Source organism: Nicotiana tomentosiformis, chromosome 6 (assembly GCF_000390325.3).
Source record: "Nicotiana tomentosiformis chromosome 6, ASM39032v3, whole genome shotgun sequence".
NCBI lineage: Eukaryota > Viridiplantae > Streptophyta > Magnoliopsida > Solanales > Solanaceae > Nicotiana > Nicotiana tomentosiformis.
In genome coordinates this window covers 744,652-815,813 of record NC_090817.1, presented here as the reverse complement: position 1 = coordinate 815,813, position 71,162 = coordinate 744,652, and the positions used below count along the sequence as shown (strand labels likewise).

Sequence of the window (71,162 nt, the reverse complement as noted above, 5' to 3'; positions counted from 1 at the left end):
AGCTTGAGAGAGAGGTAAGGTATTGAATTGTAAGTCCAAGTCTCGTGCCAATAAGTCTAGAACTTGCCCTGGATGTTTGTCTAGGCAAAATTCTAAGTGTAGCTCGACTTGAGAAGTGATTGTAGGATCTCCTTGGTCCTATTTGAATTGTGAAAGCTTCCGTAGCCTATCAATAAGATGTCCCTAGTCAACCCCTTTGAGCCTAAGCTTTTTTCAGTCAATAGCCACATTACAAGCCTTCATCCATTTTATAATGACCCTCTCTTGGCACCCAATCTTTTCTTAGCATTCATGATGAGCAATTAGCAAAAACATAAGTTTGGGGGAAAGACGAGTAATTTCAAAGTGATGAAAGGTACAAAGAAAAAAAAAGAATTGATAAACAGGAAAGGCAAAGAAAAGGATGAAGAGTTAAAAAGAAATATGTCAAAAGAAAGAAAAGGTTGAAGGGATTCAAAGAAAACAATGTTGAAAGGCATGGAATAATGAGAAAAGGAGAAAAATTATTGTCATGAACAAGAAAGAGTGACAATGTGTCTCTCTAGTTCCCCCTGAGGAAGAAGAATTGACTCAAAGAGTCAAGAAAGTATGAACCTAAATGAGAAAAAGGAGTGCTTAAGGAAAGATGAAACCATCATAGTTCATTATGTCCTACCTTGATCCAAAAAGCCTTCATTACATACCGTTAAAGCCCTATATGATTTCAAGTTGAGTGAGCTTACATTAGTGGTGATTTACATAAGGGGCAAGCTTATGGTACTTAGAGCCGGACTTGTGCATTCTTTTGAGAGTGATGAGCGCACTTCTTTACAATCCTTGTTTTGAGTGTCACATTCTATAAAGTGAGATTTTCTCATGGAGAGTAGAGGAGGCAGAGTTTGGGATCCACAATGACCTACGTGAGAGAGCGAGCTTCCTTGATGAATTGAGTCAACTCTTAATACTTTTGTGTCATATTAGAACTATGGAACTCAAAAAGTCATAGCATGATTTTGTTGATAATGCATTTGTGTTGAGGGTAATTGTTAGTCCCAATTGATTCTTGATGAAGTCACCTTAGGACAACTGAAATTTTCATTTATTTTTCTTGTGGAGGTAAGCATATATTCAGATTATCTTTGACTCCCAGTTACTTTCAGTTATTATATTATCAGTTCAGTTTCAGCTTTCAGTTATTCTGTTGCCTTACATACTCGGTACATTATTTTGTATTGACGTCTCTTTTCTGGGGGTGTTGCATTTCATGCGTGCAGGTTCAGACAAATATACGGGTAGACCTCCTCAGTAGGTGTTGCCCGAGTTCAGCTTTATCGGTAAGCTCCACGTCCTTCGGAGTTGCCAGGTCTAGAAATTTTATGTACATCTTGTGTATATAGGTATATAGGTTATGGGTAGGTCGGGGAACTATTCTGATCACAGTACCTCCAGCAGTAGAGGCTTGTAGACATAACCTGTCATTTAGTGCAGTATGTTGGGCTTGTAGGCCTTGTATGTATATTTTGTTGGTTTGTCAGCTGTAATAGTTATGACGGCCTTGCCGGCCCAGCTTTATATTGATGCTTAGTCCATGTTGGTTTCCATTTAGTTTTATATTTTGCTTCATAAATCGTCTTGTAATATGGCCCATGGACAAAGTATGACAATAAAAGTTCATAGCCCCTTAGTCGCAAGTTGGTACGGAAGGATAGATGAGGCACCGGGTGCCAGTCTCACCCCCAGGCTCGGGGCATGACAAAAGTGGTATCAGAGCAATTCTGTCCTAGAGAGTCTACAAGCCGTGTCTAGTAGGGTCTTATTTATAGATGTGTTGTGCACCACATTATATAAGCAGGGGACTACAGGGCATTTAGGAGTTGGTTACCCTTCTTTCAAATCTAAATTGTGATGTAGAACTATGTTGTAGGAAATGTGAGTTAAACGTACTCTTTGGCATTTGCATGCACAGATGACGATGACCAGGAAGACTACGGCTAGCCATAGGAGAGATACAATAGCAGGTGAGGGGACTAGTAGGGTACCCCCAGTAGATGGGGCCCAATCGGAGGCCTAGGGAGAGACCCCTACTCAGCCATTACCGGCTCCTCCACCACCTGAGGAGATTGTTAGGGAGACCGCACATCCAGTTCTCCCTCCGCTTCCATCAGATCAGGACTTGAGGAGTGTGGTGCATTTGTTGACACAGTTGGTAGCTAGCCAGCAACAGGCTAGGGCACCCCACTAATGCAGGATATTCTGAGGGGTCTGGGAGTTCAAGGGTCTGAGAGTTTATTGCTTTGAGTCCCCCAGAGTTCACGGGGATAGATCAGAGGGAGGACCCGTAGGATTTCATAGATCAACTTCACAGGATATTTCGGGCTATGCATACCACGTAGAAAGAGGCAGTTGAGCTAGAAGTTTTTCGCCTCCGAGATATAGCCATCCTTTGGTACAAGGGATGGGAGAGGTCCAGGGGACGTGAAGCACCTCCAGCTATTTGGGAGAGTTTTTTGGATGCCTTCCTTGACCAGTACTTACCGTGGGAGATACAACATGCTCGAGTCAATCAGTTTCTAGCCCTCAAGCAGGGCAATATGAGTGTTCGAGGGTATAGTCTTCGTTTTGACTCATTGGCTTGATATGCACCATCCATAGTTGCTACTATGCGGGACAGGATTCACAGGTTTATAGCAGGGTTGGCCCCAGAGTTGATCAAGGCATGTGCTACCGCTGCATTGCAAGATAGTATGGATATCTCTTGGATTCAGGCATTTGCCCAAAATATAGAAAGGGGTAGGCGTCGACAATAGGGTACAGATATGACTGAGTCAAGACAACATAAGAGGATGAGATTTGCCAGGTCACAGGAGCAGTCTCAGGGTAGTTATAGGCCCCAGTACTTCGAACGGCCAACTAGGCCTCCATGTATGACTGTTATACTCAGTCAGGAATAGGTGAGAGCTCAGGGGCATCAGGTTTGCAGCGACATCGCAGTTCAGGGAAGACATGGCCATTTCCGCCACGGTGTGACATCTGTGGTAGAGGACACTTGGCCCAATGCCGAGCCGGTTTCGATGCTTGTTATGCATGTGGACGTACGGGGCATATGATGTGAGATTTCCCAAATAGAGATTCTAGGGGTATGGCACAACCAGCGAATTCAACAACTGGATCATCTATGTCTGTGCATCCTTTAGGGTGAGAGTCTTAGTCTTCGGCAGGTAGAGGTCGAGGCAGAGGTGGAGGTTCCAGTTCAGGTGGTAACCAGAATCGTAGCTATGCTTTAGTGGGTCGACAGGACCAAAAGTCTTTACCAGACGTTGTGACAGGTATGTTGACCATTTTCTCTCACGACGCTTATGCCTTGATTGACCCAGGATCTGCTTTATCTTGTATTACCCCATTTGTCACGGGGAAGTGTGGTATAGTGCCTGAAATACTAAGTGATTCTTTTGCGGTATCTACACTAGTCGGAGAATTGATTATTGCTAAACGGGTTTACCGAGGTTGTAGGGTGACAGTTTGAGGTCGTCAGACCTCAGCCGACCTAGTTGATCTAGAGATGTTGGATTTTGATGCTATCATGGGCTTGGACTGGTTGGAAGCTTGCTATGCCACAGTTGATTGTCGAGCAAAGACAGCAGATTTCATTTTCCGAGTGAGCCAGTCCTTGAATGGGTAGGTAATACAGCGACACCCAAATGTAGGTTTATTTCCTATCTGAAGGTGAGGAAAATGATCACAAAAGGGTGCATTTATCATATTATGCGAGTTAGAGATGTAGATGTTGAGATACCTACACTTCAGTCTATTCCAGTATTAAAAGAGTATGTGGATGTATTTCCAGATGAACTTCCAGGTGTTCCTCCAGAGTGAGATTGATTTTGGCATCGATTTGCTTCGGGGAACTCAACCAATATCCATCCCTCCGTATAGAATGGCACCTGCCAAATTGAAGGAGTTGAAGAAGCAGTTAAAAGATTAGTTGGAGAAAGGTTTTATCAGGACCAGTACCTCACCTTGGGGTGTATTGGTACTGTTCGTACGGAAGAAATACGGCTCGCTGAGGATGTGTATCGATTATAGGCAGCTGAGCAAGGTAACTATTAAGAATAGGTATCCACTTCCAAGGATAGATGACTTGTTTGATCAGTTGCAGGGAGCTAGATTCTTTTCAAAGATAGATTTGAGTTCGGGGTACCACCAAGTCAGAGTTCGGGAGAAAGATATTCCTAAGACAACCTTCAGGACCCAATATGGCCACTTCGAGTTCCTTGTCATGTCCTTCGGGTTGACGAATGCACTTGCCTTATTTATGGACTTGATGAATAGCCTATTCCGGCCATTTTTAGATCTGTTTGTGATAGTATTTATTGATGATATTCTAGTTTATTCACGTTCAAAGGATGAGCATGCGGACCACCTGCTAGTGGTTCTCCAAACCCTCCGTGATAGTAAATTATATGCTAAGTTTTCTAAATGTGAGTTATGGTTGAAGTCTGTAGCATTCTTGGGGCACATTGTATCCGATGGAGGTATAAAGGTAGACAATCAGAAGATTGAGGCTGTGAAATCCTGGCCTAGACCTACCACTCCAATAGAGGTTCATAGCTTTCTAGGCTTAGCAGGATACTACCGGAGGTTTGTAGAGGGTTTTTCTTCCCTTTCGACACCATTGACAAAGTTGACGCAGAAAGAAACTAAGTTTCAGTAGACAGAGGCTTGCTAGCAGAGTTTCCAAGAGCTTAAGAAGAGGTGGACCTCAGCGCCAGTTCTAGCACTTCTAGAGGGTCCAGATGGTTATGCCATGTATTGTGATGCCTCGGGTGTCAGGTTAGGATGTGTCCTGATGAAACATGGGAAAGTAATTGCGTATGCTTCAAGGCAGTTAAGGAAGCACGAGCGGAATTATCCGACCTATGACCTCGAATTAGCTGTAGTTGTCCATGCACTTAAGATATGACAGTATTATTTATATGGCGTTCATGTTGATGTATTTACAAATCATAAAAGTCTGCAATATATATTCAAGCAGAAAGAATTGAATTTGCAACAGAGGTGATGGCTTGTGTTATTGAAAGATTACGATGTTAACATTCTCTACCATCCAGGCAAAGCTAATGTGGTAGCAGATGCCTTAAGTCGCCAATCTATGGGTAACTTAGCACATGTAAAGGCCGAAAAAAGAAAATTAACTAGAGAGATTAATCAATTGTCTTGTTTGGGGGTGCGGTTAGTAGACTCCGGTGATGGTGGAGTTGTACTCCAAAAAACTACAAAATCATCTCTCATAGTTGAAGTAAAGGAGAGGCAGTATGAGGATCCAGAGTTGGTCGAGTTGAGAGAGAGAGTTCCGCAGCAGAAGAAGCCGTTATTAGAGATCAAGGGAGATGGAGTTCTCAGATATAGGGGTCATCTGTGTGTTCCAGATGTAGCAGGGCTATAAGCCAGGATTATGTCAGAGGCACATTATTCGTGGCACTCCATTCATCCTAGGTCGACGAAGATGTACCATGAAATTAAGGATGTGTACTGGTGGAACGATATGAAGAAGAACATTGCTGAGTTTGTCGCTCAGTGTCCTAGTTGCCAGCAGGTGAAGGTAGATCACCAGAAGCCCGGAGGGCTAATACAGACTATAGAGATCCCGACATGGAAATGGGAGGCGATAAACATGGACTTTATCACGGGTTTATCTCGTTCTCATCATAAGTCCGATTCCATATGGATGATAGTCGATTGGCTCACGAAATCAACTCATTTCCTACCGGTCAGATCTACATATACAGCAGAAGACTATGCAAAGTTATATATTAAGGAAATAGTGTGACTACATGGGGTACCAGTATCTATTATATCTTACAGTGGGGCCCAGTTTACAGCACAGTTTTGGAGGTCATTTCAGAAAGGTCTAGGGAGTCAGGTGAATCTCAGCACAGCTTTTCATCCACAAACTAATGGACAAGCCGAGCGCACATTTCAGACGCTCGAAGATATGTTACGAGTATGTGTGTTAGATTTTAAAAGAAGTTGGGATGAACATCTACCTCTAATTGAGTTTGCATATAATAATAGTTACCACTCCAATATCGAGATAGCTCCGTACGAGGTTTTGTATGGGCGTAAGTGCAGATCTCCTATAGGGTGGTTTGATGTTGGAGAATCTGGGTTACATGGGCCAGACCTGATTCAGGAGGCCGTAGAGAAAGTAAAGCTTATCCGGGAGCGAATGTCGACCACCCAGAGTTGTCAGAAGTCATATTCTGATGTACGGCGATGAGACTTAGAGTTCGGGGTTAATGATTGGGTATTCTTAAAGGTGTCGCCTATGAAGGGCGTGATGAGGTTTGGCAAAAAAGGCAAGCTTAGCCCATGGTATATTGGGCCTTATAGGATCATTTGAAAAGTGGGCCAAGTAGCTTATGAGTTAGAATTGCCGTCGGAATTGGAGTCTGTCCATCTGGTTTTTCACGTATCTATGTTACGGAAGTGCATTGGTGATCCTACCCGGGTGGTGCCCACGGATGATGTACAAATTACAGAAGACTTGTCATACGAGGAAATTCTGGTTTCCATCCTAGACCGACAAATCCGCAAGCTACGGAATAAGAAGGTAGCCTCCGTGAAGGTTTTATTGAGAAGCAAGAATGTGGAAGACATGACGTGGGAAGCAGAGAAAAAAATGAAGTCTAAATACCCCTACCTATTTCAAACTGAAGATATGGCTCGAGGTGGGATACCTCAACACAGCTTTATTCAGGCCAGTAGGTCATCAGGTAAGCTCTTATTATTGATTTTCATAATTTATAATGGACAGTTATGTGAAGCCAAGTGTTTCTATTTATAGACATGCCATGTATGGCATGTATAGTATGTTTTCTGGTTGCGTACAGGATGGTTTTAATCTAATGTACGGAAGAGACTCTGGTAAAGTTTTTTCAAAGTCTCTAAGAATAAACATTCGAAGGACGAATATTTCTAAGGGGGGAAGAATGTGACATCTCGCATTTTCATACGTTAAAGTTTCGTCGTAAGTTAATCGACATAAGTTCGGGAAGGAAATTATTTTGAGATTACAAGTATTATGCTATTTCAAATAAGGGATAAGTAAATTCGTGAAGGTGAGAGGATAAGCAAATCAAAGAAAATAAGTTTAGTCAAAGTTTGGCAATTTGGGATAAAATACGGTCCGAGCTATAATATCCGGTATTTATGGACTAGTGCCATACTAGGTACCATATGACCATGATAGTATGATGTATAAAGTATATTAAAAATGAGTAGTATTTTAAGTAATTTGAGATAATTTTTAATTATGTAGGTAATTGGTTAAATAATTGATTAATGGGGAATAAATAAATTGATTAAGGAGTTGGTGGAGATTAAGGTCTTTGGATAAAGACCAAGGGATCTAACGTGGCAGAAAGACTTTGTCCAAATGATGACTCTTACATTATGAGTGAAAAGGTGGCATAATGATGTAATATGTGGCTTAGTAATACTATTTAAAGCTTAACACCTCTCTAATTCAAGAGAATGTCTTATATCAAAGTAAGCAACGAATATTCAGACGAGAATTCAAGGATTCAAGAATTCTAGCAAGAAAATGCTTTAAGCATCCTAGCAACGTGACTGTGGAGAAGACCGGTATAATGTTTTCTCAAGAATATCATACGGATTTTTTCCTACTCCGATCTTGATGTCATGAGTTTTGTCGCAATTGTCGTGTGTTATAAGGATTGTCTAGAGAACTGGCTCAGGTATGTTAAGGCTAAGCTCTTCCTTCATTTTGGCATGATCTCGTAATTACATGTATTTGATAATGAGGCATAAAGAGAAGTTCATACTTCCGAATTTATATACATTATCCTAGTCTCATAAATTATAGTATTCTCCTTGTCGGGACTTCATATTCAATTGAGTATTGTCTTCTTCCAGTCAAGAGAGCAGAGAGCCTATATATACAGTATTACAATATTTTTATTACCATTGAGCTATAATCAATGGACAGGCCCCTATTGAGCAACCTCTGATAACATGGTAAGTTATATACCGAGCCTACTATGGCCGAGCGCCTATGAGCGATCCCAGCATGGCCGAGATATAGAACCTAGTATGGCTGAGCTCCTATGAGCGAGCCAACTACGGTAGAGCAGTTATATATATATCGAGTCTTATAGGGCTGGACATTTATTTTACTTACTATACTGCGAGAGTTGAGTCAGTATCAGCAGGTAAGCATATATTCAGATTATCTTTGACTCCCAGTTATTATATTATCAGTTCACTTTCAGCTTTCAGTTGTTCTATTGCCCTACATACTCGGTACATTATTTCTTACTGACGTCCATTTTCTGGGGGCGCTGCATTTCATGCGTGCAGGTTCAGATAGACAGACGGGTAGACGTCCTCAGTAGGTGTTGCCCGAGTTTAGCTTTATCGGTAAGCTCCACGTCCTTCGGAGTTGCCAGGTCTAGAAGTTTTGTGTACATCTTGTGTATATGCGTATATAGGTTTTGGGTAGGTTAGGGAACTATTCCGATCACAGTACATCCAGCAGTAGAGGCTTGTAGACATAACCTGTCATTTAGTGCAGTATGTTGGGATTGTAGGCCTTGTGTGTATATTTTGTTGGTTTGTCAGCTATAATAGTTATGACGGCCTTGCCGGCCCAGATTTATATTGATGTTTAGTCTGTGTTGGTTTCCATTCAGTTTTATATTTTGCTTCGCAAATTGTCTTGCAATGTGGCCCATGGCCAAAGTATGACATTATATATTCAGAACCCCTTAGTCGCAAGTTGGTACGCAAGAATAGATGAGGCACTGGGTGCCGGTCTCACCCCTAGGCTCGAGGCGTGACATGCCACTAGAAAAACTAAGTCACAATAGGGCACTGCATATCACAGTGTAATTTGAAGATAAATTCATCGCTAGGGTCCTGATAGATGGGGGCTCGAGTCTCAATTTATGTCCACTGACCACTCTGAAGAGATTGGGTAAAGGCTTGCACGAGATACGAGCAGGAAGAATGAATGTAAAGGCGTTTGATGGATCTCAAAGAGCTACAATCGGAGAAATCAACCTCACCCTACAGATGGGCCCAACCTGGTTTGATGTTGAGTTTCAAGTGTTGGATATATCTACTACCTACAATGTATTATTGGGACGACCTTGGATACATGCCGCTGGGGCAATGGCCTCTACTCTACATCAGGCCGTGAAGTTTGAATGGAACCACCAGGAGGTGATCATCCACGGAGATGGAAGTAATCCGATTTATACCAATCAGAATGTTCTGGTCATCGAGAATAGGAAGAAGTTAGGTGGAGAAACATACCATCGTATTGAGTGCATCAACACAATTAAAAAGGACAAATGGTGGAGAAACAAGATAGAAAGCATACTGCTATGGACATGGTATGAACCTGGAAAGGGCCTCGGCAAGCACCTCCAAGGGATCACCAAACCGGTACAGCCGAAGCATCATGGTACAACTTTCGGACTTGGGTACGAATATACTTTGCGAGAGTGCCAGGATTGGTCGCCACCATGGTGAGGTCCTTATTATATGCTAGAACAGTCGGTACCACATTTGTAACAGACATTTCATCAAGCTAACATGATATGAGAGTCTGAGGAAGACGAAGCCTTAGCTGGCATAAGGAAGTTGTTTCTGGATGACGAAGACATGGATTGCAGATCGATAGTTGAGGAGGAGGAGGAGGAGAAGGAAGACCTTACCATTCAGGCCGTTAAAAAATGAGTTGCTCTCAAGAATTGGACTGGTGCACCATCCCGGGCATGTCAAGTTCCTGGGTAACCTGGCAATTAGCATCAATTATTTTAAAGCAATTTTTTGAGCATCTAAGACATTTTCAGTATTTTGTTTTGAACGTATTTTGTTTTGAAATAATTGCTCGAGTCATCGAGCCGTACTTGTTGACGTTTTTCAAATTTTATTAATGCATTGCTATTTTTAGTATTTATTATTATTCTTTACATTTTTTCTCTCTACAATACTATTATTACCTATCCCGATGAACCTACGACTGTGACATGTAATGAGGCAACGCGACATAAGGACAATGATTCAGAGGATCTGGAAGACGATATAATACCTGAGGAAATTGCCAGAGAAGTGTAAAACTTTGAAAACAAGTCTAAGTCTAATTTAGACGAGACTGAGACAGTTAACTTAGGAGACTCCGAAATGGTCAAGGAAACACGTATAAGCTTTCACCTATCACCATCAGAGAAGGAAGAGTATGTCTGATTCCTAAAAGAGTATGCAGATATCTTTGCATGGTCCTACGATGATATGACTGGTTTGAACACATCCATAATGGCTCATAAGCTACCTACTAATCCCATGTGTCCACCGGTAAAACAGAAGCTTAGAAAATTCAAGACGGATATGAGTTTAAAGGTAAAAGAGGAGGTCACCAAGCAAATCAAAGCCAAGATTCTTAGAGTGGATGAATATCTAGCTTGGTTGGCCAACATTGTGCTGGTTTCGAAGAAAGATGGGAAAGTAAAAGTGTGTGTTGATTACTGATAAGTAGGGATTTTAGCCTATTATTTGCTCTCTTTTACTTAGGTTTTGGCCCAAAAATGTATGAAGGTATTCCCGAAAACTAACTTAATGTGCTTGCTTGCAGGGTTTTGTTTGAAATGAGCCAAAGAAGCCATAACCAACTCATAAAGGAGTCAAACTTGAACAAAAACCAAGTCTGGACCAATACTGTGGAACACGGACCGCGATAGAAAAGGGCGACCATGAAATTATCATCGTTGAGGTGGCCATTATTCCGCGGACCGCGAAATAGAGATTCAGAGAGGCTGTCTTGAGCACTAAAATTGAGCGTTGAGAGCAGCAGAAAGACGCGACCACGAAGTGACTGGCGCAGCCGCGGTTGGAATTTAGCGGACAGTATTTATCAAGGTTCATAGACTTTGCAATATGGTCATAAATGAAGAAGGTGATCCGCATCCAAATTACGCGGCCACAAAGGAATCTCACGCAGAAGCGGTGAACATTATGCGGTCCACAAAACGAAGATCTACCCAGACCCAGATATGAAGAAACGTGGACCGCGCTCACTATTACGCAGCCACGAAAGCCCAAGCGCGGACGCGGTCAGAATTACGCATCCGCAAAACCTCCGCAGGGGCATTTTTGTTCGGAATTTTCAGCCTAGTATAAATAGATCCTTTTATCAATTTTAGGTTATATTTTGTTTAGCAGAGCATGTAAACGGCTGGTTTTTCCCCTTTTGGGCAATTTAAGAGTAGATTTACCTTCAAACTTTAGATTTTCATCTTGTACTTTAATATTATGGCTTATATTTCATCTTTATCTTTGATTTTTGTTGTTATTATGAGTAGCTAGACCCCATAGCTAGGGTTGTGACCCAATCCTAGTATGGGTATTTAATGGGTCTTGAATTTTAGGGCTTAATTGTTTATGGGTTAGTGATATTTAGCCTAATTCATGCTAAAATTGTAGAATCAGTGGTTGCAAACACTGACTCGTACCTTTATGACTTAGGCTCTTCTTGAGAAAGAGGGACTAAGTCTAGGAAAATTAGGCTAACAAGGAATTGGGTGAACTCAAGAGATTGATAGCCCCAACTAAAGGGTTAAACCTAGAGATAGTAATACCCGACTTGAGCCAATTTCACTTGAATTGTATGAACACCCATTTGGGCTTGAGAAAGCCAAATCGGGCTAAGTCACTCAATTTACCGAGAGGTATAGAGTGAGCACTTATATGTGATGGTTATATCACGACCCCAATCATAACAAGCTTTTCCTAGATTGTTGATACCTATTAGATATTCACCTAGGCGGAAGTCACTTCCCTAGTGCCTTTTAACACTTGAAACTTTTCACCAAAAATATTGTACTTAGCTTACACTTAGCATGTAATAATATAAAATTAGAATAGAATCAATCACAACAATGTTTGGAAGTGCAATTAGGAACACCACGCACATCTAGAAAAGTTAGATACCCAACTCCAAGCCAAATTAACTCCCTGTGGAAAACGATCCCGACCTCGTTGGGTAAAACTGCATCGTCCATCCTCGTTACTCTATAGTGGTGTAGGTTTGGCCTCGATCAATTACCGAGATTTAAATAGGGCAAGTCCCAAAGATGATTTCCCATTGCCCAATATACACATACTGATTGACAATTGTGCCAAGCATGAACTCCAGTCCTTGGTGGATTGCTTCGCGGGGAATCATCGGATCTGGATGGATGAAAAGGATGTCGAAAAGACAGCTTTTATCACACCATGGGGAATATACGTTTGGTTTGAAGAATGCTGGAGACACTTACATGAGAGCCATGACAACCATTTTCCACGACATGATACATAAGGAAATAGAGGTGTACGTGGATAATGTCATCATCAAATCCAGAAGAAGCACAAATCATATAGCATACTTGAGCAAATTCTTTGATCGGATCGAAGATACAATCTGAAACTGAATCTTGCAAAGTGTGCCTTCGGAGTCCCTACCGGAAATTGCTAGGATTCATCGTCAGTCGTCGAGGGATTAAATTGGACCCGTCAAAGATCAAAGTTATCCAGGACTCGCCACCGCCTAAGAATAAGAAAGATGTGACGAGCTTCTTAGGGCGTCTCAACTACATCAGCCGTTTCATAGCATAATCAACCGTGATCTGTGAGCCGGTCTTCAAAATGCTGAAGAAAGATGCTGCAACAAGCTGGACTGAAGAATGTCAGAATGCCTTTGATAAAATCAAGGAGTATTTATCCAAATTGCCCGTTCTGGTCCCACCAGAGCCAGGAAGACCACTACTGCTTTATTTGTCTGTATTGGATGGAGCTTTCGGTTGCATTTTGGGATAACATGATGAAACTGGACGAAATGAGTAGGCAATATATTATATGGGCAAGAAATTCACACCTTACGAAGCCCGGTACTCTTTGCTGGAGCGGACATGCTGCGCTTTAACATGGATAGCTTATAAGTTGAGGCATTATTTCTGTGCATACACCACATATCTCAAATCAAGGATGGATCCACTGAAATACATCTTCCAGAAACCCATGCCTACGGGAAAGTTAGCAAAATGGTAGATATTGCTGAGTGAATTAGACATCATCTATGTAACTTAGAAGGCGGTAAAAGGGCAAGCATTGGCAGATCATTTGGTAGAAAATCTTATGGACGGAGAATACAAATCATTGAAAACATATTTTCCCGATGAAAAGGTATCATTCGTAGGAGGAGATATCATCGAAGCATATGATAGTTGGAGAATGTTCTTCGATGGAGCTGAAAACTTCAAAGGAGTGAGTATCGGAGCTGTCTTAGTATCAGAAACTGGCCAACACTATCCGGTATTTACAAAACTCAGGTTTTCATGTACCAACAATATGGCAAAATATGAGGCTTGCATCTTGGTACTCAGGTGGCCATTGCCATGAATGTTCAGGAGTTGCTGGTGATTGGAGATTCAAATCTTTTGGTGCATCAGGCTTTAGGAGAATGGGCTACTAAGAACACCAAAATATTACCATATTTGTATTGTGTACAAGAGTTGATCAAGAGGTTCATGAAGATAGAGTTTAAACATGTTTCGAGGATTCCAAATGAGTTCGCATATGCATTGGCCACTTTGTTTTCCATGATACAATACCCAGACAAGAACTTCATCGATCCTATCCCAATAGGAATTCATAAACAACCGGCTTATTGTGCTCATGTTGATTAAGAAAGTGACGGGAATCCTTGGTTCCATGACATCAAAGAATACTTGGCAAAGGGAGAGTATCTGGAACATGCAACTCATACTCAGAAGCGCACACTCCGAAGGTTAGCCAACCATTTCTTTCAAAGCGGAGGAATTCTGTACAAAAGGACTCCAGACCTGGAATCATTACGGTGTGTCGACGCCAAGGAAGCATCCAGATTGCTCGAGGAAATACATGTCGGAACCTACGAACCGCACATGAATGGCTTTGTCTTAGCCAAGAAAATACTAAGAGCAGGATATTTCTGGATGACTATGGAAACATACTGCATCAAGTATGTCCAGAAGTGTCACCAATGCCAGATACATACTGATATGATACGAGTGGCACCCAATGAACTCAATGCAACAAGTGCACCCTAGTCTTTCTCCGCTTGGGGCATGGATGTCATCGGTCCAATCGAACTCGCTACTTCAAATAGGCATAGGTTCATTCTAGTGGCCATATATTATTTCACAAAGTGGGTTGAGGCTGCATCTTACAAAGTTGTAACTAAGAAGGTCGTCGCAGATTTTGTTCGGGATCGCATTGTTTGTCGGTTTAGAGTACCAGAGTCAATCATCACCGACAATGCCGCCAATATCAACAATGATTTAATGAAGTCCATGTGTGAACCTTTAAAGATCAAGCATAAGAACTCCACAGCATACAGGCCGCAGATGAATGGAGTTGTAGAAGCCGCCAACAAAAACATCAAGAAAATACTAAGGAAAATGGTAGACAATTACAAACAATGGCACGAGAAGCTTCCCTTTGCTCTGCTCGGGTATCGTACCAAGGTTCACACATCAACTGGGGCAACTCCTTACCTACTGGTCTACGGTACGGAAGCGGTTATCCCTGCCGAAGTAGAAATCCCTTCTCTAAGAATCATACAAGAAGCTGAGCACAACGACACAGAATGGGTACAGAACTGATATGAATAACTGGCTCTCATCGATGAAAAAAGAATGAATGTGGTATGTCACAGTCAAATCTACTAGAATAGAATAGCAAGAGCTTTCAACAAAAATGTTAGGACACGATAATTCACACTGGGGTAGTTAGTGCTAAAGCGAATCTTCCCACATCAGGACGAAGCCAAGGGGAAGTTCTTACCCAACTGGCAAGGTCCCTACATGGTTCATCGAGTACTAACAGGAGGAGCAATCATACTTGCAGAAATGGACGGAGAGATTTGGCCAAAACCTATCAACTCGGATGCAGTCAAAAGATACTATGTTTAGGATTGTTTACATGTCTTCACTTGATATAATTGAACTACACTTGACCTGATTCCCATTTAAGAGGGGATACGTAGGCAGCCCTATGGGTTCAGTCATATCTTAATAGAATCTTCATTTTCCCCACGATCAGAAAATTGGGCAAGATCGCAAGTTCAGCCAACTTCATCATATGCGGAACAGCCAAAAGTATTGTCAGAAGTATGCATTTAAACTGGGGCAGAATTTTGAGGGGGGCCCTCAAACTTCTAAGTCAAGGAGGTTGCAATGTCTCTAAAAAGTGTCACATTCACTTATTCATCTAAATTATTTGATGTCGCATACTACTACATTTCAAATAACTATATTTATCAAATAAATTGCATATTTTTCGAAAATTTTGTTTCTATGACAGCTAGATATTGCCCAGGGTAACTTAAACGGGATCCCAAGACAGTAGAAAAGGCCGATCAAGAAGACAAAAGCATGAACCAACCTTCCCCCCATAAAATTCACGATTTTTCTTTGAATGCGGGCACGATAAAACAACACTATCCGCAGATACATCAAGTCACTACCTTCATGGCGACAAATTACCTAGCGCAGACACCTCCAGCTAAGAAATACTTTACTTTCTCACCGCCTTCTAATCATTTCCATAAGGTTAAGCTCTACCTCCTCTTCTTGCATGAGGCTAAGCATTGCCTCCCTAATTGCATAAGGCTAAACATTGCCTTTCTTCGCATGAGACTAAGCATTGTCTCTTCTTTTTGCATGAGGCTAAGCATTGCCTCCCTAATTGCATAAGGCTAAGCATTGCCTTTCCCCGCATGAGACTAAGAATTGTCTCTTATTCTTGCATGAGGCTAAGCATTGCCTACCTAATTGCATAAGGCTAAGCACTGCCTTTCCCTGCATGAGACTAAGCATTGTCTCTTATTATTGCATGAGGCTAAGTATTTCCTACCTAATTGCATGAGGCAAAGCACTACCTTTCCTGCATGAGACTAAGTGTCGTCTTCTCTTCTTGCATGAGGCTAAGCATTTCCTCCCTAATTCCATGAGACTAAGCATTGCCTCCCCTAATCGCATGAGACTAAACATTGTCGCCATGAGACTAAACATTGTCTCCTCTTCTTGCATAAGGCTAAGCACTGCCTTTCTTGCATAAGTCTAAGCACTAACTTTCCTGCATGAGACTAAGCATTGTCTCCTCTTTCCTGCATGAGACTAAGCTTTGTCTCCTCTTTTCGCATGAGGCTAAGCATTGCCTCCCTGATCGCATAAGGCTAAGCATTGCCTTTCCTGCATGAGACTAAGCATTGTCTCCTCTTTTCGCATAAGGCTAAGCATTGCCTTTCCTGCATGAGACTAAGCATTGTCTCCTCTTTTCGCATAAGGCTAAGCATTGTTTCTCCAATTGCATAAGGACAAGTATTGCCTTTCACCGCACGAGACTAACCATTGGTCCCCCCCCCATTTTGGCATAAGGCTAAGCATTGCCCTTTCCTTGCATAAGATTAAGTACTATCTCCACTACGCTATCAAAAACCTCGCACTATCCTCTGTTCACCTAGGGCTAAGCACTGCCCTCGTCTTATACAAGACTAAGACTTGTCTTGTATCATCTTCGCATATGCCCAAGCATCCTATCTTTGCATTACATAGGCTGAAATATCTCCATTTTGTCCAAAGGTGTCATAGTCCGAAGGCATCATCCTCATAGTTGGGACACACCATTCCATGGCCTAAGGATCTCTCAAAATTGCACATCATTATTCCAAGGTGTCATAGTCCAGAGGCACCATCCTCATGGCCCGAGGACATCATTTCATGGCCTAAGAATCCCTTGTCATACACTTCATGGCCCAGGACATCATGGTTTGAGGACGTCATCCTCGCCGTCCAAAGATAATGTTCATGGTCCAAAGGGAATTTGCATCACGTTTAAATTGTCGCAATAACCCATATATATTCGCATGTGCCGTGTTTTAAGTTTTGTAGGTAACCCAAGAAGTAACCATTCTTCAAACAGGAGCAATCTTCGCTCTGGTTTCCGTTCACAACGTTCACATCCTGCAATTGTTTCAAACATAACTGACCACCATCAATTACCCGTCTTTTACTCTATGACCATTCAGATATTTGCTCGGTGATACATCTATAACGTTTCAAATTCACATCCATCACTCCGCATAAATTCATCCGATACTATCCTACCCAAAAGAACCCTTTCCGAAACATACGACCATTCCTATAGAACCTGCATCGATTTCGCTCACCGTTGGATCCAGAACTATACACAACCTGATTCCCGTAACACCAGCGATATGTAGGCAACTCAAAAACTAGGGTTCGGCCCCCAAATTTTTAAATCACATCATTCCTAACTCAATTCGGCCAAAATTGGTCATCATTTTCTTTACCCGACAAGTATTTCATCATTTTCGGGTAAAGAGGGGCAGTTGTTGATATCCAATTTTGCCCTCATATTTTCTCAAATAATATATATATACTTTCAAAATATAATTTTTTGTATCATTATTTAGCTTACAAATCTATACGAGCATTTTCTATAATTTTCCATAATTTTTAGAGCTTTTAAATTGATTTTCCTGTACTTAAATTACTTGAATAATTATTAATTACTCCTTTAAATTATTTTGTGATGATCTAGTTACCTAACATTATTATTTTGCACCTATAATATATGTTTCAAATATTTGTACTTCATTATATATAATTACATTAGCATTTTTTAAGCTATTTGCACAATTTTGCAGTAATAGCCTATACTCATCCATAATTGCTTTTATTTATGCTATTTGTGTCAAAATAGAATTTTTATATTTATATAACGCTAAATTATAATTTATAATCATTTTAGTGCATACATAGTATTTTTATTTATTTATTAATCATTCTTTATAAATTATTTTTAATAATTTTGCATATTTAAATAGTAGCCCAGATTTAAACCAATCTTTTCGGACCAAAATGGCCCAGCACCTTAGCCCAATAAACCCCAAGCCCAAACTAGGCGACCCTTGTACCCAACCTGATCGCGACCCGCTTAATAACCCGCCCCGCTTCCCCGTTAGATCTTGGTCGTTGATCTTAAATGATCAACGACCCATAATTAACCTACCCGTTCCTTTATATTACCCCTTACCCAAAACCCTAGCCCATTTCTACCAACCCGTCACCCCTAAATGCTCAATCTCCCATTCACTCTTCTGAAGAACCTAGTCGTCTCCCCTTAATTCCCTTTCCTAATCCCACTGATAATGGGATTCCCCCGTTATTTACTTACCATATCAGTGTTCCTTCGTTACTGGGTGTTTCTCCATGATGTTACATAAGTACTTGCTCTATTTTGTCAAGTGTAAACCTCTGAATCAAGTGAGATTAGCTTCACCCTTCAAAATCTGGACGATATCTCGTCCATATGCATCATGGCGAGGCTATACGGGTTCGATTAGCCAAGCTCTCCGGCCAATCTCCGATTACCTAATTTTTTCCTAATCTGACTTTTACTAATTCTGCTTGATATTATTTCCTTATTTACATTAAATTTATAGTATTGCCTTGTTTGTTTGCCGGATTTCTACAACTATATAAACCCCTCCCCATTCCCCTTTAGGAGGGACCTTAATCGCTAGATTTTCACTAAAAATTGGAGCTATCACTTTATTGTTCTCTCGTTCTCTTGTTCTATACCTTGATTCTTGGCCGGCTGAAAGCCAAGGCCACTGGGATTCGACTTTTAAACCTTTTCTTGGTGCGAGCACTGACCGAGGTTCCTTTGAAGCCCATTGGAACTTTGACGCATTGAGATTTTGGGTTCTTGTTCTTTGTTGGTACTCAGAAACATTGTGGAATTTGTTCTTTCTTATTGTCCATTTAACTGGTAAGTCACTTGGCTTTGCAATTTCGCTCTTATATGTTTATGATTCGCACATTCTTACGTCTGAAATTCATGGCTTAATGTATTTTTGGTCTACTTTTGCGTGCAACTTTGATTAGTTTTGCATTTGTTTTGAACCTCTTTAGTATTTAATTTTACCTAATGCTACCAGTTCTGAGACATGTTTATGCCTAATTTGAATCACTTGAACCCTCTTAAGTGCATTAGTCTACTATGTCAATACCTGAATGCCTACGTTTGGTATTTGACACTAGCTTGCGTTCCCACTCTGTTCTGAATCTCTATAATGACAGACTTGCACATGTAATGTGTTATAATCTATGTTAAGACCTTTTCTATCGACTATGATCTGCTCCCTTGTTGATGTGTCTCACAGCATGCCTCTGTTTTGCTTAATCATATATCCTTAGTAACTGTTTGAAACCTTTAGAATGGTTATCTTAGTTTGTGTTTCATACCATGTTTGATACTTTTCTGCTTCATGATATAAGTTAACATGGCTGTCTTGTGATATTGTGATGAATCCTTAGCATAATTTGGACCTTTAAGCTTTAAACCTTTTAAGTTAGTGCCACTTAGACTTGTTTGATAATATGCACCTTAGTATGATAATTTGATTGATCTTGTAATCTAAGTTAACTTGATTCTCCTCCAACTCCCAATGTGATTTCTGCCAATGTGTTACTTTTGCTAAGTATTGCACCTGCTTCTAAATCTTATTCACCTTTTTTATTAACTATTCTATGTTCTCAACTTTGCTATGTCTGCTTTCTAAAGTATAAGTGTATTTCCTTAACTTCTGTCCATTCACCACTGTCCACTTCCAATCATTTGTTACATGTGCTATTCTGAACCTATCATTCTTGGCCGGCTGAAAGCCAAGGCCACCAAGATTCTTACTACTGACCTCCCTAGTGTGAGCACTGCTCGAGGTCCATTTGAGACCTTTGTGAACTCTGACACACTAGGATTTGGGAACCTTTTAGCCACTCTTTTTACTACTGAGACCTGATCTATCTCTGACACTCAGCGCTTTCTTCCTACTGTCTACTGAATATGTAAACTGGTTGGTTTAAGTGATTCAATGTCTGGGTAATATTGGTTAATCTATGGTTGTTTGGTTTGGCTTGAGTTCTCCTATGGCTTCTAGGTTGTGCTGATGAATATAGTTCCCTGTTGGAAATCTGGGTATGCTATGTGAGAGTTGTTGAAGGCCCATGCAATACTGGGTATTTCCTTTTGGGCCCATTGTGGCCTACTGTCATTGCTTGTATAATATTTTTATAATTACGTTTATCATTGGGTATGTAATAACTCTATAATAAACAATTGGAATGATAGTGAAATTGGGGAACGAGTATACTCTGATATTTGCATGCAATGGTAGAAAACATGCCCATAGGATTCATGTGATTTACTTGTTATCCGACTTGCTGTATATGCCATTTAACTTCCACTAGTAGAAATCATGCCTTTAGGAAACTCACACACTCACATAACTTGTCTACCATCAAAGCACGAGGGTAAACCCTCTATTTATTCTACTGTTGTGTGCTACTAGACAATATATAGGAAATAAATGCCAGTGAACTTTCTTTCAATTTGTATGATTATAGCATATTCATTAGATACCCTGCCTATAGGATCTCACTAGATTATGTTCTATTTTCACCTAGAAATCATGCCTATAGGACCTTGACTAATCAATTAGCTACTGTTATTGTTATTGCTCCACCCAGATAACAAGCTCATAGAGGTAAAGTGTTATAAAATCAAGGTTCGATTGTCAATTTTTAGAGATCGTGCCTATAGGATACTGTCATTCGCTTAATATTGTTTATCCCCTTATCAAGGCTGGGTTCCCATAACTATTTTCATCTGCTTAACTATGCCACTATTAGATATCATATCTCTAGGACAATGTCACCTTTCTAAAACTGGTATCTAAAACCAGCGTTAACAGCAATTGGTTTACTGCCTCCTCGTCTAAGCCACTAGAAGTAGTAATGTTATATATGCGCGTTTGAATCCAAGGTCACATAGAAACCATGTCTATAGGGCTTAATGATTTCTAATTGGCTTCAGTTCTGAAACTGTCCAATGCTCAATGTGAGAACCTATTTTACGTGCATTTGTTGTCTAAGTGTGAAGGCTAATTTGAGCCTTTAACTGCTCTCATTTGAAGTCCAATTTGTTTTGTATGTCGCCTAGTTTTATCATTTTGAGCAGCCTAAGTTAAGTCTAGAACCACCCTAAATAGAGGTCCAATGCCTCCTGGATCATAAGTACGGGACAGGTAGTGCACGCATAGGGCATGACTTAGAATTGAATTAGAGCGCTTAGGTAAACAACTTTAACATAGTAATCGGGTAGCAGGAGATGATAGTCTGTGCCCGCTGAATAATATGAGTAACTCCCTACCTCAAGGGAGTTGCGAAGTATTATTTATGTTGCACGGGGTGATCCTTTAGGCTAAAAAACTTAGGACCCCCATTCTCTTCTTTATTCGTTTAACATCTAATATAGGTTTAATAGTTATATCCTTGTAATCCTTACTTCTCATTGTGTTATTAAATTCATTTTACCCGTACTCTCTTTGTTTAGCTTGCCTAATTATAATCCACATAGCCTTAAGTTCAGCCAGGACCTACAGTTGTGGACCTCGAAGAGTGCCTAACACCTTCTCTTTGAGGTAATTTGAGCCCTTACCCGATCTTTGGTGACGTTGACTAGTCAAACAGAGTTATTCGCAAATAGGTGTCCCAACGCACCTTAAAAATCGTTAGGTGGTGACTTTTCTCTTTTAATACCCATTTAAAAGAGTTGTCATATGTCGAAACCCACTTTCGTGAGAAAATGCGGCGCGACACCGGGATCGGGGATGGCAAGGCTGTTTTGTCTGAGTGAGGACTTCAGACTTAATCCCAGCTGAGTGCAGGCCATTCCCTGAGAAGTGGAATACCTTACGTAAGTACGATTTACTTTCGAATGTTAATTTTACAGTTACTTCTCTTTTTATTATCAGTGCTTTGTGGTGGTGCAGCCGTCGCTCGGGTCCTAAACGTTGTCCTTCGACCCAAGGAGTGGATCGAGGGTATCGTATCATAGATGACCTATTTCGAGCATTCGTGGCGCAAACTCTCAAAGGGCCGTTGGGAGGCCCGTTCCCATGGTGAGTGTCACGACCCAAACCGATAGGCCGTGACGAGTGCTCGAGTTCTACCTATCGAACATCCATAAGCATTCATCTAAGATATAAATATTAAATAAGTGTAGGTCATGCATAACATCTGGAAATAAACTATTAATTCATATGAACAACCTACTTGGTAAAACAGGCCCAAAAGACATATATGCGTACATATATATACTGTAGGGCGAGCCGACAAGGCCACAAACTATATAACTATACATGACTGTCTACAGACCTCTAATAGAGTGTACAACTGTATAAAGAAAGAGACTGGGCCCTATCGTACCCATATATATATATATATATATATAAACACACCGTACCAAAACTCAAAGCAACTCCGGATTAAATGGAGCACACCAACTCTCGCTGATCTAGGATCCTAAGAAGGGGGACCGTCAGCCCTGTCTACCTGCACCTGCGAGCATGAAATACAGCGTCCCCAGCAAAAAGGGACGTCAGTACGAATAATGTACTGAGTATGTAAAGCATGAAAATCAGTACATAAAAGACATAGATGAAACATGGGGTAAAGAATTCCACCTGTGAGTCTAAATAACTTTGTGAATCCTGAAACATTTATAATATCATGCACGTGCGTGTAAATGTCGTATCATGCATAGGTATAGGTGTACATAACATCATCAAGCCTCTGAGGGCATCCAATCATATCATCTCGGCCACTGTGGGCAAAATCATCAACATATACCAGCTGATCAGGTGGTGGTGCGTATATAACGCCTTAACCTTTTCCCATATCCCATATACATATAATATACGCGTATATAACGCCTTTTGGTCATGGGTCAATGTACATGTATAAATGCATGAAATGCAATAGAAATACGTTAATAAGATTTCTCGAATATCATAAAATCAATATGCCTTTCGGAGAAACTTTATCAAATACGTATTTTTCTGAGACCCATGAACAGAGGATATAATAATAATTCATATGGGGAATCAAGAATATAGACACCTCTAGTATTTCTATGAATAGAGTCATTTATGAACGTTGAGTATTTTGTTCGTTTCGTTTATATCATTTGGATCATGCCAGAACAAAAAAAAGGATAGCCTTAACATACCTCAAGTCGTCAATGCAACTCAACAACAAGCTTATGACAACTAGAGCGTCAACCCTATAGCAAAGAAATACGTGTACAATTTAGATGGCGGTAGTATATTACGTATCTCAAACGATAACTCGATTCTAAAATAAAACGGGCAGCATTTCCCCTAATTTTACTAATCCCTCAAGCCTACTATAGGCGTGATACAAACATAATACAATCAGCAACTCAAAACCAACCTAATTACAATCCGGGACCTTCAATACAACAAAATCCCCAAATATACCATAATACACCCAATCAACAAATTATCATTTAGCATGCAACTACAATGACGAGCGACCAACCTACTACCCTACCACATGTGGCGTTTCTCCACGCCATTTTTATCCTTACAAACTCCATAAATCATCAGCACAATAGACAGCCCAAAAGCAACACAAAACAACCCACAAAACAGTCCACTACAATTCAAATAACTCGAACTCACGGCTTCCGATCACCGTCCCGTGAGGTCTAACTATTAGGAAACGAATTTATCAACTATTCTTGATATTTTAAGGCTTAAATATAGAAATTAAAAATTTTTTTTAACTACTAAATACATTCCAAAACTCAAACTACAAAGAAAAAGAGAGGTGATATAGTGATACTTACGTCGTAGGGATCGTTCTGATGTTATCGCTTCTCGATTTCGTACCCGGGATGCTAGTATTATTTGAAGCAATTTGAGAGATCAAGGGCCTTTCTTTTATGGTGTCTCTGGTCAGATTCTATGTAAAATGAAGAGAGAGAGACGAGTTAAAACATATTTATCAAACTTTTGAAAAGTCAAAAGGTGCTAGCTTGGCACCCTCTAATTCGCTCATTTTCCAACGCTTATATCTCTTTATCCGGATATCGTATGAATGAACGGTTATGAGCGTTGGAAACTACATTCCAAGAACTTAAATTTGGTATATAATATATCCCAAAAATATCTCATATAGCATATGAAATCTATTTCTCGAAAAGCTCTATTATAGGGCAAATTCTTAGTCGATTTTTCCCCAACTTTTATCCGATTTTCCCCAAACTTTATGTGTTTTGTCCAACCATTAAATATAGTCATATTATGACTTTAAACTCATTTAAATCATGATTAACAAGTCTCATATTCATTATACATCACATTCGGACGTACATGGTGTAACAATCTTCCCCCCTTAGAAACATTCGTCCTCGAATGTTAAACTCCTAGAGATTTATAGAAATTTTGGCAGAGTCTCCTCTGTATTGGTATCACTTCCAAACTGTCAGACAGAAACCCAACAATACAAATCCATACAGGTCCATAATCATCAATAACACCAATGGTCTTACACAACCAATGACAATAACTAACATAAGAATCAAATACCATAGACGTACCTAAGGTTGTGATGTCTCAGTACGATCCTCCTTCGGAAGCGGAAACAAGTGAAGATACCTAGACTTCATGTCTTCTTCAGCTACCCAAGTCATCTCCTCCACATTATTGTTCCTCCAAAGTACTTTAACCGAAGATACGTCTTTAGTTCTCAATCTTTGAACTTGTCTATCTAGTATAGCAATGGAGCTTCCTCATATGATAGAAGCTCTGTGATCTGAATATCGTCAATTGGAACGACTCTAGAAATATCTCCAATACACTTGCGGAGCTAGACACGTGAAAACTAGATGTACTGACTCCAAGTTGGAAGGCAAGTCTAACTCATATGCTACCTGGCTTACTCTGCGTATGATCTTATAAGGTCCAATGTACCGGGGGCTAAGATTTCCTTTCTTACCAAATCGCATAATGCCTTTCATTAGTTATACCTTTAGGAATACCCAGTTATCTACCTGAAACTCAAAGTCTCGTCGTCGATTATCTGCATATGACTTTTGACGACTCTGAGATGCTAATAGCCTTTCCCATATAAGCTTAATCTTCTCAATTGCATGTTGTACCAACTCTGGTCCTACTAACTTAGTTTCCCCAACCTCGAACCATCCGATAGGTGACCTACACTTTCGTCCGTAAAGAGCTTTGTATGGAGCCATCTGAATGCTGGAATGATAACTATTATTATATGCGAACTCAATAAGTGGAAGATGATCATCCCAGTTACCCCTGAAGTCCATCACACAAGCCCGTAGCATATCCTTCAGTGTTTGAATAGTACGATCAGCCTGACCGTCTGTTTGGGGATGAAATGTTGTACTAAGACTTATTTGAGTCCCCAATCCATTTTGGAAGGACCTCTAAAAATTAGCTGTAAATTGAGCACCTCTATCTGAGATAATAGATATAGGGACACCATGAAGTCGTATTATCTCTTTAATGTAAATCCTTGCACAATCCTCTACTGAATACGTGGTCCTGACAGGCAGAAAATGGGCTGATTTTGTATGTCTATCAATAATAACCCATATAGAATTGAACTTACGCTGGGTACGAGGTAAGCCTATGATGAAATCCATGTTAATCACTTCCCATTTCCAAGTCGGGTCTCTATAGCCTGCAATAATCCACCGGGTTTCTGATACTTAATCTTAACCTGCTGACAATTTGGGCACTGAGCAACAAACTCTGATATATCCTTCTTCATTCCATCCCACCAGTATATTCCCCTAATATCATAATACATCTTTGTCGCTCCTGGATGAATGGAATAACGAGAATAGTGAGCTTCTCCCATAACCTGTTGGCGCAACCCTGCTACATTAGGAACACATAATCAACCTCGATATTTGAGGACTCCATCTCCTGTAATCTCGAATGGTGTCCTTTTGAGGGGTTGTATCTCTGTAGTAAGCTAGCACATGATCTTCATATTGGCATTCCTTCACTTCAGTTACTAGAGAGGATGTTGTTGTGTCCTGAATAGTAACTCTGGTACCACCTGAATCTAATAATCAAACTTTAAGATTAGCTAGTTGATGAATCTCATAAGTTATCTCACTTTTCTCTGGCTATAAATATGATAATCTACCCATAGATCTATGACTGAGGGCGTCGGCTACTACATTCGCCTTTCCTGGATGGTATAAAATATCAACATCATAGTCTTTTAGTAGCTCCAACCAACGCCTCTAATGTAAATTCAATTCGTTCTGCTTGAATATATACTGAAGACTCTTATGGTCCGTATAGATATCAACATGAATGCCATACAAATAGTGCCTTCACATCTTTAGTGCATGAATCACCGCGGCTAACTCTAAATCATGGGTGGGGTAATTCTTGTCATGGTTTCTTAGTTGTCTAGAAGCATAAGCGATAACCTTACCATGCTGCATCAATACACAACCCAAACCAACGCCTGAAGCGTCACAATAGATAGCAAAACCATCGGTCCCTTATGGAAGTGTTAGAACCGGTGCTGAAGTCAATCTGTCCTTCAATGCCTGGAAACTCCGCTCACAAGCATCAGTCCACTGAAACTTGGTTGCCTTCTGAGTCAACTTTGTCAATGGTGCTGAAAGAGAAGAAAACCCCTCTACAAATCTCCTGTAATAAACTGCCAAACTCAGGAAGCTACGAACCTCTATCGATGTCGTGGGTCTAGGCCAAGTCTTCACTGCCTCAATCTTCTATGTATCGACCCGGATACCCTCACCCGAAATAATATGACCAAGGAAGGCTACAGAATTCAACCAGAATTCACATTTAGAGAACTTTGCATACAACTTCCTTTCTTGTAGACCTCTGAGCACAGTACACAAATGATTTGCATACTCAACCTCTGAATGAGAATAAACCAAAATATCATCTATAAATACAATCACGAACAGATCTAGAAAGGGTCTGAACACACGGTTCATCAACTCTAGGAATACCGCTGGGGCATTAGTCAAACTGAATGACATAACACGAAACTCAAAGTGTCTGTATCTGGTCCTGAATGCTGTCTTCGGAATATCCTTCTCTCTAACCCTTACCTGATGGTACCCCGACCTCAAGTCTATCATTTAGAAACACCTGGCACCCTGCAACTAATCAAATAAATCATCAATCCTTGGGAGTGGGTACTTATTCTTGATCGTCGCCTATCTCAACGGTCTATAATCAATACACATCCGCAAGGAACCATCTTTCTTTCTCACAAATAACACAGGTGCTCCCCACGGTGATGTACTGGGTCTGATAAAGCCTTTTTCAAGCAAATCCCTTAGTTGTTCTTTCAACTCTCTCAGCTCTGCAAGTGCCATTCTATAAGGAGGAATAGATATCGGTTGAGTATCTGGTAATGTGTTAATAGCAAACTCAATCTCCCACTCTGGCAGAAGGCCTGGAAGCTCATCGGGGAAAACATCGGGAAACTCATTAACCACCAGAATAGATTGAAGGGTCGGTGACTCTGCTTTCACATCCTGTACCCGAATTAAGTGATAAATATAGCCCTTTATGATCATCTTCCTTGCCTTGAGATAGGAAATAAACCTACCTCTCGGCGATGCAGTATTACCTTTCCATTCTAGAACTGGCTCCCCTGGAAACTTGAACCGAACCATCTTTGATCTATAATCAACGTTAGCATAACAAGAAGCCAACCAAACCATACCCATTATAACATCAAATTCTACCATATCTAGCTCAATCAGGTCTGCTACTGTAGAACGACTAAGAACTCTGACTATACAATCTCTATATACCCGTCTAGCTATCACTGGATCCCCAACAGGTGTAGACACCTCAAAAGGTTTAATCAACTCAGGTTCTATCCCAAACTTGCTAGCAACCAACTGAGTGACATACGATAAAGTGGAACCTGGATCAATCAATGCATATACATCATATGAAGAGACTGATAATATACATGTAACAACATTAGGTGACGACTCCTGATCCTGTAGACCCGCTAATGCATAAATGCAGTTCTGAATACCGCTCGAGCTAGATGCTCCACTTCTGCCTCTACCATGACCGACTGGTGCATGTGATCCTTGCCTAGGGGGCGTACTGATGATGACGAACCAGTTATAGATCCTGTTGACTGAACTATACCTGTACCACCTCTCATCGGACAATCTCTCATAACGTGGCCTGGATAACCACAAGTATAACAAACACCCAACCCCATGAGACACTACCCAACATGATGCTTACCACACTGAGCACATCATGGCAAGGGTGGCCTCATATGACTTGACTCACCCCTATACTAAGAACGAGAGGCCCTGGAACTCTGACTGGGCCCTAAATATGTGGAACAATCAAATCTCCTACCGAAAAATTGAGGGGGTGCACTAGCTGATGGCTGAGCTGGATACCTCGGGTACTGTTCTCTCTAACCACCTCGAAACTCACCAGAAGGACTTGAATATCTCGCTCTCTTACTCTTGCCCCTATCATACTCACAATCGGCCCTCTACTTCTTCTTACGCTCCTCTACACCCTGAGCGTATGCTTGAATACGAGAAATATCAATGCCTGGATGAAGTGAGACTTACATACAGTCATTGAGCAGGTGTGGCTCTAACCCCATCACGAACCGGTGAACCCGATCCTCAATCTTAGCTACAATAGTGGGAGCATACCTCGCAGAAGAATCAAACTGAAGGTTGTACTCCCGAACACTCATATTCCCTGTGAAGGGTCAAGAACCTATCAACTCTGGCCCGTCTAAGCTCTGGTGGCAAATAATGATGAAGAAAAGCCTCTGTAAAATCCTGCCATACTGCTGGAAGGGCATCCTCACCTCTGGACAACTCCCAAGACTTGTACCAATTAATTGCAACATCCCGAAGTCTATAGGAAGCTAGCTCAACTGACTCAGTCGCATTGTCCTTCATTACCCTCAAAGTTCTCTGCATCCTATATACCTGAGGGTCCTCATTTGGATCTGCTCCAGTGAATATCGGAGGGTCCAAATTAATGAAATCACGAACTCTCGCACTAATGGCCCTATCTGCATGACCAATACCAACCTCCTGACGTCGAGTTTGTGCGGCCACTAACCGAGTCAATAACTGAATAACATCTCTTATCTTCTGACCCTGTGCATCTGGATGAGGATCTGGGGATACTGGGGCGAGTGCTGGAGCTGGTGCCCCTCGAATCTCCTCTGGAAAGGGCAGGGTATGTGAAGTCTGAGATGGAGTCTCACTATGTGACTCTCCCCAAGACCTGGTAACTCGTGGCGCTCTACTTGTAGTCTCATCATCCACGGACTTGCTCTTCTGGGCGGCTATAGCCTTCTTGGGCATCGCTGAAAACATAACATATCGTTAGGAAAATGAATTCTTATATCGCACGATCTAAGATAAGAAATAAGAGTAACTATCCTAAATATCTTGTAGCCTCCTATCTATAAGTGTGGTGCACAATACACCCATAAACAAGACTCTACTAGACACGGTATGTAGACAACCCTAGGACAGAACTGCTCTGATACCATTTTTGTCACGACCTAGGCCGTGACGAGTGCCCGAGTTCTACCTATCGAACACCCATAAGCATTCGTCTAAGATATAAACATGAAATAAGTGTAGGTCATGCATAACGTCTGGAAATAAACTATTAATTCATATAAATAAGCTATGTGGGAAATCAGGCTCAAAAGACATATATACATACATATATATACTAGAGGGTGAGCCGACAAGGCCACATATTATATAACTATACATGACTATCTACAGACCTCTAATAGAGTGTACAACTGTATAAAGGAAGAGACTGGGCCCCGTCGTACCCATATATATATATGTTGTACCCATATATATATATATATATATATGTAAACACACCGTACCAAAACTCAAAGCAGCTCCGGATCAAATGGAGCACACCAACTCTCGCTGATCAAGGATCCTAAAAAGGGGGACCGTCAGCCTGTCTACCTGCACGTGCGGGCATGAAACGCATCGTCGCCAGGCAAAAAGGGACATCAGTACGAATAATGTACTGAATATGTAAAGCATGAAAATCAATACATAAAAGACATAGATGAAACATGGGGTAAAGAATTCCACTTGTGAGTCTAAATAACTTTGTGAATCCTAAAACATTTATAATATCATGCACGTGCGTGTAAATGTCGTATCATGCATAGGTATAGGTGTACATAACATCATCAAGCCTCTGAGGGCATCCCATCATATCATCTCGGCCATTATGGGCAAAATCATCAACATATACCAGCTGATCAAGTGGTGGTGCATATATAACGCCTTAACCTTTTCCCATATCCCATATACATATAATATACGTGTATATAACGCCTTATGGTCATGGGTCAATGTACATGTATAAATGCATGAAATGCAATAGAAATACGTTAATAAGATTTCTCGAATATCATAAAATCAATATGCCTTTCGGAGAAACTTTATCAAATACGTATTTTTCTGAGACCCATGAACAGAGGATATAATAATAATTCACATGGGGAATCAATAATATAGACACCTCTAGTATTTCTATGAATATAGTCATTTATGAACGTTGCGTATTTTGCTCGTTTCGTTTATATCATTTGGATCATGCCAGAAAAAAAAGGGATAGCCTTAACATACCTCAAGTCGTCAATGAAACTCAACAACAAGCTTATGACAACTAGAGCACCAATCCTATAGCAAAGAAATACGTGTACAATTTAGATGGCGGTAGTACATTACGTATCTCAAACGATAACTTGATTCTAAAATAAAACGGACAGCATTTCCCCTGATTTTACTGCTCCCTCAAACCTACCATAGGCGAGATACAAACATAATACAATCAGCAACTCAAAACCAGCCTAATTACAATATGGGACCTTCAATACAATAAAATCCCCAAATATACCATAATACACCCAATCAACAAATTATCAATTAGCCTGCAACTACAACGACGAGCGACCAACCTACTACCCTACCACATGTGGCATTTCTCCATGCCATTTTTATCCTTCCAAACTCCATAAATCATCAGCACAATAGACAGCCCAAAAGCAATACAAAACAACCCACAAAACAGTCCACTACAATTCAAATAACTCGAACTCACGGCTTCCGATCACCGTCACGTGAGGTCTAACTATTAGGAAACGAATTTATCAACTATTCTTGATATTTTAAAGCTTAAATACAGAAATTAAATTTTTTTATTAACTAATAAATACATTCCAAAACTCAAACTACAAAAAAAAGAAGAGGTGATATAGTGATACTTACGTCGTAGGGATCGTTCTGATGTTATCGCTTCTCGATTTCGTACCCGGGATGTTAGTATTATTTGAAGCTATTAGAGAGCTCAAGGACCGTTCTTTTATGATGTATCTAGTCATATTCTATGTAAAATGAAGAGAGAGAGAGAGAGAGATAGAGAGAGAGAGAGAGAGATGAGTTAAAACATATTTATTAAACTTTTGAAAAGCCAAAAGGTGCTAGCTTGGCACCCTCTGATTCACCCATTTTCCAACGCTTATATTGTTTTATTCGTATATCGTATGAATGAACGGTTAAGAGCGTTGGAAACTACATTCCAAGACCTTTAATTGGGTATATACTATGTCCCAAAAAGACCTCATATAGAATACGAAATGTATTTTTCAAAAAGCTCTGTTATAGGGCAAATTCTTAGTCGGTTTTTCCGCAACTTTAATTCGATTTTCCCCAAACTTTATGTGTGTTGTCCAACCATCAAATATAGTCATATTATGACTTTAAATTAATTTAAATCATGATTAACAAGTCTCATATTCATTATACATTATATTCGGATGTACAGGGTGTAACAGTGAGACTTCTTTCCCGAGTAGGTAGTATTAAGATCCATCTTTTAACATTAAGCCCTTACTCCCTTTACTTCTTTTTTGCAGGTTTATCTAAGGATGTCGAGCTGAGGCCTCCAGCCAGTGGCGAGGACTTACCTACCGATTCCCCTACTCTGATACATGCCAAAGAGAAAAAAATAAAGAGGGCTCCGAGTTCCCCGAGCTCGGAGAAAAAGAAACAAGAAGAAGGCTGGTGCGCAAGTCAAAAGAAAGCACTAGCTCCCAAGCACCAGCTTCGGATTCGCTCTATCGGTTGAGGGACAAATCTGAAGAAGAAGAACCTGTTGTTCTAGTGGCTCGTGAGTCATCACAGCTCGAAAAGCAAGGGGCCACTGAACTAGAGATCCGTGAGGCCGATCTGCCTCAAGCCAGGGAGGTTGACGAGGGGACCGGGTCCGAGGTTTCCCAGGATGCGGGCAATGCCCCAAAGGACTCACTAGGTGTGATATACATCACCAAGTTACCCTCGTTTACTGATTCCATGTACAATGAGGCCCAAATAGTGAAAGAGCGCCCCTAACGAGGGTGCCCACAGAGCGAACGACCCCCTCCGCTACTTTTTTTATGGCGTGGATTCCACCGCCACGGAAGATGTCACCGGATTGGGTGACATAGAGGTACTGAGGAAGAGTCCATCCTCGAGGTAAGGTGGGCCTAATTCAAGACCGAAATGGATCAACCGATTCCTTGCCCCGAGCGTGGATCCTGATCGGAAGTGGGCCATTGTCATCACCATTCCGAAGGATGCCCGGGTTCTTTCCGCCCCCGTAGGGGTGGCCAGTTATCTCTGGTGCCTAGTGACCGAAGAAGACCAGTCCAAAATGAACGAGGTGGACACATCCTGCCTGTTCAACGAAGCACAACAGGCGTTGAACCGGGTAATGCTAGATAACTCTTGATGATTTTAATTTCTCCTCTTATACTTGAACTAATTCATTGATAATCCTAATTTCTTTGTATTTGTACGCCTCAGTGCTTCACCATGAAACTTTCCTCCGGTATCGGGATGAGTTGAACCAACTCGAAGCCGAAGTCAGAGAGCTTGCTGAGAAGAGAGACACGCACAAACTTCTCAACGAGCAGCGTGAAGGGGAGGCCAAGAGCCTTCGAGCTGAGTTGGAAGTGGCTTAGAAAGAACAGGCCGACCTGGTTGAACAGGTAAAAATCTTTGAAGTTAGTTACGATGCGTTAGACACGGTAACTAATGGTCGGAACCTGCAGGTCGAGATGGATACAGTCAAGGTCGAGGCCGAAGAATGGAGAGGCAGGATGGACCATTTGGACTCGAAAAAAGAGACTGCCTGGGCGCAGTTGACTTCAGTGGAGGCCTAGCTTCGAGCGACGAGGGAGAAGGACGAGCCACGGTCCAAAAAAATTGAGGAGCTTTAGTCCCAACTAAGCTCGACTGTTTCTGATCGAGAGACCCTTGCCAAGGAGCTTAAAGCAGCCAAGTCGGTGGTTGAAGTGACCAAAGCTGATGCCGACGAGATGGTGGCCTAGAATAAGGCCGATGCTGAGGCAGCCCAAGACTGGCTGAAAGATATCATCGAATATGTGAAGTGGCAATCCAGAAGGGAGGCCCACGAGAAAGTTCATGCTCGGGGTTTTGATTTATCGGTCGAGGTTGAAAGTGCTAATGGGCTCGAAGCCGAGGCCAAGAAACTGGCGTATCCTGAGGACGAATAAGACTCTGAGGTTTCGGACGGATCCGGGGGCAGAGAAGATTCTTATGGTCCCGGTGACGAGGCAAGCTCCGGTGGAGACGAAGCCATTTAAGTGACTTGAAGATTTTTTCTTGTTTTGTACTTTTGTACTTTTTTGTCAAGGTCGTTTGGCCTTTGTAAAGATCTTTTCATATATATATAAGGCTCTTTTTCCCTTCAACAGTTTTTAAGCTCGTTTTCTTTCGCTTTTTCCTTATGATTGTAAATATATCTAAGGACTTAGCACGTAATAATTAGGTCTTGTTCAGAGGTTCGAACCGGCCTTGATCTCGATATTATTTTGTTTAAGACTCGTGGGGGGCTCGGTATGACTGGAAGCTTTCCCCAAAGTACTTAGAATATTTTAGATTACAATTTATCGAGGGTAGCCTTTTGAACCGGTTTAGAAATTTTGAAGGCCCTTTTTGTTTTTTTGGTTATGGGTATCAGACGTCTCTAAGCCGTTTTAAGATGGCCCTAGCCTTTCTAGTTCAGGTGTTGCCTAGTGGGCTTGTTACCCCGAGTCATCCGTACCTAACCGAGATAACCGTTCCCGAATGGGGGTGGCCGCCACTTTTAATGTTCGGGCACTACCAAATAAGCTTTGTGCCCCCGGGCTTCATTATCATGGGTTGTACGGACCTGCCTTGGGCGGCAGTCCGCGAGTGAGGTGGCCCTTGGGCTCAATGTCTTTGGGGGATCAAATGTAAAAAAGAAAAGTTTTCAAGGGGCAAAATATTTATCCTCAAGGTAGAAGCTTCCTTTCAATTTTGTGCATAATATACAAAGTTACACATGTGTTTAAGCTTTGTGTCCGGGCTCGGGAGGTCTATGTGGGCACGGTTCATTCAACTGTTTGGCCCTTATAGTAAATCCTATTGATCGAGCCTAAACTATTCGAGCATAAAGTTTCTTTCCTTGCAAATATCATCATCCGAGGATGATGCCCCCCAGTGTTCGAGGTCGATCATAGAGAAGCCTAAGATACTATTGAAAAATGATCTTCGATTCTATGTTAGCACGATCCAATGTTGCCTCGTTAAAAACCTTGCCGGAAAACCCACTTGGGACAAAACCGGTTCAAGGGAAAAAGAGCGCAACGCGTGCTTTCGGGCCTAAAAATTGTATCGTTATTTGACGGTTTCCTGCAAATGTTAGTCCAAAATGTAAATAAATAAAAGAAGTAAATGGGGTCGTACTTTAGCAGTAATATCGTTTTAAGTGGGTTATGTTCTAGTTGTTAGGTAGTCGCTCACCTTTCATCGCTCCGAGCTTGTACGACCCTTTTTCGGTGATCTCGATAATTTGATACAGGCATTCCCAGTTCAGTCCCAGCTTTCCTTAGTTTGGGTTTCAGGTGTTTAATGTGACTTTCCTCAACACTAAGTTCCCGATATTGAAGTGTCGAAGGTTGTCTCTTCGATTATAATACCTCTCTATCTGTTGTTTTTGGGCGGCCATCTGGACGGGGCGGCTTTGCGCCTTTCATCTAACAGTTCCAGGCTCGTATTCATAGTCTCGTTGTTTGATTATTCGGTTGCATATCGAAACTTGAGACTCTGTTCTCTGACTTTGACCAGTATTAGAGCTTCGGTGTCATAAACCAATGAGAATGGGGTGGCCCTGGTATTGGACTTCGAGGTAGTACGGTAAGCCCATAGGACTTTGGGCAAGATTTCTTTCCATTTTCCTTTGGCTTCGGTCAATCTCTTTCTGAGGTTTTGGAGTATGGATTTGTTCGTGGACTCTACTTGCCCATTCCCACTAGGGTGATATGGTGTTGACAGGATTCTTTTGATTTTATGATCTTCGAGAAACTTGCTTACTTTACTGCCGATGAACTGCTTCCCATTGTCACACACGACCTTGAGCAGCATTCTAAACCGACATATTATGTGGTCCCAGATGAAATCAATGACTTCATTCTACTTGACTTTCTCAAACGCCTAGGCTTCCACCCATTTAGAAAAATAGTCAGTCATACACAATATAAATTGAGCCTTACCGGTGCCCATGGAAGGGGGCCGACGATGTCCATCCCCCATTTCATGAACGGCCAGGGCGACATGACCGAATATAACAGTTCCCCGGGCTAATGAATCATCAAAGCATGCCTTTGAAATCAGTCGCATTTTTGTATGAACTCCTTCGTGTCCTTTTCCATGTCGATCCAATAGTAGTCGGCTCTGATTATTTTCTAAACTAACGATTCAGCGCACGAATGATTTTCGCAATTGCCTTCATGGATTTCCCTTAGAACATACTCAATGTCTTCCTGTCCTAGACATATTGCGAGTGGGCCATCAACCGTTCTCTGGAACAGTGTACCGTCTTCGGACATGCTGAACCGGGCCACCTTCGTACGCAGAGTCCTCGATTCCTTAGGGTCCGAAGGCAGTTTTTCGGTCTTCAGATATTTTATGTATTTTTTTCTCTAGTCCCAAGTCAAGCTTGTTAATTTTATCTAGGCTTGACCTTCTTCCACTACCAATCTCAAGAGTTGTACGACCGCCCCCGAGTTGAACTCATCGTCATCGACCAATGATCCCAAGTTAGCAAGGGCATCTGACTCGCTATTTTGATATCGAGGAACATGTTGTAGAGTCCACTCTTTGAACCGATGTAACATTACCTACAGTTTATCCAGGTATCTTTGCATTCGCTCTTCTCTAACTTCGAGCGTCCCATTAACTTGGTTCACCACAAGGAGGGAATCGCACTTAGCTTCGATCACCTCTGCCCCCAAGCTTTTGCAAGTTTGAGACCTGCAATCATGGCCTCATACTCGGCCTCATTGTTAGTTAATTTTATAGTCCTAATAGATTGTCTAACTACATTACCTGAGGGTGGTTTCAAGGCAATTCCAAGTCCGGACCCCTTCGCGTTCGAGGCGCCGTCCGTAAAGAGGGTCCAGATTTCCGAAGAAGTCCCCGAGTTCAACAACAACTCTCTTTAGACCTCGGGTATTAGGGCCGGTGTAAGGTCGGCCACAAAGTCTGCCAAGATTTAAGACTTAATGGTGGTCTGAGGCCGATATTCGATGTCGTACCCACTGTTCTTTACGGTCCATTTGGCCAACCAATGGGTAAGCGGTTACGACACATATGGCGTGACATTAAAAATACGGTTTTAGTTTCCTATAGGCGCTTAGCAAAGCGAGCGCCAGCTTTTCTAGGTGAGGGTACCTAGTTTTGTCCTCGGCAAGAGTCCTGCTAACATAGTAAATTGGAAATTGCGTACCTTTCTCTTCGCGGACCAGGACTCCACTTACCGTTATCTCCGATACTGCCAAGTACAGGTATAGTTATTCATTTGTCTTCAATGTGTGAAGTAGCGGTGGGCTCGATAGATATTGCTTGAGCTCCTCCAAGGCCCGTTAGCACTCCGAGGTCCATGAGAAGTTATTCTTTTTCTTTAACAGTGAGAAGAAATGGTGGCTCTTGTCGGATGACCTCGAAATACGTCCCAAGATGGCTACGCGTCCGGTTAACCTTTGTACGACCTTCAAGTTGTCCACAATAGTGATATCTTTGATGGACTTGATCTTATCGAGGTTGATCTTGATTCCCCGGTTGGATACCATGAATCCGAGGAATTTACCGGACCCGACTCCGAATGCACATTTCTCCGGGTTTAGCTTCATATTGTATTTCTTCAATATGCTGAAGGTTTCCTGTAAATATTTCAAATGGTCCTCTGCTTACAGGGACTTAACCAACATATCGTTAATGTAAACCTCCATTTATTTTCCTATTTGTTCTTTGAACATCCGATTTACTAGGAGTTAGTAAGTGGCGCCGGCATTTTTTAGTCTGAACGACAATACGTTATAGCAGTAGGTATCGTACTTGGTGATAAAGGAAGTTTTTTCCTGATCACACGGGTCCATTCGAATGTGGTTGTACCCAGAATAAGCGTCGAGAAAATTGAGGATCTCGTGGCCGGTCGTCGCATCGATCATGCGATCGATGTTAAGTAAAGGGAAAGAGTCCTTGGGACACGCTTTATTCAAATTTTTATAATCCACACACATTCTTAATTTGTTCCCCTTTTAGGGGACTACTACTACTTTTGCTAAACAGTCCGGGTATTTAACCTCCCAGATGGACCTTATTTTAAGGAGTTTAGATACCTCTTCCTTGATGAAAGCATGTTTGACCTCAGACTAGGGTCTCTTCTTCTTCTTGACAGGGTGGAACTTTGGGTCCAAGCTCAGCCTGTGAGTGGTTATTTCCGGCGGGATCCCTGTCATATCAAGGTGGGACCAAGAGAAACAATCTTTGTTAGCTATAAGAAATAGAATGATTTTTTTCCTAAGCTCGGGATTTAACCCCCGTGCCCAGGTATACCTTTCGATCGGGCAAGTGTTTGATCAGTACGACTTGATCCAGTTCCTCGACCGTTGATTTGGTAGCGTTGGAATCATCGGGAGCTATGAAAGACCTGGGAACCCCGTAATCGTCGTCCTCACCCATCTCCTGCTTCTCCGGTGGGGACGGAGTCAGTGTCAGTAGTTTCTATTTGGTTTCTCTCTTATTGACCGGATCCGACTTCTTAGGTGCCGAAAATGTTGATATCGGGACCACCACATCGACTGCGAATATCTCTTTGGCAGCCGGTTGTTCTCCGTAAACGTTTTTAGTTCCTCCCAGCGAAGGGAACTTCAACACCTGGTGCAGAGTCGAGGGTACCGCCCTCATGTTATGAATCCATGGTCTTCCGAATAGAGCATTGTACCTCATGTCCCCTTCGATCACATAGAACTTTGTTTCTTGAACGGTCTTGATGATGTTCACCAGTAACGTTATCTCCTCTTTAGTGGTCTCACATGCCATGTTGAACCCGTTTAGGATTCAGACTGTAGGCACGATCTGATCTTATAGGCCGAGCTGTTCCACGATACTCGATCTGATGATGTTGGCTGAGCTACCTGGATCAATTAACACACGCTTAACTCGATATTTATTTATGAGTACTGATATTACCAGTGCATCATTGTGGGGATGCAAGATCCACTCAGCGTCTTTGTTGTTGAAAGACAAGGTTCCCTCCGGAACATAATCCCGAGTCTGTTTTCCCTTGTGATAGATACTTTGGTACTCTTCGTCATCGACCCCTAGGGAACATCAATTCCGCCGATGATCATGTTAATGACATGTTGTGGTTCCTCCGGTTCGATCTGTTTACCAGAATCTTTGTTCCTAAAGTAGTTCTTGGCTTGATCGCTTAATTGTCGGCAATCTTCCATTATGTGACCGTGAGTACCATGATATTTGGACATTAGGTTAAGATCCCTTTGGGCTGGAGCAGATTGTAGAGGTCGAGGTCATTTGGTGTCTTTGATACGTCCAATGGCGGATACGATGGCGGCGACGTCGACGTTAAAGTTATACTCTGAAAGCCTTGGCGCTTCCTTCGGCCCGATCGGCCTGTCGAAAATATTTTTTCTCATGAGTACCCGATTGTTTTGACCTCGATCACTTGTTCTTTTACTTTTCACAGGGTTTTGCTCAGGCCCACTACCTCTTCGATCTCTATTTTTTGGTTGATACCGATCCTTGTTCGACCTTAGATCACGATCAACATCTCTCCTGACCCTGTCGACCGTTATGACGGGATAAACGGACCCTGAAGGGGCCCCGATTTGATCATATTCGACCCTAATTTTTGATTGATACCGATTATGCACGTCGACCCAAGTGACAACCGGGTACTTCACCAGATTTTGTTTCAACTGTTGTGAAGCCAACGAGCTTCAAGCATTGAGTCCCTGGGTGAAGGCTTGAACGGCCCAATCGTCCGCGACCGGAGGTAAGTCCATCCGTTTCATTTAAATCGAGACATGAATTCCCTGAGCATCTCATTATCCCTTTGCTTCACTTTGAAAAGGTCTAACTTCCTGGTCTCAATCTTGATAGCATTGGCGTGTGCTTTTACAAAGGAATCTGCAAGCATAGAAAATAAGTCAATAGAATTAGGAGGTAGATTGTGATACCATATCATAGCTCCCTTGGACAGAGTTTTCCCGAACTTTTTCAGCAGGACATACTCGATCTCGTCATCCTCCAAGTCATTTCCTTTGATGGCGCATGTGTAGGAAGTCATATGCTCATTTGGGTCTTTATTTCCGTTGTACTTAGGAATATCGGGCATGCGAAACTTCTTTGGGATCGTCTTCGGTGCCGCGCTCGGAGGAAAAGGTTTTTGAACAAACTTCTTGGAATCCAGGCCTTTCAATATCGGAGGTGCTCATGGGATTTGGTCGACCCTGGAATTGTAGGTTTTCATCTTTTTGTCATTGGCTTCAATTTTCTTCTCCCCCGATTCTATCCGTTTTGTCACTTCCTCGAGTTTTTATGATCTCGAGGTTAGTCCCCGATTCATTTTCATTCGGCCTCTCCGAGATTTGTTCATTTCTGCGAGTGGCTTCCCAGGATAGCTCGGGCTCAACCCTGCTCGGCGCTCGACTTTGGTTTTGCAACTAGGCTATCATTGTTTGTTGAGCTTGTAACATTTCGAAGATCACCCACAAATTGATCCCATCATTTTCATCGATGTGCATATTCTAGGCAATTGATCGAACTTCCCTGCGCACACTGTTCTTGTGATAGGTAGGCAAATTTGTGTTGATGGCTACATGCGAACTGGCGTCGATAGGGTCCGTGACCGGAACTCCGCCGAGATCGACTGGGGGCACCTCGTTACCGGGTGCTACATTGTTGTTCTCGCCATGGTGGCTGGACTTCGCAACCATGTTTAGAGGGGCAGACTGGGGGTTCGACAGTTCGACTCTAACCTGGAATCAAAGACACTTCAAAGAACAAGTGTGAAATAGGGTATGTTACGGGAATTTGTATCAAATTGCTATTATTATTATCCTTAGCCCCGCGGTGGGCGCCAAACTGTTTATCCTCAAAATCGGATAACAATTAAATTTGTAAGTGATTTTAAGGATACGCGAATTAACTTGATACAAAGTGATAAATTAAGTTGCTATTGAATAAATAAAGATAAAATAAATTCAAACAACACGAGTTGGATAGTTTCAGTTTTGATGGAATAATCGCTCTCGAGCTGGGCTCACCACGACCGATGTCGATAAAAAAAGAACAAGACTTAAAGACAGAGAAAATAATAATGTATTGCTTTTGAGTGCGTGTTACAATATGTCAAATGGATTATTAGACCCCCTTTATATAGTAGGGGAGTCCTATTTTAGGTACAACTCTATATAAAAGGTAAAAAAAAATTGATTCGCTGATTGCTGGTTCCTTATCAATACGTGCCGAGATTCGAGATTCCCGCTGTAACATTGAGCCCGTCACTAATATTTCGGCCTTCTGTTGGCTATGCTGGATTGTCTGACAATGTTCTTCGAAGTCGTTCAAGGCTAGGATCGATTCTGGGATCATGGACTTGATATCCTCGAAGGCGGGCGTCATGCCCCCGGGTTCTATCCCGATGGGACTTTGGCTCGATTTTAGTCCCTTATTATCATATCTTGAGCTTGGCTTATCTTGTCGGAGTCTCGGATGCACCATGAGCTCGATTTCACCCGTATATAAAAAAAAATTAATTTAATTCAATGGTATCACAATCAAGATCGCTCATGTCTAAAAGATGAAGGTAGCAGAGACGAGGATGTTGAGATGGATGTGCGGGCACACCAAGTTAGATAGGATCAGAAATGAGGTTATTCGCGACAAGGTGGGTGTGGCCCCTATTGAGGACAAGATGCGGGAAGCGCGACTTAGGTGGTTTGGTCATGTGAGGAGGAGGAGCACAAACGCCCCAGTGAGGAGGTATGAGAGGTTGGCATTGGAGAGTCTACGAAGAGGTAGAGGTAGGCTAAAGAAGATGTGGAGTGAGGTGATTAGGCAAGACATGGCGCAACTTCAGCTGACCGAGGACATGACCCTTGATAGGAAGGTATGGAGGTCGAGGATTAGGATAGTAGAATAGGTAGTGTAGAGTGTTCATAACAATAGTATTGGCACACAGTCTCGTTTTTTGTTGGTAGTAGGTTTTTATGACAAACCGTTGTTTTCTTTCATTGTTGATCACTTTTCTATATGGTTGTTTTTATTTTGCTTTTATATGGCTTCTTGGTACTGTCCCTTCTTGTCTATATTTTCATTAATGTGGTGCTTATGCTTTCCTAAGCCGATGGTCTATTAGAAACAACTTCTCTATCTTCACAAAGTAAGGGTAAGGTCTGCGTACACACTACCATCCCCAAACCTCACAGCGTGGGATATTACTGGGTATGTTGTTGTTAATTCAATGGTATCGAATAGAGATAGGAGATTTAATGAACTGATATAATATCGTTATGTTTATTGCTTGTATTTTTTAACATATAAAATATATTAAACTGAACTGAAATTAATCCTGAACCGACCGACTTATCAAATATACCTTCTATTATCGATATTTATGACCAACGACAGATTTACATTGAATGTAACGGTGCTACCCCTGATCTTTGAATCATGGGTCTGCATCTGCTCAAAGTTAAACTTCGGCCAAGTTCAACTTATTAAATGTGTAAAAAGAATTGCACTCTCATCATTATTCTAAGACTTGTGTCCTAGATTTCATATCAGAAAGAGTTTCTGGGGCAATTCTCCCAAGATAAAAAAAGTATTTGGACCATAACAACTGAAAAAAAGAAACTAAAGCACCTAAATATAATTATAAGACAATCCAGTGGAGGAAATAGAGAAAAATAAAAAGGAAAATATCGCGTTGCCCTAGTTCTCACGAAATACCCCCACACCCCACCCTACCCCCTCAGTTTTCTCAAATTTACACTACTATCGCCCTTTCTTTATTCTCTCTCGCGTTCTTCTCTAAGGTATGTTCCAAAGGTATTAATTTCTTAAAATTTTATTGCGATTCAATCTGAATTATAATGATTCAATCTTGCGCTTACTTGAAGTTTTGTTTTTTTTAAAAGTTATTTTCATCATTTTTATTGAATCTACTGGATAAAGCATCATTTTTACTGTTGAAAATATAGATCTATGTAATTTGCTTCTATGTTCAGTTAATTTGGCTGATTTGTATTGGATCTAAATAAGAAATTGGATAATTTTTCACAATTTGTTAAAACAATTGCTAAAAGAAGCATGAAACTTTCAAAAGTCTGATTAATAAAGATTACACTTTTTATATGATAAATATATAAGACGGTGATTTTTATGCTTATGGTATTCGCATAGTGTCTGTTTAAAATTTGTAAGTGTATGAGTTTAACAGTGGAGTAATATGTTTGCACACCTTGTATTTAGAGATTGGTGCCTTGGTATATTATTATGTACTTATATTATTATGATTGGAATGTAAAAAATTGAATCTTTAAACATTTTTCACAATGCTTTTTGAATTTATACAACTCTGTTTTGTATTTTCTACGGTTATTATTTTAGTTGTGTAGATAAAATGCTGTCTTTACAGAACTGGATGTGATAATTTGATATGCTTTGGTTGAATTTACTACTTAAAATTGATGAAGTTTTCTGTTTACAGAATTTTAGAATATTATTGGGTTCATAGGTGTATTTGTTTCCAAATGATGTCATACATAGGGTACATATCCTTGTGAAAATAGGCCAATTTTAAAAAGTTACAATTCTCAAAGATCATTCATCATCCATAACATTTGATACTGGTTGTGTAAGAGAGGAAGTCCGATTGTTTCGTAACTTGCTGTCGTTTTATGCCTACACCTCTGAACAGAAACTGATATTCCTGTGTTGCGTCATAAGCTAGTAATAGCTTGACATGCGACTTCTGCAGATTTATTGTACACTTAAATCCTTGTAAAAAATCTACTCTTAGATATTGGTGTTAGTAGAACTTGATTTGAGCTTCCTCTGAATACGATATTCTTTGCTCCGTGGATTGCTGTTTACACTCGTGCATTTATCCTTTATTTTGACGTGGCATTTGATTTTATAAGACAAATCTGTATGTAACCATGCCTTGTGATTCCTTAAGTTGATTTGATTTCAAGGAGATATATGTTGACCTTTTGAATCCTTTTCATCTGGTTCTTTGATATACAGTAACATAAATATTCCTGTTTTCTAGCATAACTTCTATGGTGCTGAATAGATGTTACAGGTGTTTGGTTTGTTTTTAATGCTTGACATTTGTTAGTCTCTAGAAGGTTGAAACTGTTGTATCTTGGTTTGTTATGTATTCTTCTTGTTCAGGAGTTTTGCTTATGTCTACTATCAATCTGATGATTTTCTGTTTGAACTGCAGTTCTGCATACAATGTCGGATGGTCAGGAGAGTGATAAAAACATTGAAATATGGAAGATTAAAAAACTCATCAAGGCACTGGAAGCTGCTAGAGGCAATGGCACCAGCATGATTTCACTTATCATGCCTCCACGTGATCAAGTATCTCGTGTTACCAAGATGCTTGGAGATGAATTTGGTACAGCATCAAATATTAAGAGCAGGGTGAATCGCCAATCTGTGCTTGGTGCAATCACATCTGCTCAGCAGAGGCTTAAACTCTACAACAAGGTTCCACCGAATGGGCTCGTCCTTTACACTGGAACAATTGTGACTGATGATGGGAAAGAGAAGAAGGTTACTATTGATTTTGAGCCCTTCAAGCCCATTAATGCATCACTCTATCTTTGTGATAACAAGTTCCACACAGAAGCTTTGAATGAACTTTTGGAATCTGATGACAAATTTGGATTTATAGTGATGGACGGGAATGGTACTCTTTTTGGGACATTGAGTGGCAACACCCGAGAGGTCCTTCATAAGTTTAGCGTTGATTTGCCCAAAAAGCACGGAAGAGGAGGACAATCAGCCTTGCGTTTTGCTCGTCTCCGGATGGAGAAACGGCACAACTATGTGAGAAAAACAGCAGAGCTTGCAACTCAATTTTATATAAATCCTGCCACCAGCCAGCCCAATGTTTCTGGCCTGATATTAGCTGGATCTGCTGACTTTAAAACAGAGCTCAGTCAGTCTGATATGTTTGATCCTCGTCTTCAGGCGAAGATTTTAAATGTGGTTGACGTTTCTTATGGAGGGGAAAATGGTTTCAACCAAGCAATTGAGCTGTCTGCTGAGATCTTAGCCAATGTGAAGTTTATACAAGAGAAGAAATTGATAGGCAAGTATTTTGAGGAGATTAGTCAGGACACTGGAAAGTATGTCTTTGGTGTTGATGATACATTGAAAGTTCTGGAAATGGGTGCTATTGAGACGCTTATTGTGTGGGAAAATCTGGATATTACAAGGTATGTGCTGAAAAATAGCAGTTCTGGAGAAACTATCATCAAACACTTGAACAAAGAGCAAGATGCTGATCAGAGTAACTTCCGTGATCCTGCTACAAATGCTGAATTAGAGGTTCAGGACAAGCTGTCGCTGCTTGAGTGGTTTGCTAATGAGTACAGGAGATTTGGTTGCAGTCTGGAATTTGTCACCAACAAGTCACAAGAAGGATCTCAGTTTTGCCGAGGTTTTGGTGGCATTGGAGGAATCCTCCGCTATCAGCTGGATGTTCGGGCTTTTGATGAGCTCTCTGATGATGGGGAAGTTTACGAAGATTCTGACTAGCAATTACCAACCTCTCAAATACCAGTACAGCTGTGGAGCGGGAAGCCTGCACTGGTGTCGCAAGGGCTGTCGGCCACTCATGTTCTAAGTGAAATATCTAATATTTCTAGGAGCCCTTAAGGTCAGTTGGACGAACCCATTTTGTTTGTTCTATCAGTCTCTTTTCTTCGCATGTAATGACTCAAGACGGTCGTCAATGGTGTATATTTATTGTTTCTAATCACTTTCTTCCTAATTGCTTTAAACAGATGGATGACCTGCATGGAGAACACAAATTGGCATCAATTTCCTCGCTTGTGCAATCGTGTTCAATTCCAAAGTGATTCAGGCTGTTGAATGAAAGGAGAACAAGATCTAGCTGTGTGGCAGTTAATTTTCCATTGAAGATGGAGACCCTTATCAGAAAACTTTATGCTATGCGCTTCTTGGAGGAGTGAGATGCATATGAATAAGCTTATTTTTATTACATGAAGTGCGAGTATGACTCTGCGTAAGTTAGTATATTTAATTTCGATGATTAATTCATGCGTGGGATTTTTTATAGACCATGTAAGTACTATATTTTTGGAATTGCTAATTCTTCTATTTGTCTCTGGATGCACTGCTTTGAGTAGCACTAGATGACTTGAACATTAAAACAGGCGAATTACTTTCATGAGTTGTGTAGCGGAGACCAACTCTTCCGTTGAAAGCCAAACTAACTTGTTTTTGGAGCTTTCCCTTATATCATGGGATTTAACATATATGAAGTAAGATTTAGTTAACTCAAACAATAAAAAGGAAATTGACCAATTATATAGCTTCAGAAGTTTTAAGCTGCATAATAGTCACATAAACCTCCCTTTAAGGGAACTCAATCATCATAAAATATAAAACATACAGAAGGGGACTTCTTCCTTTTCATCTCCTTTTTCTTTTTCCTCTCCTTTACTTTTCTGGTGCTCCTTCTCCTTTTCTTCTTCCCCTTCTTTCTTTCTTTCTTTCTTTTCTTCACCTTCTCTTGAGCCGAGTGTCTATCGAAAACAGACTCTCTACCTTACCAGGTAGGGGTAAGGTCTGTGTATACATTACCTATCCCAGACCCCACTTGTGGGATTAGATTGGGTTGTTGTTGTTGTTGTTAATGTTAAGAAGAGGGCTAACGTCTATGAAGATCTTGATGGGGTTGCACCAAGATCTGCGCTCAACCCATTTTTATTTGCCCTGGTGATGGATGCACTGACGTACCATATTCAAGGGGAGTTGCCATGGAGTATGTTATTTGCTGACGACATAGTTCTGATTGACGAGACGCGAGGCGGCGTTAACGAGAGGCTCGAGGTTTGGAGACATGCCCTTGAGTCTAAGGGTTTCAAGTTTAGCAGGACTACGACAGAATACCTGGAGTGCAAGTTCAGCGTTGAGTCGAGGGAAATGGGCGTGGACGTGACGCTTGAATCACAAGTCATCCTTAAGAGAAGCAGTTTCAAGTATCTTGGGTCGGTTATCCAGGGGGATGGGGAGATCGACGAGGATGTCGCGCACTGTATAGGGGTGGGTTGGATGAAATGGAGGTTAGCATCCGGAGTCCTATGTGACAAGAATGTGCCACTGAGACTCAAAGGTAAGTTCTATAGAGCGGTGGTTAGACCAGCCATGTTGTATGTGGCAGATTGTTGGCCGGTTAAGAACTCTTATATCCAGAAGATGAAAGTAGTAGAAATGAGGATGTTGAAGTGGATGTGTGGACATACCAGGATGGATAAGATTAGGAATGAAGATATTTGGGATAAGGTGGGTGGCCCCGATGGATGACAAGATGCGGAAAGCTAGACTCAGATGGTTCGGGCACGTGCGGAGGAGAAGTCCGAACGTCCCAGTAAGGAGTTGTGAGCGGTTGGCTTTGACGAGTATGAGAAGGGGTAGAGGGCGGCCCAAGAAGTATTGGGGAGAGGTGATCAGACAAGACATGACGATACTTCAGATTTCCGAGGACATGACCCTTGATAGGAAGGTATGGAGGTCTAGCATTAGGGTTGTAGGTTAGGAGGTAGTGGAGCTCTTTATACTACGTACCAGGTGAGAGGCTAGCCTGATAGGGCTGTGTCCTAGAGTGCTAGTGGTTATTGTTGTGTCCACACTTTTCTTTCACTTTTCATACTACCGAGCCTTTCTTACGTGTTACTGTTATTGTTTTTCATCTATTTTCTGGTACTTATGATGCTGTTATTATTTTTATGCTTTGTGTTATTGGTACTGATATATTGTCTTTTTCGTCTGCTTGGGTCGAAGGTCTATCGGAAACAGCCTCTCTACCCCTTGGGGTAGGGGTAAGGTCTACGTACACCCTACCCTCCCCAGACCTCACTTGTGGGATTTCACTGGGTTGTTGTTGTTGTTGTACGGTGTTCGTTAAAATCTTCCTCACTTAATCTCTCCATTGAGAGGTACTATTCTAGATCATTGATGTCATTCTCGTACACAAGACGAACCCCTAAGCCTTTAATCACTGGATTCTCGTTAGAGGCACCAAGCCCAAACTGAATCCAGTTATTAGGACTGTAAACCTTATGCTCGAATGCCCACCAAAACGAATCAAACGACATACAGCCTAGAAAAGTATGGCTTAAATCCAGATTTTTTTCATTTCCTATTAACCCGAAAGAAGCACTAATTTCGCTCAACGAACCATCATGGCTTGTTAACCTACACCGTATCACGAGTCCTTGTAACGTTTTTAGGTAAACACCAGTACGCAAAATAGGAGTTATCGTATCAAAACCAGCACAAACAGCGAACCCCATGAATTTGTGTGTACACCAATTTTTGCGCAGGGCCACTGTGATTGAAGTCCCCGAGTTCTTGAACATAAACTACACTTGAATATACACACTAGGGGCGTAAATACTAGATCTGCCACCACTCACGGATGGCTGCCAACTAAAAGTCCCAAGTCCTCTGGTAAATTTTTTAGTTTTGAGCAACCAGACATATCAAGTGTTTTCAGACATTTCAACCTAAAAATACTGCTACGAAGACTCTCAAGATGCTTGCAGTAACTTAGATTTATTACAGTAACTCCTGATAGTTTCTCAACTGATGCGGGCAGTTCACTCAAAGCAGTCGCCTCCAAACACAGTTTTGCTAAATGATTCATTCTCTCTTCTATTTCTGGGAATACTTTTAGCTTGGAGCAGCCTGAAAGTATGAGAACCTCAAGATTTTCCAATCGAATACTCTTTGGTAGGGTCTTTAAATTTCTGCAGTTCTTCATATTCAGCAAGACTAGCTTTCCAAGATCGCTAACAGAAAAATTGATTTCTACCAAACTCGTGCACTCCTCAAGAACCAACCTTTCAAGATTAGGGGTACCCGAAAAATCAGGGGTCCTTATTAGCTTCTGTGAATGGCTAAGGTTTATGTACTTCAATTTATCTAGAACCTGTTACGAAGACCCAAAAAGAAAACCTTAGGTTAGTGATTTGAACAAATATCATATCTTAATGGATCCAACCAACCATGGGAAGAGCAAAAGGTAACCTAATATGAACCTTAGAGGTATTCCAAAGTTGTATGATGCAACTATTTTTCAATTTCAAAGCAACAAGTTGTTCTCCCTGAAAGCTAATTGGCAGACTTTTTGAAGGATATTCGTGCCAATCGAGCCACCTCAACTCATCAGAAAGAAAATCAGGACCCTGGCAAACATATACATTCCGAAATTTGAGAAACCTTAGTCTTGTCATCTGCGTGAAGGCCTTGTGACTAACATTCACTTCTTCTTCACTAGTCAAGTTCAACGATATGCTTTCGATCTTTTCAGTGCCCTGATAAGGAAGGATATTAAAGACGGATGAAAACAGGGAAAGAGTATAAGAAGTCATATGTATGCAAATGCTTACGATGTTTCTTTCAAGTACTGGAGAAATATCTTCGCGCTTCCATAACCTACTATATATTCTTGGATCATCATAAGCTTCTCGACGAACAATGTGCCAGCCCATTTCTTGTACCAATTGGTGCATTAAAATGCGACCTTTTGAAATGGTAATCAAAGATTTCTCCATGAGAACTTTTATGCCAATGGCAGGTCTGAAATTAAAACTCTCGAGTATTCTGGTCACTGAATCTTTCTTCTTCCCTGTAAAGAAACACGCAATGTCTAAGAATATCGTTTGCTCGATACTGTTGAGTCCAGTGAAACTTCGTTCGAGTTTCTTCAAAATTTCATTTCCTGGGATTGTTTTCAACCATTCCACTTCCCTTGTCCATTCAACCAAATCTCTTCCATACAAGAAACTGCCCAGGACTTTCAGTGCCAAGGGGAGTCCTGCAGTATGCTTTATCACTTGAACTGAAAGATGGTCAAATTCCTTAGTTGGGTAGCTCTTCTTAAAAGCATGTCGTTTAAAGAGCTGTAAACTTTCATATTCACTTAATGTTCTCATTCTGTATATCTTTTCCACCCTATGCTTAACAAGTAAGTGTTTGTCTTTAGTTGTTATGATGATTCTACTTCCAGGACCAAACCATTCACGTTCCCCAGCTAAAACATCTAACTGATCTATGCGATCTACATCATCAAGAACAAGAAGAACCTTTTTGCGCGGTAGTCTTTGTTTTTGCATATTAGCTCCTTCAAATGAATCACTGATCCTTACATCTTTTATGACAAGGATCTCAGAAAGAAGTATCTCTTGCAATCGCTCTAAGCCTTGTTTTGCTGAACGGTCTCCAACTTCATGCAGAAAACATGCACCCTCAAATTGAATCCGAATATTATCATAAATAACTCTTGCTAGAGTTGTCTTCCCCACTCCACTCATTCCCAATATTCCAACGAAGTGAACTCCTCCATACCCGACTTGAAGCATTTTATATACTTTTTGCATGTGTGACTCCATTCCAACAAGATTTTCAGCATTGCTGGCTTGTCTCTGACCACCCAATTTAGCCATTATATCTTCCACAATTTGCTTTATGACTTTAGCTTCATGCCTGCATACCACAAATGATGTCTCAAAATTCTATATTGTGGCATAGCAACTACTTCATTTATCAAAAGTGATTTTTCTTTTGACCTGAAAGGATAAGTAAACTCTCAGACAACTATTTTCTTAAATTTCAATCAAATTGGATTTTCTCTTTCCCAATTTGATCTAAATGAATTATAATTCCAAGCCCAACAAAATGTACAACATGGTGCAAAGTAGAAACAAACCAAGAATTTAGAGAGTAAATGAACAGTTATCACAATGAGATTGGTTTCGTGGTACTCACACATTGGCAGTATTTGGCAAATCCCAGCCAGATAAATTAGCTGCTTCCTCCAGTGCTGCCCTCCATTTTTCAACCTTGTTATCCTTGAAACAGCTGATTTCGTGATTGCTAAATGCTTCTCCAAAGCTGGACTTTTGTTTCCTCACTGTTGATGGATCTACGTCGTAGAAGACCGGAAGGACAATTTGTCCTTTTTGTTTGTTGCATTCCATGATCTTCATTAATTCATCTAAACACCATTTCGAATCAGCATAGTTTTTGGAGAAGATGATCAAAGCTATGCGCGCTTCTTCAATTGCTCTTATAAGATCAGGTGAAATGGACTTGCCTCTCTCTAACTTCTCATCATCTTTGAAGGTATGAATACCCCTTTGTTGCAGAGCAACGTAGAGATGGTCAACAAATGTTTTGCGTACATCTTCACCTCTAAAACTTAAGAAAACATCATAACTCCACCGTCTGAACAGAGGAGAAAGAAGAAGAGCTCTTCTGCATCATTTTGTTCCTGGGCTTAGAAAGTAAATGACAAACTTACCCCTTGAATATCAAAATGCTACTTACTACTACTTAGCACTCTGATTAATATCCAATTAATTAACAACAACTTGTATTTATATATAGTTATTGATAATGACAAAACGCGTGCATAAAGCTCAATATTATCCTAATAATTAAAAGTTTAAACTATTGTAGATAGTGATCATCTTCCAGGAAATTAAGTGTATTGAGAAAAAAGCTGAGAAAGTCCGTCAACCCAACCAACAATAAGACAAGCGAGGCTTGCTCGGTTGGTAAAAGCACCTACACCTACGACCGTTAGGTCTTGGGTTCGAGTCACAGCGGAAGGGAAGTGTGGATAGATTTAAAAAAAACGGAAAAAAAAAAAAACCCAACCAGCAATAAATGAATTTTTAAAACAAGCTGCAGCAATTTAAGTGCATGAATATTCTACTAACAGCTAACCATTTGGCAGTGGTTGAGCAGAGCAACCAATGAAAGTCTTGCTTTCATACAATATTCTTTTATACTTCTTGATTTTGTAATAATTGAGCCCCCCAATTTTCCATTAATGTTGCTATGGGACATAGGATTAATACCGCAATTCTTTTAAGAATGTGTCAAATTTTGTTTGGTGTTCTCTGTTTCGTCAAACAATTAAGTCACTGAAGTCTTGATTTGGTAGTTACTAAGTCAAGACAGATGGTGAGATCAAGATTATTTTACTAACTAGATCAATAAAGATAAAGTTTAAGCAGAATCCACCGTCAAAGGTTTTTAGGTTTTGTCTAGATTTTCTTATCATATTTGATTTTTCTATTTATTGAAGGAAAGGACAACATATTTACCATAATTTGGTTTTCATTCTTTTAGAAGAAATTTATAAATCTCTCATATTTGGCTAGTCCCTTTTCTTGGAGGAAAATATTTGGACTTCTATAAATTGATGATCCTTCTTTTTCATTTATGGATACATTGTGAACTTTTCGGGACAAGTGTTAGTATGTCACTTGTGTTTGCCTCTTCGTGAGGTTGTTCTTTTGATATTTTGTACTCTTCTTTATATAGTGGATTGCTTATCTCCGCTGTGGACGTAGGTCAATTGACCGAACAACGTTATATGTTTATGTCTATTTTGGTATATTTCTCTTTTGTTGTCTGATTTATCGTCATTCAAGGTTTGCGTTACTACATTCTGCATGACACCTGGTTATTTCGATCCTAACAAAGGTTGCTTATTTATAAAATACACAGAAGGGGCTAACGCCTGAGGAGGCCTCAAAAGTATGATATATACAATTCCTTCATAAAGTATTCACTACTTGTTTGGTTGTTTCTCCAAGTGAATTTGTCTACTTTGCTCATGCTTCAATAATATCGTCCAAATACACAAGACGCGTCCCCCAAGCTTTACTGTCGAATTGTACAGTCGAATATGCCACAATTTCGATCCAGTCGTTGGGACAGTAAACCTCGTTATTGTAAGGTTGCAGAAAACGACGAGATGGTACATAAGAAAGGAGAGTGTGCTCTGAGTTCCGAATTGACATATCACCTCCTTTGATGCCAATAATGCTACGTATATCGCCTTCCTTACCATCATATGTTTTGAATTTAAGGTTAACTGGAAATCCAAGTGATGGTTGTAGGTAACCATCATATAGACCGCACCATTCCATACGTTCAAAAACAATACAGAAAGCAAAACCCCAGAGGTTGTCAGTGTACCAATTATTGGCAAGAGTCAGTGTAACATTTTCCCCAAAGTTCTTATATGTAAACCACATAGGAATTTGCGATCCAGGGATGCAAATGCTGAGATCATTTCGTAGCACGTATAGTCCCTGCTCCATCAAAGGAATGGCGTTAATTGCCAGCCATAAATCCTTCTTTATATTGGGGACAATAAATAAAAGTGACTTTGTTACACAATTTCAGTTATTTACCTTGAGCATGTTGCTCCATAATGCATCAACCATGTCAGTATCATGAAGCTGATGACATTGGCTAAGTGAAAGTCGGCGTAATGTTGGATATTTTGCTAATTGATCGATACTCTTCAAAGATATACATTCATCGGCATGCACCTCTTCTATAGCTTGAGGAAGTTCTGGGAAATGCTCAAGCCTACTACAGCCAACCAATTGAAGAACCTTTAGTCGAGTGAGGCCACTGATGCTTGAAGCTGAGATATTGGTAAATGTGTTACCACCAAGATTCAATTCCGCCAAAGATGGTAGGAACCCAAGATTACATAGGATGCCTCCATCTGAAATGCTGCAGCCACCTATATCCAGCATTGTCAATGAACAAAGACCCGATAAATTAGAGAAAACTAGTCCCATAGATTCTCTTGAGATTGAACTCCTTACTTGCAAACCCAAAGCATTACATCGACGGAGAGATAAGTGTTTAAGGTTCTTTAGAAGGGAAATGGTGGATGGTATCATTTGGATCGGTGTGTCATCACAATGGAGCCCCTCCAAACCGACTAAAGAACCTAAGTCATCTGGTAAACTTTTAAGTTTTGAGCACCTCGACACATTAAGTTCTTTAAGACATTTCAACCTAACAATACTATTTGGAAGACTCTCAAGATGCTTGCATGAGCTTAGATTTATCACTTGAACTCCTGATAGTTTCTCAACTGATGCGGGTAGTTCACTAAAAGAAGTTGCTTCCAAATATAGTTCTGATAAACGATTCATTCCATCTTCTATTTCTGGGAATAGTTTTAGCTTTGAGCAGCCTGATAGAATAAGAACCTCAAGATTTTCCAATTGAATACTCTTTGGCAGGGTCTTTAAATTGATGCAATTCTTCAACTTGAGTAAGACTAGCTTTTTGAGATCTCCAACAGAAAAATTGATTTCTACCAAACTCGTGCACTCTTCAAGAACCAACCTTTCAAGATTAGGGGTACCCGAAAAATCTGGAGTCCTTATTAGCTTATGTGAATGGCTAAGGTTGATGTACTTCAGTTGTCCTAGAACCTGTCACAATGAAAAAATGCCTCAAGTTAGTAAGTTGAACAAACATTTTAATCGATCCAACCAACCTATAAGAAAAGCAACGGATAAGTAGATATAAACCTTGGAGCCTTTCCAAAGTTGTATGATGCGACTATTTTTCAACTTCAAACTAACGAGTTGTTCTCCCTGAAAGCTAATTGGCAGCCTTTTTGAAGGATATCCGTGCCAAGAAAGCCAGCTCAACTCACTAGGAAGAATGTCCGGACCCTGAGAAACATATGCATTCTTGATTTTGAGAAACCTCAGTCTGGTCATCTGCATAAAGGCTGTTGCACTAACATTCACTTCTTTGACGTTAGTCAAGTTCAATAATATCCCTTTGATCTTTTCTGTGCCCTAATAAGAGAGCATAAATTGGATTAAAAATGGAGAAAAAGTAAGGCAATTAGTTGATATATATAAAGTTACAGGCCCTATTATTGCTTGCACTAATTAGGTAGGAAGCCATGTATATTTTTGCAAATACTTACCAAATTTCTTTCAATTGGATGAGATATATCTGTGAGCATCTTAGACAAGTTCAGAGATATGCCTTCGATCTTTTCTGTGCCCTAATTAGCAACAATGAAGATGGATAAAAATGAGAAGAAAAAAATGAGAAAAAGTAATGTAAAGGATATGTATAAAGTAAAGCATACTACTAAAAAACAGCAAATTTGCGACAGAATAATTCCGACTGATTTAATTCAGTTGCAATTTTCGACTGATTCGGTCGGAAACTAAAGGTCGAGTCTACGGGATTGGAGTACATCTATCCTCCAGTCGTCCATCAGCAGCATTATTCACTGGGGCATCAGTTTCCCAAGAAGACATGGAAGATATGCGTCAAAAATTGGATCAAATGTCGCAAGAATTTCAAGCAGCTCAGGCGTTGATCCAAAAATTGTTAAAAAAGAAAAGCAAGAAAGGTAGTCAAACTACAATGGAGTCTGAGTCTGAGGAGGAGACTGAGTCTGACTAGGCTATTTGAATGTTTTAGAGTTGAAGTTAGAGACATGTTTAATTTACGTTGTTTGATAGTTAGTTGTTTGATTAGTTAGTTGAATTGTTATAAATATTACTGTTCGTTTTGAAGTAAATATTGGATCTGGATTGTTATACTAGTGTTTGGTTGGTTGTTAGGTGTTTAGTTTGACTGTTTTATTTGACAGGTGGTGTAATTAAAAATACAGCAGAATTCTGCTAAAAATTTCCCAGATTTGCGACTGAATCAGTCGCAAATTTCACCAGAAATTACCCAGATTTGCGACTGATTCAGTCACAAATTGAGAATTTCTAAAAAAATAATAACTAAGATTTGCGATTGATTCAGCCGCAAATTGAGAACTTCTGAAAATTTTCAATTAATTAATACTCAATATGTACGACTTTTTCAGTAGGAATAATTAATTAAAAATTAATTTATTTATTTTTTTAATTTTGGTCAGCGACTGAATCAGTCTCAAATTTAGAGATTGATTCGGTCGAAATGGCTTAAATTCAAATGTTCCCGTATTTTTCAGTTTGCGACTGAATCCGTTGTAAATTTTTGACTGATTCTGTCGCAAATATATTGCGACCACGTATTTTTCGACTGACACTTTTTCGGTCGGAAATCGTGTTTTTCCAACGGATTTCCGACTGATTTGACGGTTGCAAATTTGCTGTTTTTTAGTAATGGCTATATACATATTAACAATAGGAAGTCATATTTTTGCAGGTACATACCATATTTCTTGCAAGTATATGAGAAATATCCTCCAACTTCCATAACCTACTATATTTTCTTGGATAATCGAAAGCTTCTCGACGAACAATGTGCCATCCCATTTCTTGTATCAATTGGTGCATTAAAATCCTACCTTCTGAAATAGTAATCAAAGATTTCTCCATGAGAACTTTTAAGCCAATAATAGGGCTAAAATTAAAACTCTCAAGTATTCTAGTCACTGAATCTTTCTTCTTCCCTGTAAAGAAACACGCAATGTCTAAGAATATCTTTTGATCTATACTTTTGAGTCCAGTGAAACTTGGTTCGAGTTTCCTCAAAATTTCATCTTCCGGGATTTGTTTCAATCGTTCCACTTCACTTCTCCATTCAGCCAAATCTCTTCCATACAAGAAACTGCCCAGGACTTTCAGAGCCAAGGGGAGTCCAGCAGTATACTTTATCACTTGAGCTGAGAGATCCTCAAATTTCTTGGTTGGATGGTTCTTCTTGAAAGCATACTGTTTAAATAGTTGTAGACTTTCATCTTCACTTAATGTTCTCATTTTGTATATCTTTTCCACATCATGCTTAACAAGCAAGTGTTTGTCTTTAGTTGTTATGATGATTCTACTTCCAGAACCAAACCATTCGCGCTTCTGAGCTAAAACATCTAACTGATCTATGTGATCAACATCATCAAGAACAAGAAGAACCTTTTTGAACCGTAGTCTATGTCTTTGCATATTAAGTCCTTCAAATAAATTGTTGATCCTTAGGTCTTTTATGACAAGGATCTTGGAAAGAAGTATCTCTTGTAATCGCGCTAGGCCTTGTTTTTCTGAACGGTCTCTAACCTCATGAAGAAAACAAGCACCCTCAAATTGACTTGAAATGTTATCATAAATGACTCTCGCTAAAGTTGTCTTTCCCACTCCGCTCATTCCAAATATTCCAACAAAGTGAACTCCACCAGACCCGATGCCAAGCATTTTATACACTTTCTGCATTTGCGACTCCATTCCAACAAGATTTTCAGCATTGATTGCATGCCTCTGACCACCTAATTTAGCCATCATATCTTCCACAATTTGCTTTATGACTTTAGCTTCATGCCTGAATACCACAAAGAATGTCTCAAAACTCTGTTTTGTGGCATAGTAAAAACTTTATTTATCAAAAATATTTTTGTTTGTACAATACAGTGTGTTTAAGAATAGTTCTCAAATATTACTAAAACCTGTCCTTTTAATGAACTTCTTATTTCCTGGAAGCTGTTAAGCCAATACTGATATTGGTTCTTTATGTAGTATACTTTATGTGTTGCGAATCAAGCTTAACAGTGGGGAAGTTGCATACATGGGCAATGCGGAGGAGGAGAATTAATCAAAGACACACAGGAAATCACTATCTTTGCCTAATCTATTCCACTGGGAACAAGTAATACGGCAGGAGCTGCAGCTATGCTATTTGGCCCTAAGTGGTGTGCCAACAGTATCGCTTGGGGAGAAACTGAATCTATTGTTCCTCAACAAATACGAGTAGTCTCTTCTCAATGAACATGTAGAAAGTTTGAGATGCCAAACTCAAATTGTAATTTTTTGCACATCAATAATCAATAGAGGCCCGCCCAGTTTCAACATAAAAACTATAAATGTTTATTTTTGTTATTTTAAAAGAAACAAAATGAAGAAAGAAAGTAACATTTATAATGGATTACAAGACCAAATATCCCTAGTGTAGATGCAAAATAGAAACGTACCAAGTATTTAAAGAGTAACTTTGAGATTGGTTTCATAGTACTTACGCATTGGCAGTATTTCGCAAATCGCAGCCAGATAAATTAGCCGCTTCCTCCAATGCTGCCCTCCATTTTTGCAACTTGTTATCCTTGATACAACCACGGGCTTCATGATTGCTAAATGCTTCTCCGAAGCTGGATTTTTGTTTCCTCACTGTTGATGGATCAACATCGTAGAACACTGGAAACACAATTTGTCCTTTCAAATTCTTGCATTCCATGATCTTCACTAATTCATCTAAGCACCATCTTGAATTAGCATAGTTTTTGGAGAATATAATCAAAGCTATGCGCGACTCTTCAATTGCTCTCATAAGATTGGGTGAAATGGACTTGCCTCTCTCTAGTTTCTCATCATCTTTGAATGTATGAATACCCTTTTGCTGCAGGGCAACATAGAGATGGTCAACAAATTTTTTACGTACATCTTCACCTCTAAAACTTAAGAAAACATCATAACTCCAACGAAAAGTATGATCAGGGGAAGAAGAAGGGCTCTTCTGCATCATTTTGTTCCTGGACTTAGAAAGTAAATGACCTGACTGTTTATGCTTCTAAAAAGAAGCTGGAGAAGAGGAAAGGAATTGAGCTAGTTAGATAGCTCTATCACAAAGCTACTTAATTACTACTATACTTAAATAGCACTCTGATTAACATATATAACTTATTAGCAGCAACTCCTATTTATTGGAAGTGACAAAAGGTTAGGCATAAAGCTCAATATACTAAGTGAAAGTGCAGCAAATTATTATACTATTGGCGCATTAATACCCAACTGGAGGAACTAGATGCCTACGTCAGTGATATAGCAACAATTTAGTGATTTAATAAACGACTGATTAGCACATGAATGACCTATAGAATTAAGAAAATGAAAACAATTCGTGTTCTTCAGTAGATTTGCATTTAGATTTACTTAATCTGAATTATTGGTCCCTCCTTTTGACTGTTACTGTCTTCTCACCTTTTGTTTTCTAATGATAAATTATAAATTAATTAAAAGGATTGGCATTATTTGATGGCGAATCACATCACGTTATGCGAATGTTTCTTCTCCGTGTGAACAAGAAGATTTCTCTGGCTAAAAATAAAATATTTTTTATGAAATAAAAATAATTTAGTAAAACATGAACAAGAACAAGTTATGAAATAAAAGCAACTTACTAAAACATGAACAAGAAATAGAGATAAAGAGAAAGAAGAATATTTCTTCTTCATTTGTGTGTATTTTCCTATATATTACAAGACTTTTATATATGCATGAAAAGTGAAGAAAAATATGTCATTGAATATGTCATTAAGCATAAAAATATGTCATTAAGCATTTGAGAAGATCATGGAGGAAGAGTAGACATCCACCATAATTTGATTTTTCTTATAATACTCCCCCTTGGATGTCCATAGATAATGTGCCTCGTTAAAACTTTATTAGGAAAAAATCCTATGGGAAAAAATCCTAGTGAAGGAAAAAGAGTACACATGTTTAGAAATACGCCTTTTGGTTGCCTCGTTAAAAACCTTGCAAGGAAAACTCAGTGGGACAAAACCTTGTAAGAGAAAAAGAGTACAACACGTATTAACTCCCCCTGATGAGAGCATCAATTCACATCCTTGAGCCTTCACATCCCAATCTTGTACACTAGTTTCTTGAAGGTTAACGTCGGTAGAGATTTGGTGAACAAATCAGCCATATTATCGTCTGAACGAATCTGTTGCACATTGATATCACCATTCTTTTGAAGATCATGCGTGAAAAATAACTCCAATGAAATTTTCTTTGTCCTATCCCCTTTTATGAATCATCCCTTCAATTGGGCTATGCATGCTGCATTGTCTTCATGCAAAATTGTGGGTAGTTTGTCACACTTCAAACAACATTTGTCTCGAATAAGGTGTATTATAGACCTCAACCATACACATTCTCGACTTGCTTCAAGAATAGCAATTATCTCAACATGATTAGATGACGTAGCCACGATTGATTGCTTAGTCGATCGCCAAGATATGGAAGTGCCTCCATATGTAAACACATAGTCTGTTTGATATCGAGCCTTGTGTGGGTCAGATAAATAATCAGCATCGGCATAACCAACAAGATCGGGACTGCAATCATTGCCATAAAATAATCTCATATCGGTAGTCCCTTTGAGATACCGCAATATGTATTTGATTCCATTCCAATATCTCCTTGTAGGAGCAGAGCTATATCTTGTTAAGACATTAACTGAAAAAGTTATGTCAAACCTTGTAATGTTAGAAAAATATATTAGTGCACCAATTGCGCTAAGATATGGTACTTCGGGACCAAGAAGCTCTTCATTATTTTCATAAGGTCGGAATGGATGTGCTTTATCCATATAAAATCGCTTTAAAATCTTTTTTAGTGTATGCTGATTGATGAACAAAAATTCCATCTTTCATATACTCAATTTGTAGACCAAGACAAAAATTCCATCTTTCATTTCAAATTCTTTCTTTAAATAGTCTACTGCTTTAGGAAGCTCTACTGTTTTAGGAAGCTCCCTAAGAGTTCCGATGATATTTAAATCATCAACATACAGAATGATTATAACAAATTTAGATCCATATCTTTTATAAAGACACAAGGACAAATTGAATCATTCTTGTACCCTTCTTTCAACAGGTACTCACTCAGCGATTATACCACATGCGCCCTGATTGTTTCAATCCGTATAAGGATTTTTGAAGCTTTATTTAATAAATTTCTTGGAAACTTTAATATGCTTAAGAACAATTTAAATCCTTCAATGATTTCCATTATACGCATATCACGTTTTTCTTGTATTGCCAGATTAAAACCTGAAATGGCGACATTTACCACAAGAGAACATGTCTCTATATAATCAACGCCAGAATATTTACAAATCTTCTTATGACATAAGTCGTCTTTATGTCTATCGACTTGACCTTTTTTTTTTTGCACAAAAACACATTTATACCTCCACTGACTTTATACTTTCAGGTGTTGGGACTATCCGTCCAACTTCATATTTTTCAAGTAAAATTAATTTTCATTGCGTATTTTTTATTTGGCCAAACTGTCCAAATTTCATGACAGATTTGAGCTCAAGATCCTCGTCAATATTAATAATATTGAGCGCTACATTATATTAACAATATCGTCGACGATCATTTTATATCGGTTCTACTATTACCCAATAAAGACATAACTTATTGAGATCTCTTTATCTTATTATTTTCAAGTACCTGAGCCTCTCCCATGAGGTCTTATGAAGTGTTATGTTGTGGTGCTCTTTTAGAGCACTTGCCTCCTTATTATGACCATATTGAACATTTGCTCCTTTCCTTCTTCAAGGAGTTTTATCTTTGGAACCGATTAGTCTATTATGCTTCATGCATGCCATAGACTCTATTCATTATGAACTTTATTTTATTTGGAGCATTAGCAGCTAAATATGACATTTAGCTTTGGGTGCAATATTTTGCAAATGAATTATCACTTGAATTTCAAGTTCACATTTTCTCGTACGAGGATCTAGATGTACTCATAATAATTCATTATATGCATTACTTTTTCAGCTGCCCATTTTTTCCCCTATTCTTGGGATCACCAACACATATCCCTAGCCTTATTTGGGGATCCATCTTTGTGCATTGTGGTGGAACAATTAAATCATATAGCACATTCATATTTCTAGATGGAAATTATTTAGTTCCTGACCCCGAACCGATTGTGATAGGGAGAACTTATCATAACTTGGCTAGATGCGTACAAGTGTTGTTGTATATTAAATAATACATCACATACCAAATTTTATTTTGGCAGTTTTGTTCTCATAACCAATGGTTTAGATATAACTAGAGGCATAATTTCTGCTAAACCAACTTGGATTTAAACCAGTATTATCAAGATAAATCATCATAATTTATATTCTGGAACTGTGCTCTAATAATTTGAGCAATCAATCTTGCAAAAGCCAAACTGCAAGTTGATAACAAATGCACATGTTACCATGGAATAGATGCATATATTAAAATCATATAATAGTAAACGGTCCACATGGAAGGTGACTGGGCCCATATATTTATTACCTTTTATTCGTTCCAGAAATCAAGGGATTCAATCCCAACCTTAACTGGTATATCATGAGAATAAACAGCACAATTGTTGAAGAATCTTATATTTCTTCAATATATGCTAATGTAATTTTCAATTAATTTTTCGCATCATAATTGAACCGAGATGGTCAACCGGTCATGTCAACTAATATTTATTTCAGTAAACCTCTAGTTTACATGTGGCTTGTGATTGCATCATCATGCTTATACTTGTGTAGTACAAATAGAAGAAAAGTCAGGTAACTTTTTATATTTACCCGGTATGATTATAGTAATATAAAGATATTCAATCTTCTTTTCATTTATAGTCTCAATATGCCAACCACTTTGGCTAATATATTTGTAAATCAAAATGTTTCTTTTGAGACTTACTACAATATTAATGTCATGAACAATTTGATTCATCCTGGTAGTAACAAATTAGTTCTTTCAGAGCTCTTAATTGCTTTTGTACTAGAAGATTTTTTGTCACACCATCTATATAATGAATGTCTCATTCACAAAGAGAATCATATCATAATAATTGTCATGTTCAAAATCATCATAAGCAAAATAATTTCTTGCTTTAATTTTGCTTTTAATAACTTTCATAAGGCATGACAAAATATTTTTTGGCGTATCACCTGTTTGCAACCAATGATATATTCATGTAACTACACATTAATATTCATTATCTTTCTTTGTCTCAAACCTACCTTAGAGATGAGTTGTGATATGTATCCAATCATGCATTGCACGTCTTTATTCATTACTTTTATCACATACTGCTACATTCATCTTCAGGAATGAGTCTGCATTCTTAATGCTTATCACAAGTCACATTCTCTTTAAAAAAATGGAGTATAATTATTGTGACATGCTTTATAAATTTTTTCATACCATTTTGATGGTAAATATTTCCTTCACCTTTTTGAAGGATTACATCGAGAACCCTTATTGTTCTCCTTTTATAGTTACCATAATGAAGACAAATTATTATTTCGTCCCTTGCCATGTTTTCGTATATTCATACAGCCATGAAAAATTATTTTGTCGTCTTTCAAACTTATCATACATTGTTGCCACATTCGCTTCACTGAATGGAGCATATCAAGTAGGACGGGCTTCATGATTCTTTCATCGATACTGTGCATTGTGACTCAAATCCAATGTCTTACCCATATAAAGGCATGTTAGGCAAAATGTGTTGGGACTCAAACCCAACTCTTATCATTATAGTGCACCAGGACTTAAATATGTCTTAACTAGTTGCATAATAGGCCAAAGTACAAGATTAGATTATCAATCTTGTGGTCAGAAACATAAACAAAATTAGTTATAACAAGATTTAAAAATATAACAACTTTTTAAGGTTGAAGGACGAAAATATTTCATTCCTTCTAAGTGTTATCACTTTTAGATTTGCGTGAATTCAAATAGAAGTGCATTCAAATAAATACTAGATAATTTGTTAGAACACTTACCAATTTTGTAAACGATAAACCAAATCAATAAAGTAAGAATAAAGACTAGGACTTGAAAGCATATATATAATTCCTGTAGTACTTCTAGTATCTATATATGCGATCCAATTCACATCACAATATATGGATTATAGATGATAGTCAAAGGCTAAGATTGAATGTAAATCAGAATATCTATTATGCTTACAACTATCCTGCCACAATATTATGTTTATTTATGCATGCATTTAACCAACTATGCAGGAATAGTACCAGTTTAGTTCTATTCATTAAATATTACCGTAGTAACATTCATCTTAGCGTGAAAAGGGTAAAGGGCACATTGGTTGTCTGATATCTGCGCACATATATGTAAGCACTATTTAGCACGTTAAATATAAGTTAAAGAATTGAGTAGAGAGTACCTGTTTCAAAACTTAATTACAAAATATATATTCATGCATTTTGATTTGGTTCATGAATAGATTCCTTGAAGCATAGCCAAACGATAACTAAAAATTCATATCAGACGTCAAGAAAGAATAAGCAAAAACTATATTTGCCAATGTAGGGCTCGCACACTTTCAAGCTATAACAAAATGGAAATAAAATACTGAAAGTCTATTGTGAGTTATCATGGCAAAATAGAAAAAATTTGAGATTAGTGGAAGATAAAAATAAAAATATGAATAAGCTAGAAAGATGAAAACTTATCTTGTATTAGTATCTAGTCCATTGGCTTCTATCTTTATTTTGTTTGATAGCCACAGAATTGTTGGTATAAGTATAGCAAACACAAAGCACAGTCTATGCCTATACGGAGGTGTACGAAAATGGGAGCACAGTCGTGCTGATAACGTGTTATGAAATAAAAGCAATTTAGTAAAACATGAACAAGAACAAGTTATGAAATAAAAGCAACTTAATAAAACATGAACAAGAAATAGAGATAGAGAGAAGGAAAAATATTTCTTCTTCAATTGTGTGTATTTTTCTATATATTACAAGGCCTTTATATATGCATGGAAAAGTGAAGAAAAATATGTCATTGAATATGTCATTAAGCATAAAAATATGTCATTGAATATGTCATTAAGCATTTGAGAAGATCATGGAGGAAGAGTAGACATCCACCATAATTTGATTTTTCTTATAATAATACCCACATATTATATCAATTTCCTTACAGTAACATCATTAATTGAACCAAGTTCCAGGAAAATACCTATATGAACTTTTGCAAGTACATTCTTTAGGCAATGTCTAAGAATATCTTTTGCTCAATATTGTTGATTCCAATGAAACTTGGCTCCAGTCTCTTAAAATTTCAGTTTCTGGGATTTGTTCCAATCGTTCAACTTCACTTCTCCATTCAGCCAAATCTCTTCCATACAAGAAACTGCCCAAGACTTTCAGAGCCAAGGGAACTCCAGCAGTATGTTTTATCACTTGAGCTGAGAGATCCTCAAATTCCTTTGTAGGAATGTTAATTTTCTTGAAGGCATATTGTTTAAAGAGTAGTAAACTTTCATCTTTACTTAATGTTTTCATTCTGTATATCTTTTCCACTTCATGTCTAACAAGCAAGTGTTTGTCTTTAGTTGTTATGATGATTCTACTTCCTGGACCAAACCATTCACGTTCCCCAGCTAATGCGTCTAACTGATCTATGTGATCAACATCATCAAGAACAAGAAGAACCTTTTTGTATTTTAATCGTTGTTGTTGCATATTAACTCCTTCAAATAAATTGTTGATCCTTAGGTCTTTTATGACAAGGATCTCGGAAAGAAGTATCTCTTGTAATCGTTCTACGCCTTGTTTTGCTGAACGGTCTCTAACCTCGTGAAGAAAACATGCACCTTCAAATTGACTCGAAATGTTATCATAAATGACTCTTGCTAAAGTTGTCTTTCCTACTCCGCTCATTCCATATATTCCAACGAAGCGAACTCCACCAGACCCGATGCCAACCATTTTGTATACTTTCTGCATTTGTGACTCTATTCCAACTAGATTTTCAGCATTGCTTTCGTGTCTCTGATGACCACCCAACTTAGCCATTATATCTTCCACAATTTGCTCTATAACTCTAGCCTCATGCCTGAATACCACAAAGAGTGTCTCAAAATTCTGTTTTGTTGCATAGTAAAAACTTCATTTTTTTATGTACAACATATATAGTGGTTTAAGAACAGTTCTCTGACATAACTAAAACTAGAGAGAAAGTCCGTATTTTGGTAGCATGGATCTAGTCCTAGCTAGTGAGGAAACGATCTCATATTACCTTACGAAAATCCCGTGTGTTATTTTTACAGGACTTCTGATCTACTATAAAAAGAATGTAATTTAACTAAAATAACATTTATAATGGACTATAAAACCCAATTCCTAGTGTAGTGACCTCTGTGATGCAATCATGCAAAATAGAAACGAACCAAGTATATTTAAGGAGTAACTTTGAGATTGGTTTCATAGTAATACTTACGCATTGGCAGTATTTGCCAAATCCCAGCCAGATAAATTAGCAGCTTCCTCCAGTCCTGCCCTCCATTTTTGTACCTTGTTATCCTTGAAACAGCTGATTTCGTGATTGCTAAATGCTTCTCCAAAGCTGGACTTTTGTTTCCTCACTGTTGATGGATCTACGTCGTAGAAGACCGGAAGGACAATTTGTCCTTTTTGTTTGTTGCATTCCATGATCTTCATTAATTCATCTAAACACCATTTCGAATCAGCATAGTTTTTGGAGAAGATGATCAAAGCTATGCGCGATTCTTCAATTGCTCTTATAAGATCAGGTGAAATGGACTTGCCTCTCTCTAACTTCTCATCATCTTTGAAGGTATGAATACCCTTTTGTTGCAGAGCAACGTAGAGATGGTCAACAAATGTTTTGCGTACATCTTCACCTCTAAAACTTAAGAAAACATCGTAACTCCACCGAAAAGTATGGCCAACGGAAAGAGAAGAAGAAGGAAGCAAAGAGCTCTTCTGCATCATTATTTTGTTCCTGTACTTTTAAATTAAATGACCAAATACTACTTGTTTGTCACAATGCTACTTACTACTTAGCACTCTGATTAATTAGTACCTAATTAGCAGCAACTTGTATTTATGCAGAGGTGTCTTCACTCTTCACTATTATAATTAAGAACGATAAAACGTGTGAAAGATCAATATCCTAATCGAAAGTGCTAATTATTATATATCATCATCTTCCAGGAAAGTGTATAGAGGAAAAAACTGAGAAAGTCTGTCAACTCAACCAGCTACAAATGAATTTTCAAAGCAAGCAGCGTGTGTATGAATCTTCTACTAACCTTCTGAAAGTCCGTCAACTCAACTAGCTACGAATGATGTCATACAAATTGGAGTTAAGTCTTAAACCATATGAAAGAGCATATATAAATGGAGTAAATTGGGCAACTACACAAATCAAGAATCTATAGTACATCCCATAAACAAATCATACTAGTATTCAATTTTATTGGGTAAACATTTAATACCAAGACTTGTTTATGATATTCATAATTCCAAAATTTTGAAAACACACCAGGGATTGAAATTTAATAGGAATATTATACTTACGTGGACTGAAGAGGCTTTCAAAATTGGAGCTGAAGTTGGGGAAAGTTACGGAAGAAGAAAACAGAGGTTGCAATTTCGGGAGGAAGATGCAATTTCGAGTAGGTTTTATACGGAGGGTTAATTTCGGGATTAAGAAATAATGTAAGAGATAAAAATGTAATATCTTTTGTCAAAGCAATATGACTTTTAAATCCATTTAGAAAAAGTTATGTTTATCCGACTTGTTAGTTTTGACTTTTTTTAAAATTAGATTTTAGTGAAAATAATATTTGAAAATTAGAGTTGTGTTTGAACATAAATATAATTTTGAGTTATTTTTGATATTTTGTGAATGATTTGAGTGAATTTTGGAAGGTTTTTAAAATTTTCAAAAAATTTCAAAACACTGAAGCGAAAATTGAAAAAAATATTCTTATGTCCAAACCTAGTCTCTAATATTCTAAGCTTCTATGCACTGATACGGGTTTGCATTAATATTTAATACTAGTATGATATCATTGAAGGAAGCAATATTGCAGTATTGTTTAATATGACTTCATTGACGTCGGCAGTTTTCAGTTTGACTTATCTCTTTTTTATTCACAATAAGATTTCCATTAAGACTTCCCCTTACAAAATGAAATAAGAGCCCTGGTAAGAGGGCGTCATTGACGACTTAGATAAATGAATAAATATCTTATCTGTAGAAATATGACACGGCGGAAATTAAAAAGAACACAATTTTTATAAAGCAGAAACCATTTAAAAAACATAAATTTCAGTTTCAGGATGGAGAAACAACACAACTACGTGAGAAAGACAGTAGAGGTTGCAACAAAATTTCTTATAAACCCTGTAGGGAGCCTTATGTTTTCAGCCTGATACTAGCTGGATCTGCTGACTTTAAAACAGAGGTCCGTTCCCGTTTGGGCCCGAATGATATATTGTTCATGCTCCCGTTAGTTGTCTGGGTGTGCGAGGGGTGTTAGAGTCCCACATTGGTTGGGGGAATGGACTGATGGCCTCCTTATATGAACTTGGGCAATCCTCCACTCGTGGCTAGCTTTGATAGATCCTCGTCTGGGGGCTAAAGCCTTTGCTTTAGTTGTTTTGGCCTTGAGCCGCCACTGGAGCAAATTTGGACCTTTTTACCTTTAAAAAAGTTAAGCGAGCCAGGTACTTGAACCGCTATCGGGGGGTTGATGGATAATACATTGAAAGTTCTGGAAATAGGTGCTATTGAGACACTATTGCATGGGAAAATCTGGACAATACAAGGTATATGTGCTGAAAAATGGCAGTTCTGGAGAAATTGTCATCAAACACTTGAACTGATCAGAGTAAGTTCCGTAATCCTGCTACAAATGCAGAAGTATGTAGGTCGCGGCCTGGAATTTGTCATCAGTAGTTATAAAACTTTAAAAGTGTAGCCCAACTTTCCAGATTGAGAGGTACTATTCTGGATCATTGATATCATTCTAGTACACAAGACGTACCCCTAAACCTTTGTTTTGCGTACATCTTCACCTCTAAAACTTAAGAAAACATCATAACTCTATAATTATTGAGCAAGATGAAACAAAAGAAAGATGATTTTATTGAATGACTATAAACTCAATATATACACAAGCCTATAACAGAGTTACTGAGATAGTACTCCTTCTATAGTGGAACAAACCAGAAATCAAGGAACTAAATAACAAACTCCTATAATATTGGAAACAAGATAAATTTAAAATATAAGCTACAATAAATTACAATTAACAACAGTAAAATACTATTATGTGCTAATACACCCCCCTCAAGTTAGATGGTGTGCAACAACACCTAGCTTGGACAGATGACGATGGAAGGACTCTTTTAGAAGTGGCTTGGTGAGAGCATCAGCCAACTGGTCGGAACTAGGAATGTGCTTGAAAACAAGACCCTTATCATGAACCTGTTGGCGAACATAGTGGAAATCAACAGTTATATGCTTCATGCGGCTGTGAAGAATATTGTTCTCACATAAATAGGTGACACCGAGGTTGTCACAAAAGATTGTTGGAGGTGTGGAGATATTCACATGAAGTTCTCTGAGAAGATTTTTGACCCAAGTGATCTCATCAACAGCACTAGCAACAGCCCGATATTCTGCTTCAGTGGATGAGCGAGCAATAGTGCGTTGTTTTTTTGAGGACCAACTAACTGGAGTAAGGCCAAGAAATATAATATAACCAGTGGTGGAACTTCGATCAATAAGGTTGCCGGCCCAGTCAGCATCAGAAAAAACAGAGAGATTAAGACTTGTGGTAGGAGATATTTGAAGGCCATAGTTAGCAGTACTTTTGAGATAACGAATGAGTCGCTTGACAGCCTTCCAATGAGTTTCAGATGGAGCATGCATGAATTGAGACAATTTGTTCACCGAGTAAGAAACATCAGGCCTGGTAAAAGACAAGTATTGCAACTTGCCAATTACTTTCCTATATTCTGTAGCGTCATGAGATGGAGTACCATCATTTAGCAACAAACTTTGAGAAGAACTCATGGGCGTGGAAACACCTTTGCAGTCCTGCATCAGAAGGTCACGGAGAAGATCTGAAACATACTTTGCTTGTGAGAGAAATAGGCCTTTGGCATTTCGATGAACCTCAACTCCAAGAAAGTAGGATAAAGGGCCAAGATCTTTAAGTGAAAAATGGGAGGCCAATGAAGAGATAACCTGATGAACCATTAAAGAAATGTTTCCTGTAAGGATGATGTCGTCTACGTAGACCAAAATATACACAACACTATTAGAGTCACGCCGAACAAAGAGAGATGGGTCCGAGTGAGACTTAACAAACCCCATATAGAAAAGATAGGATGTCAGTTCATTGTACCAAGTGCGAGGGGCTTGCTTGAGACCATAAATGGCTTTACGCAAACGACAAACATGTGAGGGATAAGCTGCATTCTCAAATCCAAGTGGTTGGTTCATGAAAACCTCTTCTTCAAGTGTGCCTTGTAAAAAAGCATTGTTGACGTCTAACTAATGTAAGACCCAATTTCGCTGAACTACAAGTGAAAGAACAACACGAATAGTTGTGGGTTTGACAACCGGACTGAACGTGCAGTGATAGTCAAGACCCGGTCGCTGAGTAAACCCCTTGGCAACCAGACGAGCTTTGTACTTGTCAATCGAACAATCTGCCTTCTTTTTTATCCTGTAAATCCACTTATAATCAACAACATTCTTATTAGAATCTCGAGGAACCAACTCCCAGGTTTGATTCTGAATTAACGCATCAAATTCAGCTTTCATAGTTGACCTCCACTCTGGGTGCTTTTGAGCCTGCTTGAAGGTATGGGGGGTAACATCAGCAGGAAGCTGGACAAGGTAATTGAATGGTTTCTTGGGACAGAAAATATTGTTCTGTGATCGTGTCGTTGGACGGGTTGAATGAGGAGGTGGAGGCGGGGGCAGAGGCGGAGGAGGAGAAGTATGTGGAGGTGGTGAATGAGAGGGCAAGTTTGTTGGTTGTGCAGGAGAAGTTGTACAAGTAGGTGGTAGGTTTTGGTTTTTGTTTCTACGTTGGTAGGTGATAATATGGGGAGTTGGATTATTTGAAGGGATAAGGGATTGAGGTTGCTGCAAAGAAGCAGGGAAAGGACAAGGCAGAGAAAGTGAATTACCTGAACCCGTGGAATGCGCATGATTCTGGCCAGAGGAGACAGACTCACTAGTTTGGCCACTGGTACAATTATCTCGAACTAGTAGAAGAGAAGGAAGTGGAGAAATATGAGGAGTTTGAATTGGAGAATGAGTAGGAGTGTTATCAGAAACCTCCCACATTAGTGTAAAATACTTATCTTTTAACTGCGAGAATATTGTTTGAAACGGAAAAATATTTTCAATTTTTTTTACATCTCTTGATATATAAAGTTTAGATTTAGTGGGATCAAAACATTGGTGTGCATAATGAACCGGAGAAAAACCTAAATAGACACATGGAGTTGACCTAGGCTCAAGTTTATGTTTAGTGTAAGGTTTATGCCATGGATAACATAGAAAATCAAAAGTTCTAAGTGAATCATAACTGGGTGTGACACCAAATAATTTTTCAAATGGTGATTTATTATTTAGAAGTTGTGTGGGGAGTCGATTAATTAAATAAACAGCGTGTTGACAAGCGAACGACCAAAAATTTAAAGGTAAGGATGCCTCATGTAAAATAGTTTTGGCAGTTTCAACAATGTGCCGATGAAGACGCTCAGCTATGGCCACTCTTTGTGGTGTATAAGGAGGTGATACAAGGTGTTCGATTCCGTTTGAATGGAGATATGTATCAAGACCTTTGTATTCACCTCCTCCATCAGTATAAAGAGAGACAATTTTCTTTTTGAAAAAGTTTTCCACTAAGGGATGAAACTTGGAAAAAATGTCCAGCACTTCATGTTTATTTTTAAGAGTGTACAACCAAATATATTTGGTGTACTAGTCAATAAAGACACAGTAATATCATTTTTTATCAATGAAAAATACGGGTGATGGACCCCATAAGTCACTAAAAAGAATC

General features: G+C 39.5%; 6 protein-coding genes across 14 annotated transcripts; 4 read left to right on the top strand and 2 right to left on the bottom strand.

Annotated features, from left to right (window-relative positions):
- The first annotated feature begins 9,006 nt into the window (after positions 1–9,006).
- On the top strand, positions 9,007–10,533 carry LOC138893467 (uncharacterized). Its single transcript, XM_070178081.1, has 2 exons — positions 9,007–9,466; positions 10,271–10,533. The coding sequence occupies exons 1-2, from the start codon at positions 9,007–9,009 to the stop codon at positions 10,531–10,533; spliced, it is 723 nt and encodes a 240-aa protein (XP_070034182.1).
- A 2,154-nt stretch (positions 10,534–12,687) lies between these two features.
- LOC138893466 (uncharacterized) lies at positions 12,688–13,727 on the top strand. Its single transcript, XM_070178080.1, has 3 exons — positions 12,688–12,822; positions 13,129–13,353; positions 13,425–13,727. Exons 1-3 carry the CDS (start codon positions 12,688–12,690, stop codon positions 13,725–13,727), a joined length of 663 nt encoding a protein of 220 aa, XP_070034181.1.
- Positions 13,728–42,323: 28,596 nt separating this feature from the next.
- Positions 42,324–45,828, top strand: LOC104120434 (eukaryotic peptide chain release factor subunit 1-3). 2 transcript variants are annotated; one of them, XM_009632194.4, is made up of 3 exons: positions 42,324–42,491; positions 43,907–45,352; positions 45,480–45,828. In XM_009632194.4, the coding sequence occupies exon 2, from the start codon at positions 43,918–43,920 to the stop codon at positions 45,229–45,231; it is 1,314 nt and encodes a 437-aa protein (XP_009630489.1). In that variant the 5' UTR covers positions 42,324–42,491; positions 43,907–43,917; the 3' UTR covers positions 45,232–45,352; positions 45,480–45,828. The 2 variants fall into 2 exon arrangements, with proteins under 2 accessions (XP_009630489.1, XP_009630490.1); XM_009632195.4 differs by having other exon boundaries at positions 42,482–42,504.
- A 612-nt stretch (positions 45,829–46,440) lies between these two features.
- On the top strand, positions 46,441–47,025 carry LOC138893465 (uncharacterized). Its single transcript, XM_070178078.1, has one exon. It carries the CDS (start codon positions 46,441–46,443, stop codon positions 47,023–47,025), a length of 585 nt encoding a protein of 194 aa, XP_070034179.1.
- A 964-nt stretch (positions 47,026–47,989) lies between these two features.
- On the bottom strand, positions 47,990–50,969 carry LOC138893252 (disease resistance protein Roq1-like). Of its 3 annotated transcripts, XM_070177034.1 has the most exons (4): positions 50,491–50,968; positions 49,113–50,208; positions 48,762–49,037; positions 47,990–48,652 (listed from the first exon to the last, which is right to left on the bottom strand). In XM_070177034.1, the coding sequence occupies exons 1-4, from the start codon at positions 50,709–50,711 to the stop codon at positions 48,134–48,136; spliced, it is 2,112 nt and encodes a 703-aa protein (XP_070033135.1). In that variant the 5' UTR covers positions 50,712–50,968; the 3' UTR covers positions 47,990–48,133. The 3 variants fall into 3 exon arrangements, with proteins under 3 accessions (XP_070033135.1, XP_070033134.1, XP_070033133.1); XM_070177033.1 differs by having other exon boundaries at positions 48,762–50,208; positions 50,491–50,969; XM_070177032.1 differs by having other exon boundaries at positions 48,762–50,291; positions 50,491–50,626.
- Positions 50,970–52,198: 1,229 nt separating this feature from the next.
- LOC104120435 (disease resistance protein Roq1-like) lies at positions 52,199–66,870 on the bottom strand. Of its 6 annotated transcripts, none has more exons than XM_070177029.1 (7): positions 65,540–66,870; positions 56,012–56,823; positions 55,728–55,864; positions 54,491–54,571; positions 54,081–54,356; positions 52,935–53,981; positions 52,199–52,832 (listed from the first exon to the last, which is right to left on the bottom strand). In XM_070177029.1, exons 1-7 carry the CDS (start codon positions 66,052–66,054, stop codon positions 52,350–52,352), a joined length of 3,351 nt encoding a protein of 1,116 aa, XP_070033130.1. In that variant the 5' UTR covers positions 66,055–66,870; the 3' UTR covers positions 52,199–52,349. The 6 variants fall into 6 exon arrangements, with proteins under 6 accessions (XP_070033130.1, XP_070033129.1, XP_070033132.1 ...); XM_070177028.1 differs by having other exon boundaries at positions 55,728–56,823; positions 65,540–66,401; positions 66,643–66,870; XM_070177031.1 differs by adding an exon at positions 57,515–57,891 and having other exon boundaries at positions 55,728–56,823; positions 65,540–65,665.
- Between the last annotated feature and the right edge of the window lie 4,292 nt (positions 66,871–71,162).

What these genes read in the sequence shown, in the direction of transcription:
- LOC104120434 (XM_009632194.4), top strand. Translation starts at nt 43,918, where the DNA reads ATGTCGGATGGTCAGGAGAGTGATAAAAACATTGAAATATGGAAGATT.
- LOC138893465 (XM_070178078.1), top strand. Translation starts at nt 46,441, where the DNA reads ATGGATGCACTGACGTACCATATTCAAGGGGAGTTGCCATGGAGTATG.
- LOC138893467 (XM_070178081.1), top strand. Translation starts at nt 9,007, where the DNA reads ATGAATGTAAAGGCGTTTGATGGATCTCAAAGAGCTACAATCGGAGAA. An exon ending in GGTACAGCCGAAGCATCATG is followed by an intron (nt 9,467 to 10,270) that starts GTACAACTTTCG and finishes AAGAGTATGCAG; the next exon opens with ATATCTTTGCATGGTCCTAC.
- LOC138893466 (XM_070178080.1), top strand. Translation starts at nt 12,688, where the DNA reads ATGCTGAAGAAAGATGCTGCAACAAGCTGGACTGAAGAATGTCAGAAT. An exon ending in CACTACTGCTTTATTTGTCT is followed by an intron (nt 12,823 to 13,128) that starts GTATTGGATGGA and finishes TATGTAACTTAG; the next exon opens with AAGGCGGTAAAAGGGCAAGC. An exon ending in AAACTGGCCAACACTATCCG is followed by an intron (nt 13,354 to 13,424) that starts GTATTTACAAAA and finishes CTTGGTACTCAG; the next exon opens with GTGGCCATTGCCATGAATGT.
- LOC104120435 (XM_070177027.1), bottom strand. Translation starts at nt 66,054, where the DNA reads ATGATGCAGAAGAGCTCTTTGCTTCCTTCTTCTTCTCTTTCCGTTGGC. An exon ending in ATCCAATTGAAAGAAATTTG is followed by an intron (nt 54,357 to 54,490) that starts GTAAGTATTTGC and finishes CTCTCTTATTAG; the next exon opens with GGCACAGAAAAGATCAAAGG. An exon ending in TATGGAGCAACATGCTCAAG is followed by an intron (nt 52,833 to 52,934) that starts GTAAATAACTGA and finishes TTGATGGAGCAG; the next exon opens with GGACTATACGTGCTACGAAA.
- LOC138893252 (XM_070177033.1), bottom strand. Translation starts at nt 50,711, where the DNA reads ATGAAGATCATGGAATGCAACAAACAAAAAGGACAAATTGTCCTTCCG. An exon ending in TTGCCAAATACTGCCAATGT is followed by an intron (nt 50,209 to 50,490) that starts GTGAGTACCACG and finishes TGTGGTATGCAG; the next exon opens with GCATGAAGCTAAAGTCATAA. An exon ending in AACTTTGGAATACCTCTAAG is followed by an intron (nt 48,653 to 48,761) that starts GTTCATATTAGG and finishes TCTTCGTAACAG; the next exon opens with GTTCTAGATAAATTGAAGTA.